Genomic DNA, 65217 nt, shown 5'->3' with positions numbered 1-65217 from the left:
ATTCTCCACCGGAAAATACAAAAAAAAAAAAAACGTGTGTTGAGAAAATTGCACAAACAGGCCTGGAGTGCGGCCTGATCCCGGTGACCAGAACCGGTAACGCACTCTCTCACCAGAGCAGGATTGGCCACCCTGGTGCAGTACTTGGCCACAACCTCCTATATGAATACAACAATCGAACCCCGGCCCTCAGTCCCCAGCAGCCGCGAAGCAACTGACCACGGCGGCGGTCAGATCTGTGACGCTGCAGAGGGTGCTAAGAATACCTGGCTCCGGACAGGCCGCCATTGGAATCTGAACCTGGCAACGTTTAACGTTAGAACGCTATCTAGTGAGGCGAGTCTAGCAGTGTTATTGGAGGAATTAGAGGGTAGTAAATGGGATATAATAGGGCTCAGTGAGGTTAGGAGGACAAAAGAAGCATATACAGTGCTAAAAAGCGGGCATGTACTGTGTTACCGGGGCTTAGCGGAGAGACGAGAACTAGGAGTCGGATTCCTGATTAATAAGGAAATAGCTGGTAACATACAGGAATTCTATAGCATTAACGAGAGGGTGGCATGTCTTGTTGTGAAACTTAATAAGAGGTACAAAATGAAGGTTGTACAGGTCTACGCTCCTACATCTAGTCATGATGACCAGGAAGTCGAAAGCTTTTATGAAGACGTAGAATCGGCGATGGGTAAAGTCAAAACAAAATACACTATACTGATGGGCGACTTCAATGCCAGGGTAGGCAAGAAGCAGGCTGGAGACAAGTCAGTGGGGGAATATGGCATAGGCTCTAGGAATAGCAGAGGAGAATTATTAGTAGAGTTTGCAGAACAGAATAATATGCGGATAATGAATACCTTTTTCCGCAAGCGGGTTAGTCGAAAGTGGACATGGAGGAGCCCGAATGGTGAGACTAGAAATGAAATCGACTTCATACTCTGCGCGAACCCTGGCATCATTCAAGATGTAGACGTGCTCGGCAAGGTACGCTGCAGTGACCACAGGATGGTAAGAACTCGAATTAGCCTAGACTTGAGGAGGGAACGAAAGAAACTGGTACACAGGAAGCCAATCAATGAGTTAGCGGTAAGAGGGAAACTAGAGGAATTCCGGATCAAACTACAGAACAGGTATTCGGCTTTAACTCAGGAAGAGGACCTTAGTGTTGAAGCAATGAACGACAATCTCATGGGCATCATTAAGGAGTGCGCAATAGAAGTCGGTGGTAACGCCGTTAGACAGGAAACCAGTAAGCTCTCGCAGGAGACGAAAGATCTGATCAAGAAACGCCAATGTATGAAAGCCTCTAATCCTACAGCTAGAATAGAACTGGCAGAACTTTCTAAGTTAATCAACAAGCGTAAGACAGCGGACATCAGGAACTATAATGTGTATAGAATTGAACAGGCTCTCAGGAACGGAGGAAGCCTAAAAACAGTGAAGAAGAAACTAGGAATAGGCAAGAATCAGATGCGTGCGTTAAGAGACAAAGCCGGCAATATCGTTACTAATATGGATGAGATAGTTCAAGTGGCTGAGGAGTTCTATAGAGATTTATACAGTACCAGTGGCACCCACGACGATAGTGGAAGAGAGAATAGCCTAGAGGAATTCGAAATCCCACAGGTAACGCCAGAAGAAGTAAAGAAAGCCTTAGGAGCTATGCAAAGGGGGAAGGCAGCTGGGGAGGATCAGGTAACAGCAGATTTGTTGAAGGATGGTGGTCAGATTGTTCTAGAGAAACTGGCCACCCTGTATACGCAATGCCTCATAACCTCGAGCGTACCGGAATCTTGGAAGAACGCTAACATAATCCTAATCCATAAGAAAGGGGATGCCAAAGACTTGAAAAATTAGAGACCGATCAGCTTACTGTCCGTTGCCTACAAAGTATTTACTAAGATAATCGCAAATAGAATCAGGAACACCTTAGACTTCTGTCAACCAAAGGACCAGGCAGGATTCCGTAAAGGCTACTCAACAATAGACCATATTCACACTATCAATCAAGTGATAGAGAAATGTGCAGAATATAACCAACCCTTATATATAGCTTTCATTGATTACGAGAAAGCGTTTGATTCAGTCGAAACCTCAGCAGTCATGGAGGCATTACGGAATCAGGGTGTAGATGAGCCATATGTAAAAATAGCGGCTCCACAGCCACCGTAGTCCTCCACAAAGAAAGCAACAAAATCCCTATAAAGAGAGGCGTCAGACAGGGAGATACGATATCTCCAATGCTATTCACAGCATGTTTACAGGAGGTATTCAGAGGCCTGGAGTGGGAAGAATTGGGGATAAAAGTTGATGGAGAATACCTTAGCAACTTGCGATTCGCTGATGATATTGCCTTGCTTAGTAACTCAGGAGACCAATTGCAATGCATGCTCACTGACCTGGAGAGGCAAAGCAGAAGGGTGGGTCTGAAAATTAATCTGCAGAAAACTAAAGTATTGTTTAATAGTCTCGGAAGAGAACAGCAGTTTACGATAGGTAGCGAAGCACTGGAAGTGGTAAGGGAATACATCTACTTAGGGCAGGTAGTGACCACGGATCCGGATCATGAGACTGAAATAACCAGAAGAATAAGAATGGGTTGGGGTGCGTTTGGCAGGCATTCTCAAATCATGAACAGCAGGTTGCCACTATCCCTCAAAAGGAAAGTGTACAACAGCTGTGTGTTACCAGTACTCACATATGGGGCAGAAACCTGGAGGCTTACGAAAAGGGTTCTGCTGAAATTGAGGACGACGCAACGAGCTATGGAAAGAAGAATGATGGGTGTAACGTTACGGGATAAGAAAAGAGCAGATTGGGTGAGGCAACAAACGCGGGTAAACGACATCTTAGTTGAAATCAAGAAAAAGAAATGGGCATGGGCCGGACATGTAATGAGGAGGGAAGATAACCGATGGTCACTAAGAGTTACGGACTGGATTCCAAGGGAAGGGAAGCGTAGCAGGGGGCGGCAGAAAGTTAGGTGGGCGGATGACATTAAGACGTTTGCAGAGACAACATGGCCACAATTAGTACATGACCGGGGTAGTTGGAGAAGTATGGGAGAGGCCTTTGCCCTGCAGTGGGCGTAACTAGGCTGATGATGATGATGATGATGATGATGATGATGATATATATATATATACCTTGAGCTCGTATCGCGCTCGTCGTGTGCCGCAAATGGTGACTTCCTGCTATCCCCAGAGGTCTTCTTGTTTCTTTGAGAAGGAATCCGCGTTTAAACTGGAAGGTTAAGCATTTCTGAGCGAACATGCCTGCAGAAGATTGGTACACGCTCAGTTAAACCTAGAAGAACATATTTATTTCGAACATGTTTACTTTCAACGAGAACAAGCTAACCATGTAGATGTGGGGCCTCGGACAGAACACTGTGAGGATGCAAACAGAATCAGGTCTTCACGTATAAGCTGGTATTTTAGCCGCCGCACCAGCAAGCACGCGCCCGTGCTGTTGGAGAACATGCGCCACACTGACGAAGAGGCAACTGCGGCGTGGCCGCAGCACGAGAAAGGGAAATGTGCGGCTTTATTATCTGGTCGAAATTTGTCAATTAGGTATAAAAACTGTCGCACGAGCACTAATCGCAGGCGAATTATGAACAAGAGCCCCACTTGCAGTATAATGCTCCACTGTGTGCGTCCTTCTGTGTTTATTCAATCACAAACGAAAGAAAGAAAGGATAGCTCAGGAATTATAACACTGAAATCTGACAACATTGGCCCGACTCGGGTGCCTCCGCGATGAATCCTTCTTTAGTTTCGGGCCGACTGCAGAGTGTGGAAGCCCGACCTTCAACGGACCAGTTAGGTCTTCCCTGTGGTGACTAAACATATTGATCACGGGTACCTTAATCAACTGCGCTTCCTTTCTAACCCGTCAGCCTGATTACGAATACTGGAGTCCAGGTACCCGCTAGGTGGTCCGAAAAGTAAAGGTGTCTCAAGCCCACCTTTCTTAATAGCAAGAACACTGTCAAAGTGACGGCTTTCACTCAGACAGGAGAGTTTAATTAAGTACGGCGTTCCCTTGCTTACCGGCTCCCAGAACCGATGTTCTGGCTAACTCACCTGAAGAGGCAGTAGCTCTGAGCCTTATTCAGACCAACACGTTTCCAAACCTACACAGATACAGTAAAATGTTCCCACATACATATCGCGGCATCCGCCCCTGGTGCGGCGGCACACGTCCTACACTCTTTCACATCTCGTGGGGGTGCGGGGGCAAACGTCAACGCTTAAAGACGCCTAGCACGTCATTTGAGCGGTGGGAGGTACAGCCGACCGGCGATACCCTGGCGGGACAAGAAGCTCTCGTCCAGCAAGTACGTCGAGCAGCCATGGCCAGTGGAGTCCTGGAATGAGGACACCACCCACTCGACCTCAAGAGCAACGACCTCTATGGTCCAAATAAATGTTTTCTCTCACTCTCTCTTACCCGCATCAAGTGTGAGTCATTTGTACGTTGCATTTTTGCTATCTGGCTCAGGACTATTTCCAAATTGTGACATTATATTGTTTTTCCGCCTTTGTTTGTCTCCGACAACGGCCATAATCCAAGAAAAAGGTCAAGCGGATGGCCGCAGAGGTGCCTAGTGCATTCATACATTAATGGGGCGTCATGGTAACGCACAATGCAATTGGAAGTTTATAATGGGGATAAGGGGGCGGGGCTACGGTACCTGGGTAACGACACGTCAAAGCTGTATAACTCGGCTACCATAACGTCCTCCGGAGCCCGACAGCCTTCGTAACAAATGTATGAAGCTGTCGGAAACAAGATGCATTTACTAAGACAATGGGAGGAATACAACGTTGTGAGACAGCAAATGGGTTAACTATGTAATCGATATTGAACCGCAGTAGTAATAAAGAAGCCGCAACACTTTATGACGTCATAATGCCTTCAACGAATGATGAACCACAGGTGAACAGCCTTAACGCTGTTCTATAGAGGTGCCAGATTTGTTCGATCAAAATAAACAAAACCAAATCCGTTTTTCTTCAGGTCGCTAGAACGAAAACTACACTGTCACTTGTTTATAAACTTAACGAGCATTAACTAAGCCAAGTTCATGACTGTAAATATTTAGGGGTTACTATCGCTAATAACGTATCATGGTCCAGTCAAACTAATAAAATTTGTTTGTCCACCTCGAAAATACTTTGGTCGCTTCAACATAAATTCAAAGCTCAAGGCCACACCTGCATATGAAGGATCCGCTCGAATGCATGAAATTTCTGATTCATATAACGACCTAACATACATTGGTGCAGCATCAGGCAGACTAGTCTTATTGCGGTTGAATTAAAACGAAAATTCAAATTTACTGAAATTGACTGTATTAGCACCTAAGCAAAAGAGCATGCTTGTTGAGGCGTACCTAGAACGAAACAATATTCTCGGTCACAATTAATCACGCACACCCATCGATACGAGTACCACGTTGGATTCACAGATATGCACAGGTGCTTTTGCGGTTGCATACAGGCACGCACCCAGGATTCTTTTTCGGAGGGGCGGAGGGGGGGGCAACCAAAGGTAACTTTTCTATGAAAATGAGGGGGGCGGGAGCACCTTTACTAGTACAAACGCGAATGGCGCCTACCGGTTGCCATCAAGACGCGTAAAGCCGCAAAAAAGAAATGATATAAGGTGTATGTCAAAGGTACGCCTGTGAGATGCAGCTCTATGTTGCTTGACAAACATGGAACCACATCAAATGTACTCGCGCAGGAGAAGCACAGGAAGAACACTGCCAAGAACAACTAAACAAGCGAGTCCAAAATGAAGGTTTCTAGTAGCGTTGATTGAATTAGGTCTGGAAGCATTATAGAGAAATATATATTTCCGGCACGATCACACTTCTCTTGAATACCTCTTTTACTGCTCTACCAAGCGCCAGAACCGACTTGTATTGTTATTTGGAAAGTCGCGTAACGATGCGTGGTTGCCGGTCCCGTACAACCACGTAGAGGGCCGGACGCTATATGGTTCTAGACGTACCGCGCCCACCCCAGGAGGTTAGAAAAACACCCACATAAGCACTGCAGAGAAGTGGCTACATCAGGCGGCTCGACTGACAACTGTAGAAACATCATTCAAGATATACACGGAGTCATTATCCACTTTCGGCGACCTTTTCTCCATTTCTTTTTTAAATAAAATGATGTTGATTCATAAATATTTTCACAAACAACGGCTAAATTCGTTAATTTCTGCTTTTCCTTCCTGCTGCCTCGGCTCTCTCCCTCAGTAAATCGCGTAATTTCTGAACTCCTTGCGACTCTTGTTTCCAGTTGCCAATTTTGCACGAAAAGTGCTGTACAGTTAGGGAAACACCGGACGAGGTAACGGGTGACATTCGTATTGCTTATGGGTTTGACGGTCATCTCAGGGTTTGATGATGGACGCTTCGCATTATTTTATTTTCCACCTTATCTAGCCCATATCGTAGGTATACGGTTCCGAGGATCTACCAGCGTCGCGGCGAGCCGTCACTCGAAGAAGTGACGAGGCAAAAGGAAATGTTAAGCTCAGCTGGCGTTATTTCCCGCCGCAACTCGTTCCAGGAGAATACAGACCAGCTTACTAAGAACTGAATCCCTTTCCTGGTACCTGGATGAGTCTAAAAAGAAGAAGGTTGAACTAACGAAGCAACAGCTATGCGCGTGATCGTTGAACAAATGGTGACAACTGAACTCATCTCGAGTTAATCGCGCGGGCGCCGATCGATGAGAAAACTGGCCTTCACACCCCAGGAGATGCCGATAACTACCGACATCCAGAATGAGTGAAAGAGGCAGCAAAACGTTGACCGCCGAATAGCTGTCAAGTCTCAAGCTTGGTTTGGCGGCGCTTTAGGAATGTGTGTGAGGAGTGGTGGCGTGGACGGGAGGGGGAGGTATGCCACTTAATTTTTGGGGGAGGGGTGCCCTCAGGCTCCCCCCCTTGGGTACGTGCCTGGTTGCATGCACATATTTGGCCATCAGTAAGGAAAATTGATGTTACTGATTGCAGTTAAATCCGTTAATGACGTACATATGTTCTAGACGTTTAAGCGGCTAGCGCGGCAGATGCAACTTAAGAGGAAGCTTTAACTCGATTGCTCCTATCTAAATACAGGTAAAAGGAGAATTCGTTTTTCTCGGCAACCACTGCATCAAATTTGGCGAGGTCTGGTACACATAAAAGAAACACTTAATGTCTAGTGACTGTTGCCTTCGAATTCTTGATTTATATCGTCAATTTTTTTGATTAAGAAGTAGCAAAAATTGAAAAATTTCAGTAAGCTAAACTGTCATGTTTACAACTCTGTAACTCAGCAATGAAAAATTATATTTTGATTATGTTAATTGCGCCTAATAGTACAGCTAAGGCGAAGAAAATGGATATGTTACCCATGAATCTCAAAAAATTTTGTACAACGTAACAAATTCACGTGAGATATGAATGACATACCAAATTAAATTTGTGCGCTTTCAGTGATCGAGTGAATATCGTTTAGAGAACCGTGATATCTGTTCTTGATGTATAGCTATTCATTTGTAAACTTAGTGCTTCTATATTTTTCGAGCTTCCGAATTTTTGAAAACATTTTCGACGAAATTCGGGCTCTAAATCGAAATTCTGCTTCCAACAATCACTATAATTTAACTTTATCTTTCAACTGCAACAAATTTAATTAAAATCACTCCAGGGGTTATCTCAGAAAAACGTTTCTGCGTTTTAGATGTATTTGAATAGGCTGTGTCGGAGCAGGGCCCGCCCGATTAGGCGCGGTCGACGCGTACAAGCTGCGGGCGGCGTCTGCAGCCCGAAGTCACGCCGGATGTTCTGAGGTTGCGCCTCCGCCCGTGCGCGCGAGCGAGAGGCAGAAAAAAAAAAAAACGAGGGTGAAAAGAGGGAACCGCGAGGCAAATTGCACGGAGAAGCCCGAAGCCGTAACGCAGTTCAAATCTCCCGCCTAATCAAAGCCGCGCAAGCGCAATCGACTTTTGTCTAGAAAGGAGTGAACAAACGCTCTCCCACTCGGCGCAGCATCGCTCCAATCACGTGCTTCGCTAGTTTTCTCTGGCTCCCCGAGGTAGCGGTAGTCGTCCGCGCTGGAGCGCGATAATCAAAGTAGCAGCCGCCGAAAGGAAACGACTTGACTACTGTCGAAGGAAGTCCTCTTCCCCAAGGAAGAACAACTCCTCTGACAGAAACGACAGTAATTGAAAGTAAAGCCTCTCCAGAAGTGGAAACACAGCACGGCGACGATGTGTGTTTAGAAAAAGTTTATTTCGACAAGAGACGATACGAACACTGAGTCATAATCACGACACAATTCCACCGGGACGATAACATGTAAGAAACGAAACACAGCACGTTTTCAACGTAAGTAATGTCCGAGTCCTCACGCACTAACATATAAACACATATACCCACGGAAAGTAACAGTTACACATAAACTAAATGCCACATGTACAAAATGATTTTCAATATATACAGTGTACACAATGGTTATGTACAGTGATGATGTGATAGAACACTTTACACAATTTTGAAGTGATGTGCACGAGATGTGTATATACAAAAATGATCATGTATGATGTCTCGCCGGTTTGTAGAAACATTGTACAGGTGCCTCAGCGCAAATGCAGCAAACCGACTTGTCTAATAGTCATGTATTCCGACCGACACAGTAGTGCCCACTTAGCGGAGCTCTGTTCTGCCTTTTAAAGGAGTAAGTAAAAGTAAAAAGATATATATCATGCTGAATTATAGATATCTGTAAGGAACACATACCTTTTGATCAAACAGTGCTACATATTTAAGGGCTTTCTTTATTTGCTTGATTTTTTATCAGGCTATTGCTTGTGCCCCGCTGGCTACGTGAGCATTTTAGGTGGGTCCTTTAATGTGCGTACATGCCGTTCTGACAGAACATGTAGAAACTCTGTAAGGTCATAATCACATGCATTATGCCCCATCATCATCACCATCAGCAGAAGTATCATCACCATCATTTCCTCAACAAGCGGTGATTCACACCCTTTGTCCTCGTGACATCGCCTACTATAGACGTCTCGTACTGCGCAGCCACGTGGTGTTTGCAATTCGGCATAGCTTGTAAACAGTGCAGCGCATGAACAAAGACATTGCGCGTGAATAAAAATAGTGAGGGAGAATAAACTTCTCACCTTTGTGGTGATATCATAAGAAGCCAACAAACATTGACACCAAGGACAACATAGGGGAAATTACTTGTGCTTAATAAATGAAATGAAGAAATGCGAAGGTTGTGGGTTCGGTTCCCACCTGAGGCAAGTTGTTTTTTCATCCACTTCAATTTCCATTAATTTATCATTTCTTCATTTCATTTATTAAGCACAAGTAATTTCCCCTATGTTGTCCTTGGTGTCAATGTTTGTTGGCTTCTTATGATATGACTAATAAACATCGGGCCCCTCGGTTAACCCCTTTTCTTCTCATTAATTACATAACGAGGGTCTCGAATCCGGCAACATTGATGCCTTCAGGTAGCATATGTGGGTTTATTGACCAGTTGCCTCCACCCAAAAAGATCACGGTCTCGTGACGCCTGCGGCAAAAAAGACGTTCCACGTCTGCCGCCAAGGTCAGTGAGTGGTGGCGCTGGCTAGCACTCCCAGGGTTCTACTAGGACACATAAATACCCAAGAAAGTGGATGGGGAAACAGGGCCGCGGTAGCTCAATTGGTAGAGCATCGCACGCGAAATGCGAAGGTTGTGGGTTCGGTTCCCACCTGCGGCAAGTTGTTTTTTCATCCACTTCAATTTCCATTAATTTATCATTTCTTCATTTCATTTATTAAGCAGAAGTAATTTACCCTATGTTGTCCTTGGTGTCAATGTTTGTTGGCTTCTTATGATATGACTAATAAACATCGGGCCTCTCGGTTAACCCCTTTTCTTCTCACCTTTGTGGTGGACACTCATAACCATTACTTGCGGTTGCCCGATGCACAGACTGAGAACAAACCCGATTTTTGGCGCCGCCGTTGATTGCATAGCCTTTTTTTACCTGCCTTACCATCAGCCTCGTTTCGCATAAGTTGAAGGGCGTTGAATCTCCGTATACATTTGTGGGGTGTCCCAGAGAACTTTAAACAAGCTGTTAAACCGACAAAAAATAATAGAGATTTAAGAAACGCGGTGCAAGTTTCAGTTTTCCGATCTACGCTGTTCGATCGCCCGACATCTGACGACCGAACGCAATAAGTCTTACTCTATATTGCACCGTGTTTTATTAATCTTTTTCTTTTACTTCGGAAACTTGGCTAACATTACCTGGGAGACGGTGCACACGCACATTATGTGTGTGTGTGTGCGCGTGCGTGCGTGCGTGCGTGCGTGCGTGTGTGTGTGCGTGCGTGCGTGCGTGCGTGTGTGTGTGTGCGCGTGCGTGCGTGCGTGCGTGTGTGTGTGTGTGTGTGTGTGTGTGCGCGTGCGTGCGTGCGTGCGTGTGTGTGCGCGTGCGTGCGCGTGTGCGCGTGTGCGTGCGCGTGCGCGTGCGCGCGCGTGTGTGTGTGTGTGTGTGTGTGTGTGTGTGTGTGTGTGTGTGTGTGTGTGTGTGTGTGTGTGTGTGTGCGCGTGTGTGCGTGCGTGCGTGCGTGTGTGCGTGCGTGAGTGCGTGCGCGTATGCGTGCGTGTGTGCGTGTGCGTGCGTGTGCGTGTGTGTGTGTGTGTGCGTGTGCGTGTGCGTGTGTGTGTGTGTGTGTGTTAACCTCCAAAAGCTTGGAGGTTAACAGAGGAAATCGAAAACAAGTAATGGAGCGCGCAAAGAGCGACAGAACGAAAGAAGATGTTAGGCGTAAGGATAAGAGACAGCAAGAGAGCGGCGTGGATCAGTTAGCAAACAGGGGTAGCCGATATTGTATTTGAGAATAACAACGCCCCAAGAAACCTCCGTATAAAGGAGCCGAAGGATGAGAATATATATATATATTGTCACTGGGAACACTTCCCGACGGCCATTTGTCTACCCGTGCGCTGCCTTCACGAGTTGACCTGGAACTTTCTTCCTAGTTTTCGTTGTGGTTGGTGGTGTACTCAGCGGCCACTTCTCGAGGCACTGCGCTTGAAGCTTAGCGCAAAGCCTTCGTGGAAAGAGTAAAGCGTCTCTACATCACACCTCCGCAGGGTGCAGTTTACAACGATGTCCGTCGCCCATGTCGCAAGTGGTAGTAGTTTCCACAGCTAGTACATCCGACATGTAAAGAGAGTGAGCGCAGTTGCTTTCTTGTTTCAAAATATTTCTTCCATACAACCGCGTTCGCAATAAAACAAGGGCTCAAACACGCACGGATTTTGATTATTTCGGAGGGCATGAGAGGCTAATCCAATGATTACCCGACTAGGTCTGGTACCGTAAAGCAAGGAATTCACCTTAAAGCATTTTCCTTCATATGGTAATGAACAATAAATTTGTATGCCTAACAGAGTTTTTAGTGATAGTCTGTCTTTCAGTGTTGCCGAATACTAAAGTGGCCAGGGAGAAAAGCTACACGGCCGCATCTCAAGAAACGTTTTCTTTTGATGCCAATATTTTATGCCGCATTGCGATTGCGCTAAAGTGGCAGGGAATGCGAGCGACTATAACAATCCACAATAAATATCAAGGCTGGTTTAGTTTGTCCTTGCGGCGAAACATAAGTTTTATTTTATATCAGCCTCTGCCTTTAATGTAACACGCTTTCTGTCTTAGAAGAAAGGTATTCTATTAGGATCTGGAAGGTGCGCTTTCTCTAGTTTTTTGCGCGCCGTTTATAAGTATACAACAAAATGGCGACTTGGGCGAATTGATAATTCTTCATCTTGAAATGGAACAGCGCGTAAAAAGAAGGACGGGTATAGAACAAACGACACACAACACAGCGCTTGTGTTGCATGTCACTGAATCTGTCTGTCTTTGTTCTTGCACGCTGTTATGTTTCGAGAAGTAATAAATATAAATCGGCATTATAGTAAGTGAAGTTCCGGAAATTGTTATTCAAGCGCAAATCACGCCTTGTGATTACGTGTGATATAGCAATACAGAATGGTGACGCAAAGCAATGAGTGCCGAAGTATTGCAAGAAATTTCACTTGACACAAAAATCTCAAGTTAAGCTCAGGTGAAAATGTGGCCTTCATATTTTCTGTTCATTGTTACTTCTTCATACAACACATCTTGACAGGTGTTGCACTTAACTGGCACAGGAGTAGACAGGCCATTCCCTCGTTGTTACAATGGTATGAATATGTGACTTCGAGTTTCCTGCAATTTAAAATCGTGGTCTGAGCCATCCACTAGTAAACTACTGATTGTCGCTGCGCATGAACTAGCTCACTTTTCTGCATTAGCTAATGCCTGCCTAAGTAATCTGGATCTGTTTAGTAAAAGCCTAGTGCACTGTTTTTGGCCGGCGCACGGTATTCCCGTGCGCTCCCCTGTACACCGTACCTGTGCACTGTACTTCAACGTTAAGGCCACAGTGCATCAGAGAGGCTCGACGACACAAAGTTGTGGGTAACGAAGTCGCTGTTACTGTGATAGCGTCAAATGCTGACAGGCGCCGTGACTGGCGCCTGCCTAGAAAGACAAAGATCACCCACAATTACGGTATTTGGTCGAAGCGTACGCGATTACACTTCTATGGAATTGTGGGGCCTTCTAAGGAAAATATGCAGATCCAATTGCTTAATTTGGAATCTATGTGAGACGAAGCGTTTGTGAACGTGTTAGCGAAATGCTATTAATTTGACCTTTTCACTCCATCGCCTTTGGCTAACGAAAAAATGCCGCGTGTGCATGTGCGTACGTGCACCGGTAACAACTCTGGCACTGGCATTGTATGTGTTCATTTCTTCTTACTTATCGCAAATGTAACCGCCGCATCATGGCCGATCGCCCATTGTGGGTCTGTGGCATTGCATGGTAGTCACATTATTAATCAACAAAGAAGGGATCATCTCCAAGAGCTGGTATAGGCGTAGGCATGATATGTACCGCCCGCTTCACCGTCAATCACCTTTTGAGGGTGTGCACCATACTAGGGAAATCATCATCGTATTCAATACCCGCCTGGGTGGCGAAGTGTCTATGGCGTTGCGTTGTTTTAAGCCCGAGGACGCGGGGTCGAATCCTGGTTGCGGCGGCCACATTTCGATGGTGGGCACGAAATGCAAGAACACCCTTGCACCATGCACTGGGTGCCCTTAAAGAACCGCAGGCGGTCGAAATTAATCCGGAGCCACCCACTACGGCCTGCCTCACAACCATATTGCCGTTTTGGCACGCAAAATTAGAGAATTTATTATTCATTATTTTCAACACGTGGTACTTGTCGGAAAAAGCCAGTTTGGCTTTGCACGATAGATGTATACGTGCCACTGTGGCATAAGTAATTTCATGAACAATGTCTTTACGTTTCGCTTACTTAGGCCTCACTTTCAGGAAAACTATGGCTCAGCGAGAAATGCTTGTTCGTACCCTGAACGACAAAGTGTCTATTCTGCAAGAAAGTTTGATACCATTCAGCGTCTTTTCCTAAAATGATGAGTCTCAGTCTTTGACTGGGATATTCTACAGAGGACTATCAAAAAAGAGATACCACTTGATCCGCACGGCATGAAGTTCCTGCCAGTTGACATCACAGAAGTGGCTTATGACACAGTTATGCTCATTGGCCTGCACAGCTTGTGGAAAAAGCGTGTGCAGGCTAGGTATGATGATGTCAATATATGCTTAGTACGTGAAATTTTCACGCAAAGCATTCTGCAGTACAGGCCGGTGTATAAGGCGATTGTGGCCTAATGTTTAGGGCATATTGCTGCTGTACTATGGACTGAGTTGCGAATCGCATCACCAGACGCATACCTTTTTGAATGTTACCGTGCGGAGGAATCTACTTGTCGAGAACCCGAACAGGCGAGCGACGTACCGACCGACCCAGGCGAAACCATGGGACGGTAGCAAACGAAAGCTTCACTTTCATACCAATACCATCCGCACGTTCGTCGTTGCCATACGCGTATGCTTACTTTGGGAGAGAGTTCATTAGAACAAGCTTAACTGGCGCCGCTTCGGGCTCGAGCCCCGAGAATAACTCGCTTCCACCGGGATCTTACTCTGTTCGCTGCTGAACGGCCTGGTTCTGCCGGCGACGTCACATCACGTTGTTCTGCGAGAAGTGCGCGCTCCCCTGTGACCGCAATCGTACACTAAAAGCGGAACAAGAGCTTCTACTTTTTTTTGTTTCTTTAGTTTTCTGATGCGGCGGTAACTAGGACCGCATAAATTGCCGAATTGCCACGGCAACCGCAGCTCCGCTCCGAAATAAACTGCAAACGAACTGGCGTCGCGGCACGGTTGCCGAGTTCATTAGGCGCCTGTTTTCTGACAAACAAGTCCCCCTGTTCCGACTGTTCGCTGCGAACGGGCGGCGGCGTTTTCCCTTCGTTACGATTAATCAACAGCACGCGTTTGCGAGGTTTCTTATAATTATATTTTCTTTTACGTCTCCTTGTGATTCTAGAGTGCAAGGAAGAGGAGTGAATGAATTCTGTAGAATGTTTTCCTAATAACTCATTTTCTTTAAAGCAACAACAAGGAGAGCGAAAGATCGACGAAGACGAACAAAGGGAAGCTAACGTCGAGCCTAATTACCCTGAGGATAAACACATGTAAATGCGGCCTAGACTTGCAACTACCGTTTTCGTCTTCGAACGAATGATCACCTCAGAGTTTAAAGAAAAACAATAACGCGCGGCCAAAAATACAACCGCCAGACACTGCTATTTTTCGAACACTTATGGCCTGGCTGCGGGAAACTGCGAATTATTTTTATTTATAATAGTTGCCTCATGAAACGCGGTACAGAACATGCTGTCAAAAGTTTAGCGAGACACTTCCCGTGAAGAAATCATAACTTCCTAGCCTCCGCTCCACAAGATCAACACCCGGATATTCTCTGCGGTCACCAGTACTTTGTTCGTGCTTTACGCGGGAAGTCGTTTCATGCGGGATAGTGGCGCCATTGGCGAGAGTTGCTGGAGAGAGAAATACGCGCCGATGGCGATGTCAGGTACGACAGAAACGAGTGGAGCGAAGCATTTCGACTCATGTCCGGAGTGTACGCAATGGACGTCAGGGTGGGACACTCCGCGGTATGGAAAACTCAAGCGGCATTCCTGTGGCACCCTCCCCGAAAAGCGCTATTATACTCAATCTGCACCCGGCAGGACCCACGAGTGCTTCTGAGTGTGCGCAGTAAAAGTCGAAGAAAGCAAACCTGAGAACAGCGGGACGTCTTGTGGCCCTTAAATATCAAATTAAATGTCATCCCATCTTCGGGACAGCTTGTGTCGCGTAAGGGACACCTCAGCAGGTTTGACCACTATAAACAAACAAGCATCCTGTATGCCTGACGCGGTGATGATCGTTTCGGCAAAATACACTCCGGTAGAGGGCCACAAAGGAAAGTAAGTTCCAATGAGAAAATCGAATGCGCTTAGTATTTGCGCACTTCGGGGCATGTTACTGAAATTTGACCGGAATTTTCGAGTGGGTCTCTACTATGTGCAACCGTGAGTCATTTTCGATAACTAAATTCTGACTAAATTTTGTTCGAGAGATATGACTGTTTTCGTCGTTTCACCGTTCACTTTTTGATGGCGCGTACTGCTGCTCCCAAAACGTGTGCTCCACGTGTGCAAGCCCTCAAATCCTCGCCATGGAGTTTAAAAAGAGCGAAAAGCAGCTTATCAAATCAAATAAGCTTTGTTGAGGTAATATTATTGTTACAGTACATAACTATAGCATAGAATGGGCTAATGTTTGGCTCACAACTGCATTCATATTTGATTAAGTTTGCGACATACCGTACGCTACTATAGTCCTCACGCTCGATGCCGGTTTTCAGGTGTTTTTCCCAAGCACAGTCCTGTAGTTCAGCAGCTATAATATATTTAATGTATTGGGGTGGAAATGAGCTGCGATCGCCGGCTCACCGTCGCATGCTTTCACTCGCACATACAGCATACGACACACAGAGACAATTTTATCACCCTCAGACTTTATACAGGTACCTCACGGCGACGCCGACGGCAGAACTGCGCCTGTAGTTTCCATATAATTGCTATGGCAATACGATGCGAGTTTTAAATATATTATTTAAGTTCGGCCATAACGGTCCAATGTTTCAAATTTCAGCACTTTTTTTTGTTTGTGAGTATGGCAGCACGAACGATACAAAAGCAAGGACCCCTTGTGCGAGAAACAGCCGGCATAATAAAAAGCGGAAGTTATACGGCAACTTCTTGCTGTCAATGGCATTGTAGCATCGGTCACTTCCGCTATTAAAGTACCGGCGTCAGCAAAGCAGTTCAAGAAAAAGCGTATGTCCCTTGGGATATGACAGCGATTTTCCAGATGACGTCAGGCAATTCGCTCCATAGGATGCCTACATCAGCTAGTTTAGGTATTAGTGGCTTTGTGGCATTTTCTTTATCCGGTGTTCAGTGAGAGTAAGCGACTGAGAAACATTTCTTCGCCTACAACTATTGTCCCCCTTTTGGAGATACGGACGAAGGAACGCTTACCAAACATTTATTTCGTTAACCAAGGGGATAAAAAAAAAGTAATAAGGAAACGGCCGCTAGTAACGTGGCAGATTAATGGTGCGCAAGAAACGTTGGTGTGCTCCGGTGAGCGGGGCCGTTTTCACCGATATCTCATTTGTGGTCGCCAACAAAACTACGTTTGCAGAACCGTGTAGCAGTAAGGCGTGCGTCATACGTCATGTCAGCAACAGAGCTCGTTTATTGCGAGAAGCTAGCGACCTATTTATCTGTTATTTTTCCTCAGTATGAAGAAATGAAAAAGGTGGGAAGTTTTAGCGCACGAAACCAGAAAAACTTTTCGGTTTCATAGATCCGCCTGGTATTCTTTAATCTCGTTCAGCGATATATAGATCGAAAATACCGATACGCTCGGCTATCTTCTTTATTAGGGAATTACATCACGTTATATTTTAGGAATTTTGCACACTGAGCAAGAAATATTAAGCTGGTCCAGCTTTATTGCGCCACGCTGAAGCAGATTTGCAGCAAGGAGGTAAAACTATTGTCGATTCCTCTGCGCAACATTTACTGAGCTGTAATTCCGCTAAAAGTACACCAAATTCAATTGAACAGGTTGTCAGTGCAAGAAAATTTTGGTATCATCTTACGCGATTTTCATGGCAGCATGCAGGACGAAGACCACTCCCAGCGATCTCTAGTTACCCGTGCCTTGCGCTACCTGATTCCAACATCCGCCTGTAAATTTTTTAATTCCACTGGAAAAGGCTTTTGTCCTGCAGTGGGCATAAAATAAGTTCATAGTCACATTAGCACACGCTAAAAAGGTGAAAGCAAAAGCCTGGCGCGCTTATAAGACATTCATTACATTACTTGACAATTTTATTCGAATGCGTTACTTCCTATTACTTGCTTTCTCCGTCCAAAGATCGCGGGTTCAAGCGCTTTAATTAACTTTGCCTAGCTATGCCTTAATTAATATTGCCCTAATTAACATCGAAGGTGGTCGCTTCGACTCTCTACCTCCACAATGTCAATTGAAATCCAACTTGGAGATATGGGCGGTTCGCCCATATCTCCAAGCTCGGTACTGGGTTCGAGTGCCATAATTCGCGTTAATTAACAGCAGAGGTAGTAGGTTAGACTCTCGACCTTCACAATGGCAATCGGAATCCAACTTGGCGATATGGCCACTTCGTCCATATTCCAAGTGGGTTCGACTCCCACGGAAGATCATAGGTTTGAGTGCCTTAATTATATATATATATATATATATATATATATATATATATATAATGTATATACACAGAGCGATGAAATGTTGAAAAGCAGGCAACAAAAGTACGGAACATTGCTAACATAACAAAACGAAATCCCGATTAGAAGACGATATTAGCCCCTTTCGGGTTAACTAGAATGGAATGGAAAAACTTTATTTCTCTATATCTCAGAGAGATTGGCGGTGGGCCGGTGTCTTATTCGCTATGGTCGTCTTGCAAATTTCTTGATGTGTTTACAAAGTCTGGCTTCCTGTTTCTAGCAAAGTGTAGTGTTAAGAAAGAATGATAAAGACATGTCCACTCCGTTCCCTTTTTTCATCTATATCACCCCGCTCAATAGCAGCCTAGGCTTTGTATAAAAGTGGCTATCTTCGTTATTTAAGAACGTACTCGCTATTGCATCACGGCAATAAATTGTAGGACTTCGTCACCATTCGGGAAGCAAAAAAGGGAGCAAAAAGGACAAGGCGGGAGAAAGCTGTTTTCAGCGCATGCACAAGATGTCCACAATTATTCTGCCACCACCGCCTCCGCCTTCCCTACCTCTTCCTAGTGCGCGCACATTTTTCCGCGTGATAGCGTTCGTCGCTGCTCGATTTCACACAGAATTGCAATAATCCTCGATCAACATGTAGCGAATACGACAACGATGAGGGGCAGAGGAGAACGAGACCATGGAGGACCCTAATAGCAGCTGCACGCACCCATTGAATGTTACAAGAACATAGAAGCAAAAAGGCGACATAACACATGCCTGCGTCGATTTCCGCATTTAATAAATAGCTAAAATGTACAGCAAAAGCATTACGGCAGAACTAATCCCACAATGACTGTCGATGGTAACGCGATTAACCTTCGGGCGATGTAGCGACACATGGTATTTATGAAGTCAAGTTTATGTAACGTCTGCACTTGCCATTCTGATACTTCTGTTACATTGGCTGTACGTTACATATTAATCCCGTTGAAGAAAGAGCTGCAGCAGATCTTCGCAGTGGGAGTTATAGGACCATCAACGTCTGAATATGCTTCTCCTATTACAACAGCGCCAAAGGAAGATAGAAGTGTTAGGTTTTGTACTAATTATCGTATGACTAATGCGCAAACAGGCATGTTTGCGTTTCCTGTCACGTATTGATGGCATGATTAATCAAACAGGGGTATGTAGCTGGTTTTCAAGAATTAACCTATGTAAAGGGTATTGGCAGATACCAATCCAAGAAGAGTACAAAAGATAGACAGCCCTTGTGACCGCAGTCATATATATCAATATAATAGACTCCCGTTTGACTGGAAAAATTGAGGGACGTGGTTACGGAAATTTATGAGCACCGTCTTGGAATTCCTGACAGGTAAATGCCACAATGTGTACGTCGACATTATTATGTACTCTCAAATAAAAGACGAACATGAGCTACATTTATCGGAAGTTTTGAATACTTTGGTAAAAGCAAAGCTGAAGATGAATTTTTAAGAAGAGTGAGTGTTTTAGAGATATCAGTGGTTTTCTTTTCTAGGAAGAACATTTAACAGTCACACGAAGAGTACGAAGCAAGGGTCGGTGCAGAGAACGTGATGACTTGTACTCTTTGACGGTTTTCCGTCGCCTATCTGGACATTTCACGGCCTTCATCAAGGATTTTGCCACGGAAACAAGATGCTTGACAGCATTAACCCCTAAAAAGCCTGGTTCGTTTGGAGCAAGGAATGCGAAGACGTATAGCAATAACTAGTGAAAATATTATCGTCGGATCAGGTCATAGTACTCCAAGACTTCAAGAAACCTTTTGAGCTGTGTACAGACGCATCTCTGTATGGCACGGGAGCAGTCATCTATCGACGAGATGTCACTAAACAATCGGGGTGTTAGCTGAATGTAATCGAATATTGCTGATACACCTGCAATAAAACCGAAAGAAACTACAATACTAATGAAAAGGAGGCATTGGCCATCGTCATGACCTTACGGTACATTTGTGCTTACCTTCAAGGTCAACACTTCAACTGGTCTACGGATAAGCTTCCTCTTAGAGGAAGGTTTAGCTCGGGTGCTCCTATCTAAATACATGTAAAAGGAGAATCCGTTTTTCTCGGTCACCACTGCACCAAATTTGACGAGGTTTGTTGGATGTAAAAGAAAAACTTAAATTCTAGTGACGGTTGGCCTAGAATTATTGCGTTATGTCGACAATTTTAATAAAAATTGTCAAAAATAGCAAATTTTCGGAAAACAAAATTATCAAGTTTACAACTCCGTAACTCAGAAAATGAAAAATGATATCACAATCCTGTAAATTTCATCTAATTATACATTTAAAGCGAACAAAATTGATATTTTACACATGATTCTAAAAAATTTAGTAATATGGAAATATAGCTTTTGCAGAACCCTTGTACACAACGTAATTACTTCATGTAAGATATAAATTGCCATATTGAATTTTTCCGGTTTGAATGATTGAATAGATGCCGTTTACAGAACCGCGATATGTATTCTTGATGCAGAGCTATTAATGTCTAAACTTCATGCTTTTATGTTTTTAGAGCTTTCAAATTCAAGCCCTCAATCAAAATTCTGCTTCCATCAGTCACTAGAATGTAACTTTCTCTATCAAATGCAACAAATTTCATTGAAATCGGTCCAGGGGTTCTCTCAGAAAAGCGTTCTTGTGTTTAACATGTATTTGAATTAGCCGCGTCGGGTGTTGGGACCGAGCTAAAGCTTCCACTTAAGATGAAGCTTTAGCTCGCACCAAATTCCGACGCGGCTTCCATTCATTGATCGGGTTTTATAGGTTAATTGATATGCTTGATTTATTTGGCAAAGATAGTGAGGATAACCAAGACTATGGTTTGGTGCGTTACATGATACAACGAATTCTTTCTCCTGAGCAATTCGAGATTGGTCGAGAACGCTCCATAGAACTGACACTTATTATCATAAGTTGAAAAGTCAGGCAAGGTATCGACAGAGGTTTAGTTTCGGCATAGGTATTTATCGAGCTGACATAATCCTTTCACACGCATAACTCATCGCATACTGCTTTTTGAACTTGAATCATTCGGCACATCTGGTTCTCGTATAATCTTTATTAGAACACGTACTTGAGTATGCGTTCAATGGCTTTATTTGTGCATTAATGACGATGTGTTTGGAAAGCACCAAGCGACGAGTGGAGCAAAGGTGTCCTGTGGCTCTTTAGTCATGGTCGTATAAAGGTTTCACAGGAGGCCCATTTAATGCGGACAGCTTTTATGCAGCACGGAGCAAGATGAACATCAAACAGCTCGCAAACTAAAATCAAGCTATGGGGCGTAATGCCTGAAGCTAACGAACGGTGTTAGATGGGGTGTTGTGGTGTAGGCGGCTCCGGATTAATTTTCGACTGCTGAGGCTGCTTCAGTACGCCTGAGTATGAGTACACGATGGATTATTTTGCGTTCCAACCCGGCTGCGCATTCCATCTTGTGAAGACGCAACGACAAGCGCGCAGAAGCCGCAAGAAAACGCACAGTGCAGCGTGTCGTCCCATATGCCACTTGTTGGCCGCATCGTTGTGCCTGCGCTACAAAAAATTAGAAGTTCCTAACCATTCTGGTGTTTGAATTAAAGGAAACTGCAATTATTTTGGCTCTCACTGAAGGCAGATATTCTAGTCTTATTGGGCGTCATTATCATTCAGCACGGATTATTTCTACAGCTATCACATAGAGATTTGGGTTAACAAACTGCTCACGCGAAGTTACCATTTACGAGTGGGTAGCCTCCCATAGAACATAACCTTCTCTTCTGTATTAACCTCAGCAATGGCAAACTCTTACTCCGCGGCCCTCTGAGCATCCGCACGTTACATTCAATAAAGGCATAGAAACAGGTCTAGCACTCCATTCTATATACAAAAATTTCGAAATTGAGCATATCCAGCTTATATATATATATATATATATATATATATATATATATATATATATATATATATATATATATATATATATATATATATATATATATAATCTTTTCTGAGATATACTTATCTTGCCACGTTTTTTATTTTCCCGTTAGCGTGCTGCCGTGCCGCAATTTCGAGTGCGTGAAGAGATTCCTTGCCAACCTGACCAGCTTTATTCGAATGCGACATGCAAAGCCTCACTGCAACGAAATATTTCTCGTGGTTACGTAAATTGAAAGGCACATTGCGACGACCTATAGTAGACGGTAGAGAGGACGTGTCGATTTCTCACTTACCCTTGAATGCGCTGAAGACGGGACGTCTGAGAAAGCTTCGAATGGGCTTCTGTCGGCGAGCAGGTTCGGTTTCTTTCTGCACTGCTTTTCAAGAACTGACGAGGTAGCCGCGCGCTTGTCACCGGCGGCACGATACTGTCACAGGCGTTCGTCCTGACGCTTCGTCTATGCTTCGTCGGGGCGCAGGCGTGCGGGGCGCCGAGCCGCAGTCATGCGCGAATCTTACGATGCAGGGCGCGGCCGTCCCAAGCGACTGTCACAGCGAGAGATGACGCTGCCCGGACGGCAGAGGCGTCGATATCAGGATGTAAGGCGCGGAGAGAACTACACGCAGGCCATTTCGAGATATCTTCTGTGGCATTACTAGCGTACTCTACAAACAATTCAGTGACGCTAAATATTCAAATAAGCGGAGGTGCTTATCTTAGGAAACAAGCACCCTTCTCATCGCCGTCGTGGTGCTGGGTGGGCGTCAACGAAATCATGTGCTCTGAGGGAGGAAGCACTCCGTTGAATGCAAAGTACGTTTCACTCGTCTTTTTGTCGAAGTCGGATAGATCCTGTCAATTCCAGGCAAGCAATGCTGCCTCTGCCCTTGGCGTTGGCGAGATCGAAACGCCAAATGACAATAGAATATATTTCGCTAGTCGGCAAACAGGCAAGCAGGAAGAAAGCAGGGGATATACGTGCCCAAACCACGACCTCATTGTAATCTTATTATGGGACACGCTGATTCCGGCGATATTATGACCGTGTGACGTTCTATATCTAAGTACACGAGGTCGTTGCATTTAGGCCCCCACCAAAATAAGGCGGCCAAGGCCGGCATTGCTTCCGCCACCTCCGGAAGGACTAAACTACTGCTGAGGGTACTGCTTCTGTGCACTGGTGGGAGAGGCTTCAGTGCACAATGAAATATACTGCAGCGTCTACTCTGACGTGATACAAATAGAGCAACACCCTGAGATGAAGAAGGCCACATAGATGTGCAAGATAAACAAGAGAACGGGTTACCGAGTTTAGATTAGGGCACATAAGACACAACTTCACTAGTACAAAAACAGAAACACAAGCGCAACGTACTCATAAAGGGGAAAAATGGGGGGGGGGGGGGGAGGAATAAAACGTGAGGCTTATTTGCATGAAGTCTGAATGTGTGCGTTCCTCCTGACGCAAGTCGCGCGCCACGCACAACGAACGTAATTTCTAGTCCCGTTCAGTCGTGTATAGTCATTTTTTGACAATAGACGACTTTTGACAATACACGGTTTGCGTTACATCCGATGCTTATTCCGATTATCTGATGCTCAATACTGGTCAATCATGCAGCTCAACAGCCAACAGGCAGCAACCGGCAATCAGCACCCAAAGTATGAGACAAAGAGGCAAAGGAAGCTGCGTTTTAATTATCAATTGCTAATCAACGTCTCCAGCTCCCTCATTTCACCTTCGTTTAATTGCTAAAAATGTAGTTGCATTTAAATATATATTCAATGATTCCGTGAGCCTATTGTGGCTTTTTCTCTGTCACTGTTTTTTTGTTAGAGCCATACAACTAATATCGTGAATCATTTCATGCTTCAGAAATCTCACGTTACAGAGTGATCAAAGGCGTAAACGACACACGTGCAGCAAGCAGCCTTGTTAATCGTCTGAATGCGAACAGCTTTTCAGCGAAAATTCTTTTACGAATTCTAGGTGCTTAGAGAGAAACTGTTACCAAAAAGCTCGCGAGAACAACCTGACCTATGGCCAATGTCTTTTATCAATGAGAAACATTGCAACAAAGAATATCTGAAATTTAGCGTCATCCGCGTATCCTGAAACTAAAAAAAGAAAGAAAGGAAAACGTAGTCAATCCCTAACGACATACCGGTTTTTCGTTGAAGTATCCGGGTCCGAAACAAACTAGCCAACAAAACAGGCATGCTAACCGCAGCGCAAATTATCGTCTCTTATATGAAACTGCACAAAACTATTACGTGAACAGTTTTTTCTTCCTCAGTGGATTGTCATTATGAATAGGAATAATCAGGCGAACAAATGGAAGCGATACTTGCACAGCTGGGGCACAGTGCCAACTTTAATTTTGTTGCAAGCGCCGTCTTTCTCGAAGTAGTTGGGTGCTAAGTACTTGAATTTTGCCAGTGTCACTGGCCGAGCGATGCCCTCGCCTGGCATCACTGCTCAGCATTCGCAGCAGCCGCTTCGTCCTTCTTTTCGATCTTCTCTTTGAGATCTCGCAGTCTCGCGAGCAGCGCTTCGTACTGACACGTGACCTTATTCCCCAACCAATTATCCTCCATCTGCGTTCCAGACAGGTGCAGCTTCGCCTGCACCTCGCTTTCGTACGTGGTGTACAGCTCCGCGAATTTCTCGACAATTTTCTCCTTCAGTGCTGGCGGGAAGGGAGGCTTTTCTGCAAAACAGGCTTCCACGGTGTCGCAGACGGCCACTCTCATTGTCTCGTGCCGTATCACTGCTTCGAACTGCTTCGACCTCTCTTCATCCGCGAACTTGGGCAGCTCGCATAGCAGGGACTGGATCGAAAGGAGCAGAGAGCTCAGGGACAGGGCCGGACTCCACGTCTGTCCGAAGGTGTTAAGTGTGCTGAGACAGATTGAACCGTCACGGTACAGGTGCTCGTTGAACTTCAGTCGACCAGCATCGGTGGTCATGAACAGAGCCTTCGGCGGCTTCAGCGGATACTCGCTGGTACACTCCAGGTAGAAGTGGAAGAAGCCGCCTTCGTAAGGCGTGTTTGCGGCACCCATCGCAATGGCGTCGAGGCTTGTGATGTCGTTTTCGTGAGGCGCCATGAATATTCCCGGCGGAGGGTCGGCGTTGAAGTCGGCGATGTCTCGCTTGATACGGAGCAGACTGGGCGACGTCGACGAAGAGATGCGCGTGAATCTCACAGGTTCCTTGGAGCCTCCAGAAGCTTCTCCTTGGTCGGCCATCCTTCAGTGCCTTGGAGCAGTGGACGAAGAATTTAAAAAATACCAAGCACTCGCGCTGCGCGTCCAATAAATAGAATGTTACACGTCTTCTTTCTCTTCGACTTCGTGTACATTGCGTTGCGCGAAGAAATGAGGGATTAGTTGCACTGAATTATGTAAATGTTTAGACGCAGAAGTTCATAGTTTGTTGCAGGGTAAATAAAAAGAGGGATTACTATTCAGAAAAGTCGAAAGCAGTTAGAATTCCAAAAGTGATCATAAGGAACTCAGGACCAGAATAAGTTGTATATGCTGTGCAAAAAGGCAAATAAGATAATACTCTTCTTGTGTGTGTCTGTGTCTCTGCATGCTACTGCTAATCTATTCTCATATCGTGCATGTCGGTAGGATGCCAGCAAATAGCTGAATGATAACAGCTCTTCACAGTTTTAGCAATAAATCTGGACGAATACGCTGCTAGGGGTGTGGATCATTGCGAAACTTTTTTGTTTTCTTTGTGAAGCGTGTCGAACGAGCTTGTTGCGTACTTGTGTCCCCTAACATTTAATTTAATTATTTATTTATGTTTATTTGCCAGTCTATAATTTTCATATTCTTTATTTTGGTCAGACTTCCTCTTCGGTATCTCTTGAGGCAACAACAACAACGGCGACGTAGTGTTTTCTTTATATGATGGCGTTGCCATCGTCTGGGGACAATCATCATCATCATCTTGGTCGTGTTTGCTGCAAGAGCCTTCATACGTTGTGATAAAGGAGTTCGCAAGCGGAGCAATGGCTGACGTTTGCTGATGGCTGCTAGCGCTACGGCTACTGCCAAAGTCTGCGGTAAAGGGAGGCTGCTGTGTTTTCAGGCAGTGGAAACAGTGACTGCGCTTGTGAAGGCCATCTGAATGTGAAAGTATGCGGTTCATTAAGAAAACAGATTTCGTACATACAGTGTCGCAAAAAAAAGAAAGAAGCTTTAAAGATTGCCTGAGACGACATGACAGCCAATGGTAGCTAGCATACGCAGTGACCCTCGGTTGAAAGAAAACGTCATCAAAGGCTGCATCCCTCGTTCAAATATACTCGTTTCATTACTGTTGTGACTTTACTAGAGGGAACTGTGGCGCTCGTGTATATGGCAGCCAGTATGGAAATAATGGGTAGTACATGGATTATTCATTTATTAAGACGCAAAACAATAAGAAACTGCGCCTAAACCACAGAATATATTTGTTAAAGTAAGTGAAGCGCGTTGTTCTTTGATTATCTTGGCTAGGTCTCGTCACCAGCGAGACCCTCGTCTTCTCAGTCAACAATTTTCACGTACATCTCACTCTTACTAATCGACGTGCCGCTACATCTGGAACCAACTCTGAAAGATCACAAGAGGAGCCGCAACCCACGCCCTGAGACGCGTCCCTTCGGCCGCGACCCAGGGCAGCTGTGTGTATGCCGCGCGTTCATGACGTCCTCAGTAAGGCAGCCAATCCAATGTGCGCTGCTCCCTACGCCATACCCTCCTCTCCAACAAACCTCTTATTTCCTTCTCTTCACATTTCCCTCCTCTACCGCACATTCTGTCCACATTCTTGTTCCGTGCATCGTGTAACCAGCGCAGCATCAATATTCTCTTCGTAGTACAGCCAAAACTTCCATTAAAATCACGCATAGAATTACAATAACAGCAAGGCGACCTGGTTAGGCATACATTACGTGAATGCATCGCTGTAAATGCAACTTGTCTGAAAAAAAAGAAGAGGAACAACAGATGCTTGCTTTTATAGCTAAGGTGTTACCGTAGCTAGAAGCTCATAGAACATTTGAGGGAACGACTAGGTAAGCTCTCATAAACGCTTTATAGCTAAGGTGTTACCGTAGCTAGAAGCTCATAGAACATTTGAGGGAACGACTAGGTAAGCTCTCATAAACGCTTTTTAACGGTGTTCTTAAAGAACCAGATCATCCACCGTGTTCAACATGGGCCATGCGGGGAAGTGCTAGATGTGAAGTATACGCAAATTTAGATATCTGCGAGTTAACTAGATGCTAAACTGTTATGGCTAAACTTCAGTCTGCTACCTATTTAGACGAGCAACACTTCCAATGCTGCCGCTACCCAGGGAGAACCAAAGTTGGCAGTTATGTTACATTTGAAGAATAATGGAGATTATGTTAAGGGGCGCGTATTGAAAGTTTGCAAAGTGTAGATTACATCTATGCGCTTTGAAAATAATTACTACGTACTTCTGTTCATATTAATTTGTATAGAAGCAGCACAATTCCGCTGTATTTTTGTTAACTTCGTGTTAACTGATCATACCATACAAAATTTCAAGAAGTTACATATTGTATATTATTGCCAAAATTGAGGGAATGAAACCCCCAAAGCTCCCATAAAACGTTACTGCTGCATCAACTGAAAAGACACTGACGGCGTGGCTTCATAGGTATACAGGGTGTCCCAGGTAATGCAGTGAAATATTTTTAAAAGGGGAGGGGGGAGGGGGGGGGCTGTGAGGTATGAGGATGTGGCAAACGATGTTCTGTTAGCAGTCTTCTTTCGTACACAGAAGATTCCTCTGTTATCATTGATCACCTAATTACTAAAAATTACCAAAATAAGTAAGCGCTCGCGAAATTGCGTACGCTCCAATGCGAAATGGTGCATCACATTCACAAGCACTACATTCAATAGCTAGCAGTTCGCTACATATTCTCTTACTATTTTTCTCGCGTTTCAAAGTTGTGGCGCGAAACGCAAAATGGAATTGATATATACTAAACTAGAAAAAAAACCAAAGCAGTTTTCCATAAAGAGACTTGAAAGAAATGATAAAACTCGAGCACTGACTTGATGGCTGCGCAATATTCACAAGGTGGCGCATAACAGCTGCAATAAACATTTTAAAAATTATTATTTTGCTTTGCTTCATTCGTGTATACCGCAGCACTAAGCCTGTTTCAAGACTATCTCAAGGTACTGTTTGGGTAACTTGTGCCTGTAATATGATACGTTCGACAAAACATTATCAGTATGTGTATTTCCGAAGCATCACACAAAAATCGCGTATCTTAACATAGAAGCTACACATGGCAATATCTACAAAAACATCCAGGGTCTGTAAGCCTAGGAATTGGCGGCGGTAAAGTTTATTCTGTGAGATGACCAGTTCAAGTTGTCAAATTATTCTAATAACCGAACACAATTAAGCAAAGCAAATGCTGTGCGGTAAACGTAATAATAATTAGAATAGACCTTTACGAATTAATTTCTTACTTACAGTTGTTAGGTGGCATGTTGCAACTGCACGAGAGAAGTTAAGCCCGTGCTGCTAGCATGCTCGTCTGTCCAAAACTTGATGCTTCGTACTGAATTTTGAGATACGTTCTTAGCATGCGACGTGAAATGCAAGTGCTGTTTTAGCTAACTGTTTTACATGTGACACTGTCCACAGAGTGGAAGATAATATACGGAACATCAGAATACATATCGCTTCATATTTCGAGTACTTTGATTACTCTTTACGAGTGCTAACCCAGCCGCTGGCAAATACCCGCATAGACTCTGGCTAATGCAATCCGAAGCGCAAACACATATGCCAATAAAATGTGCATTGTTTTAATGGATTGATTAATGATAAATGTGTTGTGTGAAGCGTAGGTGGGAGTATAGATACTCTCTAGCACTCGACATGCCTTGCTGTGCGCTCGATTGCAAGAAAGCTGCAGTCAGCTGGAAACAATTGGTTATGGTTTCTTTTGAACGCGAGGCGTAATTTGGCACAGAAGCTTAGCAAATTATGTATGTATTTACTAACTTAAGTTGATGATTGCTACTAATGACCAGACAACTACTAGCAGAACACAGTTAGTCCCATCTTGAAAATTCTAGCCCACTTTTTAAATAGCTGGTTGTGGGTTGACTGGGACATCCTGTATGACCGACGCGGGCTCGATGGTTTCTTATGAGGTAATGCGAAGACAGAAGTGTAAACAGACATCTTTTGTATCATAAAGTTAATAACTGCATCGAGCAGGTTATACTGTTCTTTTATGGGAGTAACACGGTATTGTAAATATCTCAATTTTTGCAGAACTTGCAATAGTAGTGAGAAATAAAACTAAGTTTACACGCGTATCATTTCTTAAGAAACAATATGTTTATATTGAAGACTGCCTGCATAAACCTCCATAACTGGTGCCAAAATGAAAATTGTAAAAAAGTATTTACTACACATTTATTTCTGGGGCATATACTTCATCGGTGCGGTTGGTAGCCATATATAGTGGCCGTTCTAGAGCGTGTAACGTATTGTCAAGAGACACACTACACTCGACGTTCCGTGATGTTTTCCTGCACGCATATGGCATTGTTCAGATTACCCGAGCCCAATGCTCGTGGGTGCGTATGTGTATCTTCTGAAGCCCAGCAGGTGCATGCAGCTAGAACGTACATCGCGCACCTGTCCCGTACACTTTCAAGCGTCTTGCGATCGTGAAATATAGTTTTTTTTCCGTTATGTTGACAAATGCAAATCTAACATCGTTACGAGAAAATCTGTAAGGCGCGCCTGTTTGCCGACTCAGGCACCCTTCTAGGGTGCGAGCCATCGGCGTTCCTTGTTTGAAGCGCAAAACGCAAGCTGTGCTGCCGCCAGAGCCAAATGATTTGGTCGTGTATTCCGACCATGGCGCTCTCACACTGGCATACACGACAGGAACGCGGAACGTTTGTGCAGATGTGGCCTCATTTGCATACCTCATACGGCCGCGCAGTGAGCCGGGAACTAAAATGCAGAGCCGGATAGCTAACAACGGCAAACAGCAGCTGCTTCCGCATTCTGGGAGAGTTGACTTGCATAGAAAGAACGAACCGTTCCAGAAACTTCGGATCTGCAACCCACCTCATCTTACAGCTATTACAATGCGCTTACGCCTCTGATGACCAAGTAGGATGAATGTCTCAGGAAAACGACCTGCGGCGTGATGTTGCAAATTGACTTTTGCGGAAGTAGACCCTGCGCAAGCGAATATTTTAAGCAGTTCCTGCTATTCTGCCATCCATCTGAAATCAACCATCTGAAATTTGAAAACTCGGAAATTAGAGGATCAATTATGTCGCGGGATTTTACTGAAATAATAGTGTTGGTATCATTATAATCCTTGGCGTTTAGGACACCGATATTGTAGCCTTTCGTTGTTGCAAAGAAAACTTATCATGAAGTTTAAAGCTCCAGTAAGTATTTTTAGTAAGTATTTTGCGCTGTTTGTCAAGCAACAATTTATTCTCCATCACGTGCCAATTGTCATCAGGAATGATATGCAGTTCACAAGAAGGCAGTGGTGTTGACCTCCTTATTAAAGAGGTTAAGTGTATAATTTCGTTCTAGAAATGACGCGAGGATTTTTGAGTCACCAAATGTTAAGGCTAGGAAGCACTCTGTCCATACTTGAGCATGGACTATATAGGAGCGGCAGGAATTTCTATCGCAGAAAAAAAATTACGATTTTTCTAGGCATGCTTACTGTTTTTCTGCTAGTCAGCGACGTTGAATGCGGGAGTTCTTTTTCAGTCAGAACCATGACGGTGTAGGTTTTATATAGCAGACACCTCTTATAAAGCAGGCACCTCTGACACGCAGTTCATGCCGTAATGTATTGAGATTCTAAATGATAATTTATCTGCATTCTGAAAGTCAGAGGACGGGTCAAGACACTCTTGTCATGTCCGCGTACCATGATCAGCACCAGCGCCAGCAAAGGTGGGCTACCCCAAACGGAACTGTTCATGGTCGAATAATAAATGTTCACGGACACTCCGGCTGAAAGCACGCGGCGACAGCATGAGCAATCCTTGAAATGCACTAGCTCGCACTGCAAACAGCAGAACCGAAAACGAAGAAACGCAACGTGGGAATTCCAAAGGAAAGTACAGAAAACGAACGCATGCGCAAGTCAACAAAACGCTGCGCGTCTTCAACTTTGCAGTCCCAACTTCAACTGCAGTCGCAACTTTGAGGAGCCCACGGGCTTTGCCTATGTCACGGCCACTAATGTGCCGTTGTGAAGATGTGCTGCACGAAAGCAGTGTGTGGCACTGCCGTACGCGCACTTCACTTTTTTTGAAGCAAACAGTTTTCTTAGGGCCCGTTCGTCCGTGCTCGCGGCGGCCATGCACGCTTGCACCGCCGATGCAAAGGCACCGATGCAAATTGCACGTGCTCTCTCTCTCTCTCTCTGAAACGGGGTGCGAGAATCGTTCGTCGCCAAACGCCAACTGTTAGAGAGGTTTGAACCATCCGTGGTCCTACGCATTAGCTTTTGGGGCGTATCAAGGTTCAAATACTGTCGTGGGGCACTCGTGAAGGACAATCCTTTGTCGTTCCACTCTGTCCCAGTATTATTCCCTTGGATACTAATTGTCTTTTTTTTTCTTCTTAATTTTAGAAGTAGAAATCCCCAAGTGACGGGTAAAATACTACGCCGAGGTAGCGGTTCATTGGGAAAGGCGTCCTTGATTGTCGCGTAGTAGTGGTGAACCAGCTCTTCTCGTTAGTTCTCGTTCGCGAAAGACAAACCCATTTCCCTGAACGCACAAATGAGCTTTGCGCTAGCTTCTATGCTCCGAGAGCAAGTTAGCGGTGGGTAATGTCCGCATCTCTAATTACTAGTGGCATGCCTTCGCTCTGCACCAGTTGAACGGCGGGAGATGGGGAGAAACTTCGTTGTGAGTAAGCGAAGCAAGTGAGCATAAAGGGAACCTAACGATGCTTTGTCTAGTATAATAGGGCTTAGGGCGAGCCTATTGCGCAATGCAACAGTGACCTATACTGCGGCCACTGTTACCACACTATAGGGTCAATGTGTGATTGACGGCTGAAGTTGTGCCGCCAATCACAGTGATTTTTACGAGAGACGCATTTAATTGGCGCCGCTGTATTGTTCTTGGATATTGCTGTTGTATATACAGGTCCCCCAGTCATTTCGTAGCACCATGCCATATCATATGCATGAGGGTTACTGGGGGTTTGTTAGCTAGTGAGTCAATCACCGCCAAGATGCCGAACTAAAATGCAGTCCTTGGTGCATTGTGTCGTTAAGCAGGAGACTAAGAGACCTAGTGTACTAAATATCACGGCAAGCGATCTTCTTGTCGAGAAAATGGTAAATCTCCACAGTTGACTTCTATTGCTATGTGGAAAGTTGAAAATAGGAATATGTGTATATAATTTGTAAAAGAAGAGTTTGTTACAATGAAACACATGCTGCTAGTTAAATGCCGTAAGAAAAACTGCCTCTTCAACAGAAGCGGTATGACTGTGCAATATGGCATTGTAAGGTACAATCGCCGTCTCCTTAGGACAACCTACCTACATCCCCACCAGTGGTTTGTCTGCGTAAGCCACGCCCTCATATCTATGACGTCTTCAACCAACTAATCACATCGAGCTCACACGGTTGATCACCGTTTCCGAACTTATTTTTTTTGCTCTAAAAACGTAAACAGAGAGAGAAAAGTTATTTACATAGTAAGAGAGGTCGGCCTGATACATTGCTTGATTTGGCCGGCCACTCTACATTGCGTAATGGGGCGGGAATGAAAAGGACTGATGAGTCATGATAAATGACGATGAGGAATGATGATGATGATAATGATGATGATGATGCTGAAGACGACAGGAGAAGGAGGCACGATATACAAGTCTACAATATTACAGCATCTTGAAAGCCTAGCCCAGCGGCTTGTAGCAAATTAGCGCTATAGCTGCCCTTGTATCCGAGGCTGCCCTGTTTGCATCAGGCCATTGACTCAAACAACAACGCTTCTAAAAACGTTATCGCATATTGATATTTGCGATGAAAGAGGCTAGTTTCATTCTTGCGCGTCAGTGGCACAAATGCAAAATACGTGAGCAAGTTTTGCTGGCACCTGACAGTGTTCACAATAACGGCTAGCGTCACTACAACTCATATGAGACGTGTACAACGCCTGGTGAATGGGACACCAAATTGAATCTGGTTCACCGTACTTCTTTGGTTTCTTTTGAGCTTGAGAAGCATTCGAAATTTCATTTCTTAACAGCACTTATGCAAATGCCCGTGTCGGCATTCTGGTTGTGTCCAGTGCTCCAACGTAGGGTTGCCTATTACGTAACGAAGCAGGGCATGTATGTCCCGGCTCGTGAGAACGCAATGTGCCGTTCAAAAGCAAAATTTTGAACCATTTCGGTTCAGCGTCCGCCTGTTCATTCCCGATCACGCCAAAGTGTGCATGTATTCACCGAAAGACAATATTGTGGCCATTTCTAACTGCAAGGTCAAGAACCTCTTATATTTAGAGCAGAGGGATAATATTGGCCCAGCCTCAAGATGTGTCAATGGCGGGGAAGAGTTGGTTTAGAATACCAGAATATCGTGCATGCGCGAGGAGGATGCTCGCAGAGAAATCGTAGTGCCTCCCCAATAGCAACAAGTTCTGTGGCAGTTGATGTTGCCCTATGCTATAGTTTAACACTTCGACCGATGATCATTTGGGACAAGGCTGCAGTGGGGGCAAATGACGTGGCAGATCCTTCGCTACACACGGGAGCAGTACCTCCATAGACTGTATAAATGCGAAACATGGTAACTTCCTCGAGGTCAGGGGACTGAGTCGAACGAATAATTTGTAAGCTCAAAGGTTCTGCAGTCTAGCCAAATGCCTAGGCAGCACCCACAGAAGTGTTCTGGTAAACACAAGATAGCACAATTTCTCACCTGAAAGCAACACGCTGCGGTGTTCCTAACTTCAGGGCGTAATAAGGTACGAAGTGCAAATACAGTTTTCTATTCAGCGAGTCCTCCACAGCGTTTGTTATAAAGGATAAACATTCTGGCCCCACTGCACGTCCAGTCTACGCCTGTGTGGTAGCAAAAACGCGGAAACGGATCACAAACGCTCTTCAGGCACGTGTATAGTACGTCGCACGCACGTCCACCATTTTTTCTGTGCGCCATTTTTCATACGTCGCACGTTTTGTGATACATCCGCAAAGCGCATTTACAGCTGCAACGCAGAGCATCTACAGCCAAACAAAGAAACAAACAAACAAACAAACAAACCATAAATATGCATCATTTACAGCAACACGACCGATGTTTTCGTTCCCTCTCTGTCCCTTAGAGTTATCATAGCATACATATTCCTGTGGATGTAGCATCAGCGGCTGCGTATTACGGCGCAATGAATGTTACTATTCCTTCCGGGCTGTCTATGTTACGACCAACGCGCCCTTTCCTCCCCTATAAAACAGCCGTCCTGCCCCAGCCGTACGTCGTGTGTCAGTTTATGACATCTCTGGATGTCGAAGCACGGCATCCGACATTTGCAACAGAACCAGCCCTTGCCATTTCACGCCGTGTGAACAGCAGAAAACATATCTCGACGTGGCCTTTTCGTATGCCAAGGCAATAGAAGCCATGATTCTACTTATACAACCACTGTGGCAGCTTCGTTGCCTTGATATGCGAAGCTTCACGGCCAAGAAAAGCTTTAGCGGCATTTCATATATTAGGGCTAAATTTTAGTAATGAAACGTGAATTGGGGGGCGGGGGGACCTTTGTGTAAAAATAACCTCGTATAGCAAAACAGCTAATCACAGCTGATACCAACTGCAGGTTTTCTTCTCTGTAAGATATATACATTTTAGTGCGTTTGCGCGTGTCCCTTTGTGTGATGGCGGGCCTGTAATGTATCGCCTTGCAGGGGTGCCTGGTTGTGGTACAATTTTGTCAATGTATTCAAATTTCTCCGAAGGTGTGATACGTAATTTTGTCTAAAGTTATGGTCATAAGACTTTATCCATGCATCTAACCCTGGTTTTCTTTCCTAATTCTCTGGAACTTTTTTGTAATTTGTTGCGGCAACATCTGCTTGTTCTACCGGAAGAGTATAGAATAGCTGCCGAGTGCGTGCGTGTGCGTGCGTGTGTGTGTGTGTGTCTGTGTGTGTGTATGTGCGTGTGTTTTAATTTGTCCCTGTCCTTGCGCTGTTTATATTTTAACATAAAATACGAACCCGCCCACGTATCTACACTTCATAGTCTCTCTGAAAAACAACGTCCATACAAATTCCTTGTGATTTATAACGCGCATAGAATATACAAAGTGTTCTTTTTAATCTTACCAAAATTGTATAAAAATCACCTTCGGCGTATAGCACAAATCTGCGCACTCAGCTGAATTACCGGCAGAGGCAAACATTTATTGCCACTAAAATTTCAATGCATATTTGTGTAATTTAATTTGATTTATGTAATTGTTACCATATTGCTTAGACGAATTAAAGCGAGTATTTCTACAAGGCACCTCCACTTGGAAGGAATTTCGAAACTAGCACTATTTTTGAGATGAGCGCCTTGAAACATACCGTAAGAATGTGCTATTAACGAGCTTACTTTGCTTAACAAAATGCCGTCTGATTCAATGAATCTCAAAAAGAAAACTGTACAACAAAAGAATTTTGTTGCACATTTTCGGAACGCGCATTATAGAAATGTTGTCATCCTCAGAATTCGTTCAAACGGGACGCGCCCTGCGAACTTCCTGGCTACAAATGTTAACTTACAGTATGTGTGCTAAACCATTTCCTTTTACGGTAAATAGCAAAATTTTGATAATATCCTGGTTATGCGTTTTGATTTGTTGTACTTTAAATTATGCCCCCGTCCTAGAGTAGCTCAACTCAAGAAGTACGATTCCGGCACATGCCACAGTTTAGCTTACAACAAATTTGTTAACTCTGAAGAATGTCTCATATATGCATTCTTATACCTTAAAGGAAATTGTAGTGTGGCTGTGGTGTTCTTTATAGGTTTATTTCTTTTTATATTGTTCTGGATGACTCAAATCTAAGAGCATTTGTGAGCAATACAGAGACGGGCAGGCTGAGTACCGGTCACTGTGTTCCGTGGATATTTTCTTCTGCTGGAAACAAGACTACGACAAGAGATCTAATCCCGGCGTTCCTGGCTGCGCTTGTACTGGCGCGGAAGACGTCTTTGTCGGCGGAAGTTTCGCTTTAAAGCTGCGGCAATCGGACGAGCGCCCGTTTACATTGCGACTTAAGTCATTTACCATGGTCGGCGAGTGATCTTCCGCCAAATGATGAACACATCTAAAGCACCCTTTATTCGGCCAAGGGTTAGGTCAGCATCTGTGGTAAATGGTACTGTACAGTTACGAAGTAACGAACTCAGGCTGTGTTCAGTGAATTGAACACAAAGCGAGCTGTGTGTTGGCACATTCGCTCCGTGTTAGTACGCGAAAGACTTTTGCGTTAACAGATGAAGACTACGAAGCTTACTTATAATTTGGTTTTGCGGCGCGGACAGACGTTAGAGGTAGACTGACCTTTCAATCACCGAATGGTTAAGGATTGGCGTTAATTTACTTATTTACTTATTTGCTTACACAATTTCCTTTTTGTCTGATCCTTGGGGTTTACAGTTCCAATGCGACGCTGTTGTTTTGAGAAATGCCATTGTGAAGGCCTAAGAAATAATTTTGACCCCTTGGAGTCGTCTACCTGCTCCTAAATCAAAATACGGGGGCCCTTCTTCATTTCTCCCGCTGGGGCCGGCAAAGAAACCTGTGAACGAGTCCTCGCCAGCAGAACGCTAAAAGCAACTGACCTAACGCGGTGAGTGTAAGCAAAACAATTATTTTCCTGTTTTTCAAATATATCTATTTACATGCTATAACGTCGGATATTTCACGCCTCTCAAGGTTCTTTACTGCGACTCGAATTCACACCTAAAAAAAAAAGGAGGCTCAAAAGTTCTGTGGGTAAGAGTACTCCTGCAGATAATGAGTGCCATGAACATTTCAAACATATGCGTTCTATTTCCTAATCCTTCGTGCACTTCGCAAAAAAAGTCACGTGGGCGCTTTTTTATTTCTTACCAGTGAACGTCGCATGCAAACAACCTCTTCAAACTTGAGAACTTCTAGGGTTCTGTAGGTTCACCGGCACAGTATTTTTTTTATCGAGTTGATCCAGTAATCATAGCGCGTCGACAGAGTGCGAGCTAACTTCCGGAAATTTGAAAATTGCGAGAAGGCAAACGATCAGAGCTCATCTGCACTGACGCGCCAGTTCAACATCCGTATCGTGGAATTCTAGAGGGCTGTTCTTTCAGGGCACATTTATTTACGTGATAGTGTTAAGGGCCCCGCGTCACAGAAATTCCGGCGTTGGTGTCGGCGTCGGCGCTGGTGGCGATGCCCTTACCAGAAAAAGTGACACCGGAACAAGCATACCGATCCACGCAGGACCTCCGCGTAGCGCATGGGGCGCTAGTCAAGTAATTTTTTTTTTCTCGAAGTAAAATGCGTAAGAAAATTCGTAAAATGCGACTTACACACAACCTACGGACGGGATAGTGTCGGGTTGTAGTTTGAATATACGAGAAAGCATACTTCTGTTACGCAGAAACGCAATCGCAAACGCCATTTCCAGCTGCCGTTTGAGGTCTGTCTCAGTAGAAGCGGCGCACCCCGCTCGGTTCTCTTGTAACACCATCGCGCTCGCCTCCGCGCCTCCGCGGCAAGGGTAGAGCCCACTATGGTGAGGGGGAGAGGGGGGGGGGCACAAAAAGACACTTCCGGAAAGCTCGCCTTCCTGCATAGAGTTCGCCGCCGCTAGCGTTTCCAGGAAAATATTAGGTTACATAAGCAGCAGTTGCCGGGACTCATGAGGAGCAGTCGGGGATCTTTGAGTGCCATCGGGTTCAGGCGAAGCTTAAGCGTGCTCCAAATTATTTAACCTATTTTTTTTTTCAAACCTCCATGATCGAAACAGAGGCATGTGAGGCAATAATCATGCTGCCGTCGGCATGCAGGGAATAATTGTACGCGCTTCGTAATAATGAGTTGGGCAGCAAGCACAACAAGCCCCCTCCAACAGCGTTCTGACAATAGCCGTCCGCGCGTAGCAACAGGCATGCGCGGGACAGGCTGAGACGCAAAGTTCCGTTTTCGAGACAATATGGGAAATAATCTAGGTCATTTACTCACAGTGGACCCTGATAATGAAAGAAATTTGCAGAAGAATAAAAATGGGTTGGCATGCGTAGGGCAGGCGCTACTAATACGGTGACTGGGAGCTCACCACTCTCGTTGAAAAGGAAAGTGTTCAATCATTGCATTATACCTGTGCTCAGATATGGGGCAGAAGCTTGGAGGTTAACAAAGAAGCTGGAGAACAAGTTAACGACAGCGCGAAGAGCGATGGAAGGCAAAAAATGTTAGGCTTAGCGTTAAGAGACAGGAAGAAAGCGGTGTGGATCAGATAGCAAACGGGGATAGCAGCTATTCTAGTTAAAATCTAGATTAAAAAAAAATGGAGCTCGGCAGGCCATGTAATGGGTAAGGTGGATAACCGGTAGACCAGTAGAGTTACAGAACAGGCGTCAAGAGAAGGGAAGCGCAGTCGAGGACGGCGGAAAACTAGGTGGGGTGACGAAATTAGAAAATTTGCAGGTGCAAGTTGGAATCAGCTAGCGCAAGACAAGGGTAATTGGATATCGCATGGAGGGGCCTTCGTCCTGCAGTGGAAGTAAAAGTAGGCTGATTATTATTATTATTATTATTATTATTATTATTATTATTATTATTATTATTATTTTTATTATAAATAAATGGTCCCGCTATTGAACACTGCCTTTTCTTGAAGTTTTCGCTTCACTTACCGGGAAAATTAACGTGACTCACGTGAACATGGTCCCATGTGGCGTAAATTCAAAGTGTCATTTCGACATATTGGTTTCTGCAGTGAAGTTTTCTACAACCGGAACATAGTCGGCTATTTTTCGGGACGCGCGTACAGCTATGTATTTGAAGTGGGAGCACTGTTCGCCGTGAATTATTTCGTGATCCTTTTAATACCGTAAATGTGCACTTTAAAATACTGGATGTATGAGGCTACAAAGATCATAAGCATACACTGTAAGGCACGCATTTGTGCAGAATACGAATTTGCTCGTGTTTAGCAGCCTGCTCATAGAAGCGTTGTTGTGTTATAATGGCACACAGACGAGAGGGTAAGAGTGATGTTCAGTATACCCACAGCTGCATTGAAATTTTTCAGCAATAGTGCGCTCTATTCGCCGAACAAATCTCTAGGTAACTCTATCACCTATTGATTTATCGTTTTGGAACGTGTGCTTCAATATCGTGATTGAAACCACGTGACGCGACTTCTCTTTATGAAATAACATGCAGCAACATGATCATTTTACCTTGCGTTGGATACATTTTTAACATAACGGTTAGATACAGACATAAAAGCAGAGGGAAAACAGGGAGGGTAACCTGATGATGTCTCCGGTTTGCTACGCTGTGCTGGGGAAACGGAAAAATGCAAAGGAGAAGAGAACGCAAACGAAGGTAAGACTGAAAAGTGCAAAGGTGTCTGTGCGGGTTTTATCACAGCCTGTGAAGGCGCCACATAGTCATAAAGAATGCAAGTGTTCCACTGACATGTAAAACGCCACACAGCGCCCAGTCACAATTTCTCGAACAATCCGATGTATGTTAGAAACGTAGAATTCATAGCGGCTCTCGCAGGTGTGCTCTAACAGAGAACAAAATTTTTTGAAACAAAGCGATTAAGTCCGTTTTACTATTGTGTAGTGTTTTCCAAATCAGAACTTTCTTGGCCGCACATCATACGATGTGTCCTATGAATCAGCTATTGAGCAGAAGCTATTGAAGAAAGCTCCTGCATTGGCTTCGGAGTCTCGACAGAACACGCATGACGGCAGTCGCGTTCGGCGGCATTGATCACCAGCACACTGTTCCAATACGGACAGTGTTCCTATACAGCGGTGTTTCTCGCCGTTGCCATTTCTCCTCCTTCAGATAAAGCTGCACCACATGGTTCGAAGGCTCCCCGGAATCGCTGCCTTTACCGACACGCTTTTTTGCCTGTCATTGCATAAACATTTATTTTATTTCGCAAGCATCAGAGAATTTGGACACCGGGACCCTCATGATCAGACCGAGCAAAGTCGACCAAGTTTGCATCGGAGTCCTTTCGTGCCCATCTTGCCCTAGAGCACCGGCATGTGCAGCCGTTCCCAAAGGAACAAGCGAGAAATGTTGGCCGTCGACCTCTCGTTTGATTGCCGCTGGGATTCACGTCTCGTAGCCACGAACCGAGCCCCTCCACAAGGTTTGCGCTTCATGGAGCTGGCATTCTTTTACTCTTGCTCTCTCATCGGCTTCGACAGGCCGCCGTGCATTAAACGAAAGGAAGAAGGGAAAAAAAAATCTAATAAACGTACTAGCCAGGGAAGTAAACCACCAGGAGAGGTTTATATAGGGAGATGCACTGAACGAAACGCGTTGATTCTTGGTATACAGCAACGAGGGGACTTAAGCTTCGTTGGATTTACGGGTACGCTTCGTTATTGTCAAACTTTTGCACTTTGGCATCAGTTTCAGAAAGGCTTAAGATGTTTGTGATACCGCAGCCTAGAGATACTCACTACGCTGTATGTATAAGTGATGAAGTTCTTCCAGCTTTAACGTAGGACATGAGATAGCACTCGGCTGAGTGTGGCAACCTTAAGATACCGTATAATCAAAGGACTCTGAAATACTATACGAGAGAAAAAAAACGAGGAAAGGCAGGCAGGACCATTCAAAGCACTTCGATAAAGATGGTGCACCGCGATAAAAAGCAGATTAACGTAAAAGAAACAACGTGTCATGTCGGCTATATATCGAAGCTATAGCCCGTAAAATTATCTTCCATATCGGTTCTCTAACATGAAGGTTATTTGCTTCATATATTTTACGACAGACAAACAATACTGAAACACAAACACTGTTCTGAAACAGCAGTCCTGCAGAAGGTTCTGTCGAAATTTCTGAATGCACCATCGTCTTTTTCTTTTTTGGGCATGGACTTGCTTAACAAGTGCATGAGACAGTATGTGTATTATGGAATGAAGTACAGTGTTCGAGAAGCAGAGAGGAAAAGGGCACATACGAAAGGAGCGTTACGTGATTTTTTTTTAATATTTGCGACGATTGCTATATTCACCGTCATGGCGAGTTCATACGATGACAGCAGTCTTGATACCAACACCATAAAAAATTTTAAAGTTAAAATACGTCACAGATACGTTTGCTACCTGCTTAGATACAAGCCTCGCGTTTCGCGCCAAAGTGCGAAAAAGCTGTAATTGTTCCCTTGACCAATAATCACCTTTCATTATTTAAGATTTTAATGTAGTGGCAAAGACGGTGACGCATCGTCCTTGCAGCGAACTTTTCCAACACTATATTCAGGGTGTTCGTTCAGATTCAGATTTTCCATAAAATGTCTATGAGAGCAACCAACGCGGCGTTTTTGCAGACGAGCCGGTTGTCGAGGCATACATACTTTGCCGATCATAATGGGAGCTTTATAGGAATAATTCACAAAAAGTTACTAAATAACCTTTTATTAGTGCCTTAGGGACAGTTGTTTAAATGGTGAACTTGAAGGAAGTTATATTGCAATGCAACCCCATTTTCTGACAACAATATTTCAAAAAAATATCAAGTGTAAGGTGACTGTATATACTCCTAAATTAAATGACGCACTGTAAAAGCCTTTTTGTCTGAAGTGTACGAAAAATACTTGCATGTTTGATGCAAAACTTCCCTCGATGACGAAACTGCAGATAAACGTGACGTGTCGTCAGACTTTCCCAACAAAACGTGCTCGCTAATGTTACCTTCAGCTGATGCAGTAACCTACCGCGATCAAAACGCTTTGGTACATAAGTTGTAAAAAGAGGTAAAAATTAAGGAAATGCCGTAAATGGGGCCTGTGTGGACTTGCAGCACTCGCTTACATTCTCCAGAATTTTCTCATTGCTTCCTTTACCAAACAGTCGAGCGGCCAGGCTCCGCATCTAGTAATGTGAAAGTCGTAAACGTATATTTGTATTCCTTTAGCTGTTTTCGAAGTTTTGATTCCCTTACGAGCATCGCCATTGGGTCGGGTTTAGGTTTCCTAGTCCGGAAATTACGGAGGCAAGAAGATGCTTCTTCCGGTCTAGTACATTGCTGCAAGCGCGCGAGAAAATAAAGGAAAAAAAAACGGGCCAAGCCATTCCCGCGTTTTATGTCCGTAGAGTTCAAAGGACACAATATCGGGTACAAACAATAAATAAATCGGGAAAGTGTTTCGACAAATTTACGCTTTGGTGGCAACACCCTAAGCTTTCCAATAGCTCTAGTAGGGAACAATAAAGACTAACCTGCGTTTTTACATATGTTTACATTGCCGGACGTGAAAACTGGACACCGTTTCTCCGAGACAAAAGCTTTTATGTGGATTTATCTTGATGTATAAAATGCAGTTATTTTTTCTCAGTTACCTCCCATTTGGTTTTAGTAACATTGCTGCTGTGGCAGTCGGTGGAGGCATCGCGATAAGGCCATGTTTGTCGAAAAATAAGGGTATACTATAGGAAACCATGCATTGATGTCAGATGAAGTGGCAAAAGTAACAGAATGAGTTATAGTTGTGCCTAAAATGTCGGCGTTTTGTCAGTGCACAATAACGCTCTTGACGTACGACATACCCATCATGAGTTACACCCTGGTTGCCAAGCGTATAGACATGGTTCTTTCAATCGGTATACCACGCTTCAATACGGGTACTTATCAGCACGTTCTGGGAACGCCAGCAGCTTATCAGTTCTTACGCTAGCGCAGCTTCTCACCGCGACAAATATGCAGCGCTGCAACACTTTGCTCACTGCTGCAGGTTCTCTCAGATATATCTGCATCTCGGTTACCAGCCAGGTAGATTACCGCATATGTTATTGGGGAAAGAAAACTGGAAGAAAGGCGTTCACCATGATGTCCCATTTGCCAGTCTCCAAAAAAAAAAAAATTGAACGCAAGGTTCGATATTCCGCCATTTTCGCTTTAGGCATGACACATATAATCGGCCATTCTTAACGTGATCAGCTCGTTCACTCCACTGAAGCGCACTGTTGACAGTGTTAGTTCCTCCGTTTTTCTTCCCAATTCGCCCGAAATATTAATTATCTGGCTTTCTGGCATGTCAAGACAGTGCTTCAGTAATTAAGATATAGCGATGCGTCTTGCTTAAATATTGATCGGCATGTGCACAGCTTTTGCTTCATTCGACATAATAAACTCCGTAAAAGTATGTTCTAATACTCACTATAAATAAGCAGGCGCGGCCGAATATTGCCACAGTATGTAATGCAAGAACGAAACACAGAAATTTGACGTCGACGTAACGTGACGACTCCGAAATGTTGCATGCCGTAAAGAAAAAAATTAAATGTTACTTCACCTTGGTATTTGATACTTCTGTTTAATGCTTATTTTTGTTTCGGGATCGTGCTATATCTGGCGGACGTGTTGTGCCCTCACTAGTTTAGAAAGCTCGGGAAGTAATGATCTGAGTACAGTATGTTTACCAGCGTCGATCATATCCCGTGTAACGTATCCATTCTTTCGAAATTGTGTCGTTCGAAAGGCTACCCCAAGTGCTAGCGTGAGGTATGTTCTCCCTCGTCTTGCATGCGAAATACATAAAGCACAAAGAACAGGATACAGAATACCGAGCCTAAATATTCGTTATGTGTAAAAAATACACGCTGTTGAAGTCAATGTGAGAGATGTTAACTAATACTTAAATTGGGAGTAACTAGTAAGCTTACAGAAAAGACTCTGAAATTTTGCTAGAAAATTTATTATGTTACATTTGATACATGGAGAGGCATATATAATGCTACGCAAGTACCAAATTCTGTGCCTCAATCATTGTCTAAAACTGTGCAAAATTAGCTACAAATCCGTTGAGATTTTGAAGTGGCTGCGCACTCTTGCCTTTGTCTGAGTGGTGTTAAAGTCTGTTCGTTTTAATACACTGTGTAAACTCATTTATTTGTTTTGTGGTAGTTTATATGTTGCATAATTCACGTTAGCGCCCTCTGCGCATGCGCCTTCTTTCCCTGAAACCGCAGTAGACAAATATTTGAGCATACCGTCAATGCGCATTGTCGTAGAGGGTTGAATCAAACTAACGGTGCAGTGAAAGGAAATTAAGCTTTAAAGCGTTCCCCAACGCCCACCCACCATGACCCGGTAATGTTGCGGCGATATTTGTCAACCGAAAGTCAAGCAATTGTCACGTTTTGGTGCCGTCGCTTATGCCTAGCAGCGCCAAGAGGAAATGGCTCATTTGAATAGCAGCCACAAAGTCCGCTACAATGCATGGTTATCTGCCTAATATGAGTTCATGCCATGGCTGATTATTAATTGCTTTTCGCTTTCACAAAGGAGAATTAGCAGAGCTGAACTTACCTCAAGTAAGGCGGTGTCGACTAGTGTGAGTGCTGCCAAGACATTATGCAGTCACGGTAACCTGCGCGATAACAAGCGATGTAAGGCATGTTAGGGCAGTGGGTTGAGCGTATCACGTTTCACTATAGCGTATTGCACAAATTTAACACTCTGTGTTATTTCAAAGAGGTTCTGTTGACGCTTCCCTGACTGTTTTTATATTGTACAGCCTCTATAATCGATTTCCACACGCCGTAACAATGTCTCGCCACTGCGGATTGTGAAGAGATAAGCACATACATCAATTAGATCGTCGTTTACTTAAATATATGGGTTATCACTGGGAAATTCGTTGTTTAACAGTTGTTTCACTGCGTCACTTCTTTTTAAACATTTCCAGTTTTTTTTTTATTAAAGTCGGCATGTCACAGCAAGGAGCTTTTAGGTCAAATTTGCGTGCACATAGGGTTTGACATTGATTGAAACTTGCATTCTTTAGTACACATTTATTGTGATAGTGAGGGTTATTTAACTCCGCTTTACTTAACTCTATTTCTTGCCATGGCGAACTTTGTTTCGAATGGGGGAGCTTTCCTAAGTCTTCTCAGACACCGCGTGGAATCTTGCCTTTGGGACGTGAATCCTTTTAGTAGAGGCAGTTTCTGGGCCTGTCGGCAAGCTACATCGTTAAACTTGCGAAATTAGCGTAAAAAATAACGAGAAGACTGGCGAAAAGGTGGTTGTCCTGTAGGGTTCTTCACGTCCTTTCTTGTGTTCGTTACGCTAGTATCGTATTTTAATGTTGTTCGTCCCCTTGCGACACAACGCAGTGACAAGTTGTTCGCTGGTTCGAACATTCGCATGATTGACGATACTTTCATTGCACCTGCACAAAACCCCCGAGCACGTTTCAAGGTGCTTTCCAAACTAATTTACATAGGACGCAGACGCAAAATTAGATTCTGTCAAAGAGTGACAAACGACTTTTTTAGTATTTGAGCAGGAGGTGCCAATGACACGTCTTCTAGGCGCGTGGGATGTACGCTCGCTGCTATTGTTTTCTTTAATATCTTATTCTGCGATCGTACAAGCACTGCTGCAGGGGCCGTTGCCACGTTGACAAATACGTATATTTAGGCTTATCTATATTCCTACAACTGCTACAGAAAGAAGTTCTGTCTAACTATATATCTTACCAGAATCGCTAAGGCAGCATTATCCCCCGCTAGGTAGAACCAATTTATGATCGGCCAGCGATTATAACCGCGGCTGTGAAGACACGGTTATAATACGAATTGCTGCTCTCTGAGTAAGGCGGCCCAAGTGTACTTTTGTGCCCTAAACCTCTGTAAGTCATCTTCAGTTTAGCGATGTGATCTTTGTTATATTAAACGACGTATAGCTTTTGAGTGCAGTGGAGGCTATTCAATTACGGGCCTTTTACTTTGTGATTACCATTTTGCACCCACCCCTTCGACCTGTTTACACAACAAAAACCTTTCCTGCCTTGCTTCCTGCAAATGTTGTTCTACTAAATTAGTCATTTATGGTTAAAGTTGATGGCTGCATCTTATTGCGGATAGAAGTTAAAAATAATGTGCAGATCGAACGCACAGTTTGGAATCTGTGCGAAGCGAAGCCTTCGCGAAGCCGTAATGAAATGATTTAAACTTGTTCATTTTATAATCCTGCGTAATAGACGTAGGAACATGGCGCGCTGGCATGCGCTCTTCCGTACCCCTATGTAAACTCTTATGTCGACCTGCATTTCTTCATTTCTTCATTGTTTACTTTATATGTACCACCTACTTCTTGCACAATCCCCCGTTGTGGGTATACAAGCCATCATATGAAAGTTATCATCATCGGTAGGAGCAACACGCGACGGCCATCTCAAATAGCTAGTTGGTTTTGGCACGGCAGGAGCACACTCTCAAAAAAAGTTTGCACTCTTTGGGGCTCATCTCTTCTCACAACAAGGATCGCCATCTGTCTCGCCCGCATTTTCCCGATCTTTAACGCTGTGAGCCCGGTACTTCCAGGTAACGAACAGCATGCGCGTTATCATCAGTGGGACATAGCATTCCCTACAGGAATGTAGCGAGCGCAGCGTTTTCAAGAAAGGAAGCGCAAGCAAGGCAGATGACGATTATCCTTGTGGGACAAGATGAACCGCAAAGAGTACAACTTTTTTTATACGCATTCACCAAAATAATAAGGGAGGTTTAAAGAAATATCACACTAAGGCTTGCTTTTACGAGTACACCTTGCAAACTAAATGAGCCTGTTATCCACAGCCATATTCTACTGCTCGAATTAGGACCATTTGAAAAAAAATTTATGCGAAAGCGTCAAATGGCTGATTTAGCGAAAAAGCTGGCGTCGGAGCAACGAAATGGCACCTGAATTCACATCGATATCGACTCGACGCCTCGAGCGCACCTCTGCGAAAAGGAGCATTGATCTACGAGATCAACGTTGAAAGAATGTTATGCATATTAGCAAAAATTGACGCAGCGTAACACGTTAAAGTGATCACCAGATTTGAAAGGGTGTTGCTTCTAAAAGATGGAAAGTATTCACAGGTTTAATGTTTATTAATTTTATTAAAATTTTAACGGCATCACGTGATGTGAAATAAGATTTCTGAAATTTATCTTTGTGCATCTCAATAACTGTGACGCCAAATAGAATGTGGATTTCTCGAAAATGGTACAGAGGAAGAGTTTAAAGCACCCCGAAAATCGCCATTTATTCTCCCCCATCCGCGCATGAAATTGCGAAAAAGCTTACAATCTTATCAGTGCTGACAAATTATATTCAATAAACAGCGGCACTATTACAATTTCTTTACTTTTATTATCCTCACTCAGTGTACATATTTTGCAAATGTTATTTTCTTGTGGAAGTTGCCGCGCCGACATTTGTGATTAGGCAAGAAAGCGCAGATTTTTTCCCGTTTTACATGCAGCATATTTTAAACATATTCGCTTGATGTTAACCTAGTGAGAACCTTTCTAAGGTTGTCACGGTCTTGAAAACGCATGGGCCCAGAGACAATGCTCCATCTTTGCAACCACTGTGAACCATTAGCTGCCCTTGACGGAAACTACTGCAATTAATCTGAGAAGCAACAAATGGGAATTGCATTGTTGCGTCTCCTGACTCTACCAATGAAGTTAGCAGCCTCAGAACACCAAAACTATTTCTTCTCTGATTAGGGGCCAACATTACGCCTAAGATCCACCAACCTGAACAAACGAAGGCGTGTTTGTGCCAAGCGAATGTTCATTCCCTTGCAAATACAAGTTATTTTCCGCGTAGAAGCTGATGAGTTTCCCGAGCCGAGTCATAACACCATCTGCTGGTAACCCCCCTCACGTAATTGATGACACCAGGTCGTGTCTTGAGACTCAAGCGGAGAATGTCTGGCATGCGAACCGGGGCCTTCGGCGGCAACCCACAACACAGGAAGAAAAACATAGGGCAAAGCATGTGGAACAGAGCAGGCTATGCACATCATCAGTCTCCTGAAGCAACCGCTTCACCGCGGGGACGTTGCAATGTCCTTTGTCACACACTGCGCAAGCGCGCAAAAGGAATTCCTTTCAGATGACTTGTGTGCTGTTATCCTTGGAATGTGCTGCCGTGGCACGTGGTGCTGGCGAATTAAGGCCTCGCTCTAGCAGTACATTCAGTGGCTCTTCTTTATCTAGCAGGACATTGCAATCACATCCGAGACTTCATAAAAAAAGAAAGTTACAAGCAGAGTGAGCCGCCAAGCACAAATTCTCGCTGACATATATAGCCGCATTGTCTTCCGAAGAAACGCACAGGCTACACCAGCTGCCGTCATAGAGGCTTCCTTATTTACTGAAACCAGCTGGATTCATCTTACGTGCGACACGTGTGCGGTATGCGAGGCTGTTGGTCTCCGCTCGCATCGGGCAGCCACAGCATCGAGATGAACTTGCAACTTCGTGATCCATTTTCAACAATTAGGTCAATCTATGACTGCGGTGTCTTCCTCTGGTCATACTTATATAATCATGTGAACGCTGTTGTGATCGGCCGTTCATCCCGCGACAACTTCCGATTATGCGGAACTGACCGACGGCGTCGTCAAAATGGTTCTCAAAACAGATTATTTATGGTCAGCACGAGAGTACCTCGGTTAGGAGAAGTTTGGGCAATTAGCAAGGATGCGGTCCATCACCTATCAGCCACCAAAATTGGCACGTCGACGCCGGAGACGGAGACAAAGTCAGTGTACGATGCCCCTTCCCCTGTTTGTGCCCAGTGATGTGCGTGTGTTTCCGACAAAGCTCCTCTCGGAGGAAAAAGGTAACAGACCTCCGGAATCATCAAAAAGTTAGCCGCGAAACTTCTGTAATATGCGCGAAGTTCCAAAAACCGGAAAAGTAACCTTATTTGTCGGCTTTGGAAAGGCGGCAACAGCTAAGATTTGGTGGGGGTCTAGTGTAATGCCATCGTAACTGATGACATGTTCTCAAAATTGAGTTTGTAGCATACAAAATGACATTTTCAAGATTTAAAGACAGGCCGGCAGTACGAATTGCGTCAAGTGCGATGTGTAGGCGCTGGAGATGCTGCTCAAAACTTGCAGAAAACATCGCTAATGTCAACTAAATGTACGAAACATGGCTGCCATTTCAGGCGTGATAGAGCCGTGTCCATCATGCACTGAAAAGTGGTGGGAGCTGAGCACAAGCTGAAAGGAAGTATCCTAAATTCGTACAGCCCGTCAGGCTTTATAAAGGAGGTTTTCTCGCGGTCACGGTCATCAACTTTTATCTGCCAGTAGCCGCTATGGAAGTCAATAGATTAGAAGGGTCGAGCACGTCGAATGCGGTCCAAAGAATCGCTCAGGTGGGGAAGGGAGTAGACATCCGGTTTTGCAACGTGGTTGAGCTTGCGGTAATCAGCGCAAACCAAAATGTATCATCTTTTTTTTTTATCAGCGCGATATCTGACGAGCAGGGACTCGTCAAAGGCTGTTTGATCTCATCGACAATCATTTGTTAAACTTGGTCCCAAATGGCTCTTTGTTCCCAACGAGAAACGCGGTGGGCACGCACGTTAGAGCACAGGTATTTCGTTAGGGTGGGTAATAATTCTGTGTTTTCCAATCATTGTTTGGCGGGCTTATTATTATTGTTATTATTATTATTACTATTATTATTATTATTATTATTATTATTATTAGTAGTAGTAGTAGTAGCAGTAGTAGATATGGAAACATACAAGCACACAAAGGAGGCGGCGAGGAAGCAAGCTGACAATTGTCGCCGAGAGAGGCACAACGCCTGCCTACTCTTTCGGGAGGAGGGAATGAAAGGCTTTCGATGTTCAAGCAAAGCAGACAGCAAAATGTTGTAAAAGGCTTCATATGCGCAAAGCAGCCGACTGACGTCAAGTAGGCGACCGCGTTTCGTCGCGCGAAGTGCCGGTATTCGCGACTGAAATTCGCGAGCAACATAGTGAGTGATAGAGCAATCCAATTGTCCAAAGCGGGCAACACCTTGGACTCTCGACGAGGAATGCCTTGGTCAGTTGCTAGTTTGCGGGCGGGGAAAGTCACCAACAACGCGCTATGATTTATGATAGCTCAATGCATTCAAAGAAGGTACATGCCCAAGATGAGCTGCCTGGAACATTGGGCCAATATGGTGAACGAGCAAGCGAAGGTTAACTCTCACGGATTCCTATCCTTCCACTACATTACTCTATCAGCGTCACAAGCTGATAGCCTGCTGTTAGGGAGCTGAGGCCCAAGTCAATGTCTCGTCACCTTGCGAATTATGGTAGCCAGTTCGATTCTCAAAGAGAGAAATCAGTGCCAGCATCGACAAGACCGGTCACAGGGTGGTTCTCAACGGAAACAATGATATCGGCGGAAACGCTACCGTCATTAATGTAGCAGGGCGTCGAAGGTAAACGGTTGTTATCGTAATCATCGTCGTCGAGTTATCGCAGCGGAGGATGTTTTGAAGAGCTATTAACAACTGCCCTACCCCCGGAGGCCGCTATTCTTAGTTTCCCCGACTTAGGCTCGGGGACTGGTTACCAACGGAAACAGAGACGTAGGGTATCTACTGGATGAAGTCAAGTGCCGAGGAGGTGGTGATTGCGAGTGGTGTAAAGGAGAAGATGGAGACCGGATCATTGGCAGGGACTGGTCAAATTATGGGAATTGCAGAAGCGGCGATGAATGTTCACTTGTCAAGTATTGTTCGATCTGTCTGGACGTTCACCTTCAAGCAGACAACGACCCTGAGGTAAAATCCCTAAGTACAATCCATCGATATGTATACTGGCAGTAAAGGGGCCAGCTTAGCCACAATGGAAGCAGAGTGGCTGATTGTCAGGTGAGCGCGACGCGTTTCACTTCCGCAATCTGGTTGGACGGTGTGTGGATTCGTGCGCATTTTGTATATGCAGCTTTTCCTTCCAATTGGCCTACCGGTTCTTCAGATGCAAGAGTGTAACGGGGCTCACAGACAGCGCTGAAAGCCTCAGTGCTTCAGGGTAACTCAGCATGGAGTCTTCAGCTCGCGTTCACATAACAGTCCTTGCCAAGTGTCGGACTTCTTGATGGACACACTCTTTAAGGCATGCCATGGTTGGGGAAATCAGCACCCCTTGAAGTTGAGGGAGCTCTTCACGCACCACATTAGGCACAAGATTATGAAGTACATCGGTGTCATGTGGCAACGTGAGTGATGATGCGGATTTCACGAAAGTTTGGCAGTCGTGCCCCGAGGAACGTTGCTGAAGGGCTCGTTTCATTGTCATGGTCGCGGTGAGGACTTCAGCTACTGTGTTAGGTGGCCTTCGCATCAGTCTGACAACCAAGTGGTCATTCACTCCTCGCCTACGTAGCTGGACCTTCTTCGCCTCTCTCAAGCCGGGGTCAGCATGCTTAAAGATTCCCGGCTTGTCCCCGATGAACATAGGAAAGTTTTCATTCGATTTCTGTCCCCTACTCTTAAGGGTTTTCCCTGCTCATTTCTTTCTCTCGGCGCTACTGTAGGTGTCACGTACATGCCGCTGGAAATAATACGAAGTTGGGAGCGTTGGCTTACGGTTTGCAAACCACGTTTGGGCCAAGCCTCTAAGCGCGAAATACACGTTCCTTGGCTGTCTGCTGTGTCCCAGTTATGCAAATCGGCCAGCTAATCGAAGTTACCGAGCAAGTCTTCCATGCCCTCAAGAAGGCCGCTATACAATCGTCGCAGCATGCGCGACGGGCGCGGTGGAACCTGTCGCATACCGTGTTTCCCGTGTCTGGCTTCCAGTCGCAGTAGAAATTCTCGATAGACTGCGTAGGCCGGAGCCCCGGAGAAAGTCGTTGGAGCCGGCTGTTTCTGACGAACTTGCACTGCTGTTGAGCGCTTCCAGTTCCCGCAGCTCAGAGTGCATGGACGTGTACCTCACAGATCCAAGAGCTCGTCACTGGGCAGCAACACCAGAGATTTACCGTTGAAATTCGATTATGAATATCTCAAATTACCGGGGTTTTCTTTATTTCCAAAAAATGGTTATCCCGTAAAGGTTAATTAATTGCTCTTTCAGAGTAACTTAAGCAACGGCAAACTATTTCCGCCTCGCCGTATACGAAGACGACTGGTGTCTCAGGGTTATAGCTTTTTTGTAAAATATCTGCATAGTCTAAAAATAAAAACACTGGTTATATATTCTGCCATATTGTTTTGTTAGGGCCAAAGAAAAACATGTCTATACCTTGAATTGATAAAGCATTTGATTTCAGGTCGAGATATACAATACTTTACAATACTTACTACTGTATAAGATGCAAAAACGTCCGGGTCCGGGTTTTTACAATACTTGCTATGTACAATACTTTTGCATGTTGTATAACATGCAAAAACGTTTACAATGTTATTATGCTATTATGTTATTGTTTACCACTTATTTTTATTGCTCTACATATTGCATTTGCTAATGTATTAATTTTCCATGTTGTGCGCGTACTCCTTTCATTATGCTGATGTTTATTTTTTTCCCGATTCCATACTACAGTAAACTCTCTGTTGTACGAACGTCGGTTTATCGAATATTTCAGAATAACAAACTTTTTAAAAATCCCCGGCAGTGTTCTTATAGACTCTATGCAATAATGTTTCACTTAAACGAATTTCGGAACAGTCAATATTTCAGTTTAACCAACCCGTTCAGAGGACCAAGGCTTATTTTTACGATCAGAACCGATACCCGCCCTCGTCAAACTGCCGCTCTAGCGGCAATGTAAAGTCACTAGCGCTACAGCGCCCCTGGGGCAACGCGGCGGCGCGGAAAACGAACGGCAACGAGGCATGGTCTCCGAGATCACCCGCACAAAACGAGCAAGCATGTAATCTCGGAGGCCATGAATAAAGTACCATCGCTGGCACTTACAACGCCGCCAGAGGAAAGCGGCGATCTGTCACACCACAAACCACGTGGTGTGTGCTTTTTTCCAGCCGGCAAGTCGTGGCATGGTCGTCGTCTCTTTCTTTCGAAGAAGAGGCGAAGAAGACGAAGAAGAGACAAAGAAGAGGCAACTGCCGAGCCAGTTTCAAGCCCTATAACTCTAGCTGAGGTTGTAGGGTACAGTGGAAAGTTGAGAGACTGTGTTTCAACAGCAAGCTGTGCCAGAAGAAGTGTACAAAAACATTGACTCTTTGGACAGTTTTGTTACTTCCTGTGCTGTAAAAGTACTAGTGTAGAAGATTATTACAGATTAGTTTTCTAAGTGAGAAAGGCAGCATTATAACTGGTCGGAACAGTCAATATTTCAGTTTAACGAACCCGTTCAGAGGACCAAGGCTTATTTTTACGATCAGAACCGATGCCCGCCCTCGTCAAACTGCCGCTCCAGCGGCAATGTAACGTCACTAGCGCTACAGCGCCCCTGGGGCAACGCGACGGCGCGGAAAACGAACGGCAACGAGGCATGGTCTCCGAGATTACCCACACAAAACGAGCAAGCATGTAATCTCGGAGGCCATGAATAAAGTAACATCGCTGACGCTTACAACGCCGCCAGAGCAAAGCGGCGATCTGTCACACCACAAACCACGTGGTGTGTGCTTTTTTCCAGCCGGCAAGTCGTGGCATGGTTGTCGTCTCTTTCTTTCGAAGAAGAGGCGAAGAAGACGAAGAAGAGACAAAGAAGAGGCAACTGCCTTGGACCTTGGACTTGTTGATGTGTACAAATTCCATTTCACACATTTCTAACACTATGGATGCCATGTCTTTTGCTCCATGAATTGCACTTCAAACTTTTGACTCTGAATGCCATGTCTTAGGTTGGTCTAGTGAATATTCAGTTTAGTGAACTTTCAGTTAAGTGAACTATTTCCTTCGGTCCCTTGAAGTTCACTCAAGTGAGAGTTCACTGTAATATGCTACCGTATTTCCTCCCTTACACTATGCCTTCTCGAAGGCCTGTAAGGTACATGTAAAAAAAAGAACCGCCGCTTTGGGTTATGGCCCGGATAAAAAAATGGATACAGTTGCTTGCGCGCCGAAAGAAAAATGGTCTTGGTGGCACATGGACCGAAATGGTTAACATCTGTACTGAGGATTACTTCTAGCATTGAAGGCAACAAAATGCGCATATATTATTGATGTTGCTGTAGTGCTGTGTTTGCACATACAACAAATGCAACACATACACAATGCCGCCTTTCTTCCAAGTACAATTTATCGAGCCAGTACACGCTATGCCCACGCTAGAAAAAAAAATTAAAATAACTGTCGCAGTACTTTAATATGCGCGATTGACCCATGGAAATGCCACGTATTGTCGGCTTTTATTTTAGAGCGGCGCTGTATATGGCTAGGATGCCACAGATTGTTTGTGCCCGCGCACAAAAACTATCATCATCAATGGCTCATACCCCCGTAAGCAAGCAAAAAATGAAATATGGCTTATAGCCCCGCAAGACAGAGGCTATAAGTACTCAGCAAAGTGAAGCGAACAGTGCTTACATTCATCTAATCGCGCACGCAAACAAAACAGCATGTTGAAAACTATCATCAATGGCTCATACCCCGCTAAGCAAGCAAAATATACAACGGCTCGAAATCCCGCAAGGCTGATGGCTACTCAGTTTGTGTTGTTTAGTTGCGCTGACACTAGCCTGGTGTTGTCAGTGATTTAAAAGTGGATGTGCCGGGACCGAAACGGGAGTGGTTTACGCGTTTTGTGTTGCACACATGTCGTTTGCGATGCCACACCGATCCGGCCCAACCGACCACCCAGCGGCGTACGCGAATCGATTTGACGTTATCAAAGAATGTGTTTGCAGTTGCGTGAATGCCGATCAGTGTACATCATAGCTACCACAAAGATATTGTCACCGTCGTTAGTAAGTCACAATGAGTGATGCAATAAAATCTTTACTGCAACTTTTCCTACCACCATGTTTACAGCTCCGCGAGTCATCCACATTCACAGGACGGAGTGGCCGTGAATTTTTTAATTCAAATTTTGCCATATGATTTATTTCAGGAAACAGAAAAAACCTCATACTTCCAATCTTGAGTCCTCAATTTATGTCGACACGACGTCAGTCCTACTGCGTGTCGCTCTCATGAAAGTATCGCTTGGAATTCATTGTGGCGTACTGGAAAACCTCGGAAGTCTTTTTCTGGATTTGTAATAGCTTTATAGTAAGAGTCAAGAATGTAGGAAAACTAAAGAGACACTGTGCCGCGAACTAATTTAATGTCGCAGACGGGACCAGTTGATTAAAAATATCCGATATAAAGGTAAGAAATTTCAATAGAGAAGCGAGAGGCTTTGACAAAAAGATTTCACTTTTCAAAGGAGTCGTCAGTTCTATGAAAGAAGTTTGTGCGTTGAAGTGAACGGAGACGTAAGCACAATGGCGGCACAAAACACTTTAGAAAGGAAGTTGTAAAGGATGGCTTAGAAGAACGATAATACTTTTTTTGTGCGTGTTTCCTTCGTGCAACTAAGCAGGTTTAAGCATTCACGCTTCTACAAATAGTTTGAACTGCGCGAGACACCAAAGAACCTGTTTTTTTTATTATTACTTCTTTCTTAGTGAGAGACGTGCTGAGGTCGACCAATCGCGTGATACACTGCCCCATCTTTGAGGGCAGTCATTTTTTAGGAAGCGGACAGAAGAAAAACACCAGGGTATAAAACCTCGCGCCTTTCCTTTAGTGACAGGAGAATGATTACTCGAGGCCGTCAGCAATTTTGTCCGACGGTTTCATAAAAATCGGGGATGGGCTGTGCCCAAGAAGGGACAATGAAAGCACCGGTGAGATTTACGTCGGGCCAGAGAATATTGCGACTGAAGTGGGGCACACACTAGGGCGAAGGAAGCATTGTCTCACTTTCTGCTCCGCTTATATTGTTGCCGCGTTGATCGGTTCCTACGCTTCGTGGGGCAGGTATGTAGGCTAACGACAGCTTCTTTCTTGAGAAGTGGCAAGGTTGGCATACTGGGTACTCATAACTTATTCTGGAGCGACGTGTGCGATAAAGTAGTGGAAACTATTTTTCATTCCTTTCGTCTTCGTAAGTGGTGTCAGTGGCCGCTCCTGTGAAACAGGGTCACTCGTGAAAAGTACCTACTGCGCTGCGATTAGTGCCTGCGTTTTTTTTTTTTCGATGACGATAATTTTTGTTAAGCGAGGACGACTACCACTCGGTAACAAATGGACCGCTCATTCTTTATGCATTAGCTTCTCGTATTCCTGATAATGGTTCCGTCTTAGATACTTTCAAAGTTTTATAAAGCATCATCGTTGAGCAAAAACACTAGCATCAATAACAGCAGACTAAACTGGGAGAAACACTAACATTTAAGTGTGGCATGGTATGAGACACATGCTGCAGAAGGCGAAGAAAAACACCATCTTGTAAGCACGCTTTTTCATCCCATTCTCTCGACTACTATTAGGCCTGAGAATGATCTACAGAGCTGCTGAAAGCGCCGCTCGCGCAATGTCCGGGCAAAGACTCTCGCCGGTCGTCTGCTAGAGTTTGGGCGTTGGCCGGTGGCCAGGCACTTTCTGCAGTGTTTACGTTTGTTCGCTATCGTTCCCTATGCTAGCACGTTCATGACAGTCCTCTCAAATATATTTTACGCAACCGTTGTTGGGCCGTTCCGGCTGCGAGCGAACGAGCACAACAGCGAAAGAAGAAAGAGCGAACGCGGAGTGGCAGATGAAAGACGCTAGCCGCGAACAGCGGACACCAATGAGAGTGACCCCTTTAGTGACGTGCGCGCGGGAAACTGGTTTTGTTTGATACTGCCGGCGCGACCGCTCCATGCGTACTCGTATTTGGTATCAGCCGCACCGCTCATTTGGTACTATCGTCTGCTAGCGTCGTCTCTCACTCGCCCTTGTTTGGGTTGATTGGCTTGGTCTCGTTCGCGCTTATTACGATTGTTACAGTTTGCGATTGTTAAGTAATCTGATTGTAAGCGCGACGCGAATTGTGTGGTACTTTCTGGAAGCCACGCTATACCAGCGATTACACTGGAACCTTCGACGAGTCATGTACGAAAGGCGATGCACTTGAGCCGCAGATCACAGTTTCGACGATTGCCGACTCTGCTACATGTCTCTCTCAAATTCTTTGCCTCAATATATCGCTCAATCAAAACACGTGTAAAGCTGCGCTCAAATTTCACATTGGGTAGTATTGTAATCGTCATTTAATTTTTTGCGATGTTTTCTTTCGTCGTAAAGTATCAAAGGTGTCATTTCCTAGACAACAATAAATGTCTCAATGGCAACGTTACAGTGCCGGCCGATGGAGCTCAGTCCAGCGCGGGGTGTGTTCTTTATGCACAGGGTTACACATTGCAGTGGTAGCTCACGCGGATAAATCATGCATAAACGCAAGAAAGATAGTATAGAACAATCCAGTTAAGCAACCATAGCTTGCCATGGAGCACAAATCATGCAATAAATGCTGGCTGTATATGAATTCCACGAAATTTGCTTCAATTTTAAGCCGCTGAAACCTGTTTGATATGACGAGCAGTTGATGGCAGAAGATTAAATTTAGCATTTCTTCATAGAAAGACTCCACATTAAAACGAGTGCTGAAATAACACTGCAGTGTAGATCCTGCCATCATCATTTGCTTTTCGAACTGATTTTCAAAGTAAGGCCGTTCTTGACCGGTTATATTTGGGCGGCAATAATTTGAGGTAAAGTAAATGGAGGCCTTCAGCTGCTTGAAGCATACGAAAATGCACGGACCCATATTTATTCAGCTTTCAGCGCTAGACGACAACTCAGTCCATCAATTTACAGGTTGTTGTTGCTTTAGAGACAGTTACGACTGGTCTGCTTGGGGACACTGACACTGTTTCTAGGCCCAAATGTTTGGCCAGAACAAGCCTTCTATATAGACGGTATTGCTACAGCCAGCAAGAAGTCGAAGCCTCATTTATTAGCCGTATGGGACACATCAACGATATCATCATTCACCGGAGAGGGGTCAAAGATCAAGTGAATTCACACAAGGTTTGTGGTGTCTTGTTTACGAGGCGGATATGCGAAGCGGTCGCCTATGGCCTGGCAAAGGGAATTGATTTCTGTCTTTATAATTGTACCACGGAGGTTCTAGAAATCATGATGGGGAAGGTAGATGAATTCGCCTATTCAAAGGAGCTTAAGCTGCACTGTAGTGAAATCGACGAGGGTAGCGATATGGGCGTGTTGGTCGGTCATCATTGAAATGTATCTGATATAGCGCAACGAAACAAGGACACAAGAAGCAACGAAACGAAGTGTGTGCATAGTGTACACGTGGTTGTTTGGCGGTATAAATATGACCGATCACGGAAGTAAAATTTTCGTTGTCGATAGTTAGCGCCTGCCTTCGTCTTTGTTTCTTCTTGTGCCCTTGTTTGGTTGCGCTATATCAGATACCTTTCAATGCACGGCACTGCTTCAAATATGATGTAGCATTTAAAATTCGTGCTTTCAAGAACTGTTTCATGGTTTAAATTGTAAGATGTAGTGAAAGGATGGGTTTCGCGAACAATACTCGCCTCGCCATAACGACAGTCGGTTGCTTCTGCTGCAGGAGTGCGGAGGGGTGTAGTGTCGATAATGGCTATTGCAGGTCACTATGAAACCTTTCATCGCTTGTAATGGGCTGGATTTTAATATCAACAGCGAAAATGTTAAGGTTCACGTTGAAAATGTTCATGGTGCTGTTCACACATACGTGTGAACAGCACCGTGAACAACGCTTTTCCTGGTTGAATGTTTCCGAGAATGGTGAAAGCAGTAGAAACTGTATCGATACAAAATTTGCCCCTAACTCTTCCTTTTACGCAATAACACAGTGCCCGCATATTTACTCAAACTATTCATCATAGAATTGAAAATCTTGATGAAAACTTCACATGTCAGTACCCGTCACAAATGTGCCTTTGTATTCTTGACACGAAATACGGGATTGCTGTTCCCTGTAAAATGAGATGCCTCCCATTACTAACTACATAGGCAATGTTAACATTTTAAGCAAGACATCATAGAAAGCTTTGCTCGCTGAAGTGAGAGACAATCACTTTACGCAGAAATTATGGACGGACGCGGCGCTCCTGTGATTTTCAAAATCAGTAGGCAACTTCAAGTCTGCATAGCTTGCGATATGCAAGTCGAAAATTTCGCAATGCACACAATTTCGACAATGAAACTGCACTTCAGACAAGACAGTAGAAAGCGTCCGAAACATCACTTAGGAAGTACGACTGGCGCGCCCAATACTCCCATGAGCGCACACGGCAGCCGTGTCAGCCGGAGCGAGCGGCGTCCTGGCCATTAGTTCACACACGAGAGGGTGCCACCCCAAATTTTAAGACTAATATTCCCATAAAAATTAGTTGTACCTTCGGGTATTCACATGCTGCAGCAACTGCGGCAAGGACGGCAAACGATCAGCATCTGGTTATGATGAAAAAAAAAGCGGCTCACCTGTGGAAATACGACGTTTATATACTGCAAGAACACATTGATGACATGGAGTGCAAAGTACAGGCTTGCAATATGTGCATTGTGGCCAGCATTTCGTACCAATAGAAAGAGCGTGGTGGTCTTTAAAACGAACAGGCCTTGCGACGGCTATGTTGTTCGAAGTGTACATTCGCACTTAACCAATAATCTTTAAGGGTGTGCTGTTGCAGACGTTCCGATGTATGTTAAGAAGTTGATGGCACTGACGATTGCTCCTGGGCCTATCCATGGCTTCTAAAGAAGCGCAGTCGTTCTACCTCGTAAACATTTTGCCCTGTGCGAGGTTCAAGCTTTAGAGATCGTTACACAAACTTCTGAATAGCTATTCTACACATTTATTAGCGGGATATAATAGGGAGTGACATGTTGCTTGCTATCCACTGGATAATGTCTGAAACATGACCGTATCACAAGCCTGTGCCTGCGCTGTCCCGCTGACGAGAAAACTGCGAAAACTCTAACCTATAACCTACCGCACAAAGCTTCTAGCACTGTAAAGGAATATGGGTCGTTGGTACCCAGTCTCAAGAGAACGAACCGTAGAAGACACAGTCAGCACAACAAATAAAGAATGAAATGCACGCAGACAGCCAACCATTTGTCACTTACTATTGCAGCATGCTGACATTCATATCGATGTAGTAACAAACCGTTTGGGAGTTGCCAATAGATCGCGGCCATCATTTTGCGAAAAGAGAACATTCCACATTGGTGAATGTTTGTATGACAAAGATAATTCGGGAAAATATTTACAAGCACGTTGCACGCTTGGAATGACCCATCAATTATTATTATTATTATTATTATTATTATTATTATTATTATTATTATACAGTTTGACAAGCATGCAGATTATATATATAGAAACCATAACGCCTACCTACTTCTCAAAGAGAAGTGTTAGAAACAAAAAAAGCTGGGAGAGGGCGAAAAAAAAGAAATACTAAAGAACTAAAGAAGTATAGGGAAAAAACTCCGCATTTAATTATACATCACGGCGCATGTATTAACCAGTGAATTGGGGCGCTCGTTAAGAGTTAACTAACGTATACAATACCATGCTCATTATAAGTAGTACAGCAGTGGGATTTATTACGGCTAATGTCAGGCTGTTCAATGCTGCAACGGTTTTAGGTTGTACTTCCAGGGGGAAGCTCAAGATAGCTTTGTACTGAAAAGTAATACGCATAATTCACGCCTACATACTTACTTTCATTGGAGGCATAATGTGACTTCCATCTAATATTACTCGCGCGTATTGTTGTCGCTGGCTATTACATGGCCCTTTTTTGCCATTCGGATGAAACGAAATATGAACAAAGCTGTGAAATTATTCGATAGCTGTTTAAAGACAAATTCGTTGTATATACGCAACAACTGACAGAGCCCTAAATAAGCAGTACAACATGCGAATGTTCTTGCGGCTTGATAGACTTGATGGTTGTATGCAGATTATAGAGCTTTATTCGGTCTCTTCTTGACCTTCTTTATTTACTCATTTATTACCCTATTATTATCGTATTTTACCGCAATGATGTCCCCCTTGTATTCTTTAGGATTGATACGTGGTTGACACTTTTTCTTTCTTGACCAAGAAACCACATTGGCCGATTCCGGAGACTGTGGAGGCTGGAATGCATTGTGGTTAATTATGGTTAATATATTCATGGCGATTTTAGTCAGCAATGCAGACAATGATGCAGCAAAGTGATGACGATGAAAGTGCGGCTAGGCTCGTGCGTGGATGCTCCATATTGCGTGTGTCCGTAAATAATCCTTCTGAACATAATCGATATCGTTCCTTTCTTGACGCATTTTTCATAGAAATGTGGCGTAACGTCACGGCAACACGCAACTCCGCAGTGGACCACTCGTTGACACCCCAAGCCTTGCCGACTGATCCACATAGGCCACCTCCGGCAGCTGCTTCGTCGACCGCCGCACCACTGGTCATGTGACTTGGGTACGTTTTCTCAAAACGACAATGTCGACTTCGAGGACTGCCTGAACGGGTATGAACGCGTCAGCGCCCGCAACCGCTAGCATCCAACGCTCATGCGACAGTAAAGGCCGGTGACGTGAGTTCTCGGAAAACTTCTCTCGCCTTCCACTGGCTTTTACCGTGTCATTTGCCAAGTCACCTACCTCCACCTACAAAACCACCCCTCTTTCCCCAATGACATCGTCTGCTCGCTGCCTGTATAGTGGAATTTTGCCCGTCACAACGTACTACGCACGCGAAACATAGCCGCGCTCACGCTGGCTGCCGCTTGTCTCGTCCTTCAGTAGCACGGAGCCGCTGCCGCCGGAGCATTGTCTCAAGGGGCAGTCAGTCAGCGATGCACACAAGCACGCGACAAAGTGAAGACGATGAAGGCGTGCCTAGGCTCGCGCGCGGATTCGCCATCTTGCGCGTAGCCGTAAATAATTATTCTAAATATATTCTATCTACTTCCATCCTCGTTACAATTTTAACGAAAATGACGCTCTTACCGTTAGTATTACCTGCCGTAGGAGTGATTTTCACTTCTCGAGGGAAGTGGCTTACCCGTTTTCCACGAGGTCATTGTGTCGCGCGCGCCCTCCTTCGTCTAAGGGAACTCACTCCACTTCCTAAAAAGTGTGCAGTAGGGGGCTTTGCCTTAACATGACTATATCTGCAGTGGTGCACCCTTTACAGGGACTTAGTGCATTGTGAATAATTTTCGACTATATTGCAGCCGCACCAGTAATTTTACCAACGCTGTGGGCAATTTTCGCTTCTTGTCGTGTTAAGATATACATTTTGATAGATTTCGTTACTCGCTATGAACGAAGAAATAGGCGCGAACGCTACAATACGCAAAGGCACAAACTAACGACAACGCTCCTAAGAGTACACGGCATTCCAATCCTGAAAAAATTGCGTTCTTCAATTCAAAAGCGCTACCATGTTGTTTGCATGATGGTGAGATCAGTTGAAAAGAAATTGCTTTTCATTGAACACTTCACTGCAATACATGGTGCACCATCATTACGGTCACACATTTCGGTCTCTAATTGTGCCTTTGACGATTTATTATTTCTCCGTGCTGTTTCTTCAAACATTTCTTCATTCTTCCTTCTACATTTCAACCGCGTTTCATGCTGGTTTATTTATTTTTCAGTAAATGGCATGCCCTTGGTAACATCCACACGTAATGTCGCCACTGAGTAAGGCCGGCCAGATTTCTTCCGAGGTCGACACAATTATAAAAATTCATCCCAAGATTGTCCACTGGGTTCTGAAGCGCGGCACATTTGAGGCCTTGACCGTCATTGATCATTTCGGCTCTATGGCACCTTCTGACCATAGGAAAATTAAGAGTAATAAAGTCCAGTGCTAGCGACAGAGGAGATTAAAAAGGCTGTCCTTGAAACTGAATGTATCGGTGACAAAAATGAGAGGAGTAATGGGGAATGACCTCGTGATGTTCCCCTACGATTTCCAAAGAAGACATGGACTGACGGAGGCACAGAGAAAATGAAGATGGGGATAATGCCAGCTGCTTTTGGCATGCGTTGAAAAAGGTGAAGATTTGGCAACTGTCTGCACCGATGAGAAAATTTCCTGGTAGTGGCCAGTCACAACGATCAGGTGTCTCATGTGCATTCTCCGATACCAGGGGCTTCCTGATAAAGCTAGTTGGACAGTTTTTCGAAACTCCCAGCAGGCTTCTTTACAATTGCGATAACTACCACGAGCCGCATTACTCCTGCTTGTGCCAAAATGCCCAAAAATGGACACTGAAACAAGTGTTCAGGATATCTTTCAGTCTGATTCGGTGCCCTGGGTCCCGCGCCACTTCCTTGAGCAGTCTTGAATCATGCAGTAGGAAGACGTTCCAGCACAATAGCGGAAAAGTAAAATGACACCAAATCGATGGTACCACGCACTCACGCCTTCCAGCTGAAGAATGGGGTCGAATTCCTCTGACCTATAATCATCGCACAAGCCTCCTCGCACCAGCACATAATGTGGTGGCCCTGAAAGCATCACTGGATGGAGCATAGGGAAGCTTTCCCCAGAGAGACCGTGACACGACTGAAGCGCATGCAGAACGTGTGAAAGCCGTGATCAAGGCCAAGGGTGGAGATATCGAACGAAATATTTTGTGTTGGCATTACTAATACATCTGATAAAGGTCCTACAAAACGACTCCCTGAGATTTCTTTGATCTCAATCGAATATTACGAATAAAGCTTATGACTGCATATACGGCACACCCTGTATTTACGATAAGCAACAGTCAAATGCATGAGTGTACAACCTGAACAAGTACTAGTACAGTAGCAGCATGATACGAAAAAAACTGTATAGTATTAGAGGGATCTGTGCTTCAGGTTTTATACGTTAAACAGCATCAACATGTCTTTGTTTAGGGGGGGGGGGGAGGTATCTGGCGGGTGAAGAAGGGAGAGATGTGTGAAATTGCGGCTTCTGGATGAAAACGTTTCAAAAGGGTTGACCCAATAATAGGTATTTTTTGGTGCAAAGATGCAGATCTTTATGAAACAGAGGTGCAATAATAAAACTAAAACAACAGAAATCCTGGGAGAGAAAAAAAAAAACCTATTTGCTAGGGATATTTGCTCTTTTTCTCTTTGCTAGGGAAAAGGTAGGATATTTTGCTAGGGAAAAATATTTTGCTAGGGAAAAGGTAGGAAAGTGGAAGACTAAAGGCTGAGCTACACGTACGCGTATCCGCGCGGAAGCTCGCACCCACGCGCCTCAAGCTCGCGGAGATGGTGCAGAACAGTCGGCACACGTGGAAGTGCGGCGCAAGCACAGATATCTAATGTTTACGCACGCTAAGTAAAAGCGTTGTCCAACGTGGCGGCAACCATGGCGGCAACCATGGCTGCTGCTTCAGCGTGAATTCTTGTTATGGTTACGTTCACGCTCTCGTTGATCGTCAGGAACTATTGGAATAAGCTTTCGCTTTCCATAAACTCACCTGAAAGGTTAATTATGGGCGCATAGCGCGTCCAATTTTGAAGTCATTCTGCGATTCCGGTGCCCGTAAGCCTAACAAGACGCACGCGTGCGCATAGCAACAACAGGAATATCGTGGTCAGAGGTGAATGTGTGCAGGCCGATCCATAGAGAAAAGACATACATGACCAACCCGTCTGGAACCTAGTCTGTTACTTCTCTACATCATGACGCAAAAGTGGCGCTGGGCTCAGTACAACGGTTCTCAGCGGCGCATGTCGTCTGGTACATGCGGCAGGGGGCGCGCAACAAATAAAGCCCGCAGAGTGAAAAGCTGTCGTTAGTAGCATTCAGTTTGCGCAATGTGGAGATACAGGTCTCTGTTACTGCGTGTTTGCAAGTTGTTAAGATATGGTGAAGCTTCTACGGTGAAAAGGTGAGTGGCGCGGTTAGCGCAAGCTCATCACCGGTAGCGAATAAGCGGAGTCAGCACCAAATAGTGGCGGTATTTCTGTTTCAGAAAAGATCAACAAGCACACCTATTTCTTCGTTCTGGATTATACATCACGGCCGCCTAAAACAGCATTGTTCTCAGCGCCAGAAGAGCAGCAGCGGACGCTACTTGCGGGCGAATGACGCTTTTAGCAATTATTCCTCAAGCACGATTTCACCAGTGTTGTGGACTAAGGTATGTTTACCAAAGATGCAGTAATATGGTGCTTCCGCTCATGTCTGTGGTAAGATGCCCTAGAAAATAGGAGCAAATGCTTTTTAGGA

At 44.6% G+C, this 65217-nt stretch overlaps 1 non-coding gene and 1 pseudogene across 1 annotated transcript; one reads left to right on the top strand and one right to left on the bottom strand.

Annotated features, from left to right (window-relative positions):
• The first annotated feature begins 9717 nt into the window (after nucleotides 1-9717).
• TRNAS-CGA (transfer RNA serine (anticodon CGA)) lies at nucleotides 9718-9790 on the top strand. Its single transcript has one exon. It is a non-coding gene; the product is annotated as a tRNA-Ser (tRNA).
• Nucleotides 9791-24305: 14515 nt separating this feature from the next.
• On the bottom strand, nucleotides 24306-25085 carry LOC126519815 (ubiquitin-conjugating enzyme E2 Z pseudogene; annotated as a pseudogene).
• Nucleotides 25086-65217: the final 40132 nt, after the last annotated feature.

The sequence above is a fragment of the Dermacentor andersoni genome, chromosome 11 (genome assembly GCF_023375885.2).
Source record: "Dermacentor andersoni chromosome 11, qqDerAnde1_hic_scaffold, whole genome shotgun sequence".
Classification (NCBI taxonomy): Eukaryota; Metazoa; Arthropoda; class Arachnida; order Ixodida; family Ixodidae; genus Dermacentor; species Dermacentor andersoni.
The sequence above is the reverse complement of the archived record's forward strand: the minus strand, read 5'-3'. Positions and strand labels throughout refer to the sequence as shown.